The sequence below is a fragment of the Falco peregrinus genome, chromosome W, assembly GCF_023634155.1.
Source record: "Falco peregrinus isolate bFalPer1 chromosome W, bFalPer1.pri, whole genome shotgun sequence".
Lineage (NCBI taxonomy): Eukaryota > Metazoa > Chordata > Aves > Falconiformes > Falconidae > Falco > Falco peregrinus.
Window position 1 is genome coordinate 1,119,349 of NC_073743.1, and position 72,089 is coordinate 1,191,437.

General features: G+C 42.5%; 1 protein-coding gene across 2 annotated transcripts; it reads right to left on the minus strand.

Annotated features, from left to right (window-relative positions):
* Positions 1–7,537: 7,537 nt before the first annotated feature.
* On the minus strand, positions 7,538–56,201 carry LOC129783091 (zinc finger protein 532-like). Of its 2 annotated transcripts, XM_055792775.1 has the most exons (10): positions 55,907–56,201; positions 54,719–54,923; positions 41,579–43,938; positions 35,179–35,360; positions 32,064–32,240; positions 23,630–23,792; positions 19,710–19,988; positions 13,959–14,071; positions 12,143–12,290; positions 7,538–9,856 (listed from the first exon to the last, which is right to left on the minus strand). In XM_055792775.1, exons 3-10 carry the CDS (start codon positions 43,916–43,918, stop codon positions 9,362–9,364), a joined length of 3,897 nt encoding a protein of 1,298 aa, XP_055648750.1. In that variant the 5' UTR covers positions 43,919–43,938; positions 54,719–54,923; positions 55,907–56,201; the 3' UTR covers positions 7,538–9,361. The 2 variants fall into 2 exon arrangements, with proteins under 2 accessions (XP_055648750.1, XP_055648749.1); XM_055792774.1 differs by lacking the exon at positions 54,719–54,923 and having other exon boundaries at positions 55,907–56,200.
* Positions 56,202–72,089: the final 15,888 nt, after the last annotated feature.

Here is a 72,089-nt window from a genome sequence, read left to right on the forward strand (position 1 = left end):
AACTGTAGTGCCTCCAGTTCATTTTCCAGATGAATCTGGGTCATCTCCAATGCCTTGCTTTACCAGGTCTTTTCAAAACACCCTACAGCAGTGGAGGAGAGCAAGGTGCTTCAGTACGCCACTCTGCTCTCACTCCTGACTGGCATCAGTCGTCCTAGATGATACTTTCAGTGGAGATGGGGATCTCTGCATGTCAAGATATGCCAGAGCTCAGTCTCATTGATGACCCCAAGGACTGCACTGACAGGCAGGTTGCAGCCACCTGCATTGAGGCCAGGGCCACTCTGCTCAATGGCGGTCCCCTGCACTGGGGTGGGCATTGCCTGAGCCCCTGCCGGGCAGTGCACTGCCAGGCACGCTGCAGCCTGCCCGGTGTCCTGCTGGTGGGCTGACAAGCCGCAGAGGTGCAGGCATCCCAGGCAAAGTGCTGGCTAGGACATTGTACAGTGGCATTTCAAGGTCTGCGCTCAGTCCCTGTGTGGCTTGCTGGAGGGCTTGCCACAGCCTGGCATCTTCTGCAGTGCAGGGCTGTCCTCTGAGGACAAAGTCACCCTGTCCTGTTGGTAGCCCACAGGGTCCTCTCCTTGGCATTACCACTGAGCCGCACTGCAAGGTGGCTCACTGTGATGCCCTCAGACGGACCATTTGGCTCCCAGGGAGGAAAGGTGTCTTTTTTCCAGCTATGAAAGAAATACTATTAGAACCATTATTTTCTGTACATTCACTGTTGAGGAGAAAATACAATTTTTTTCCAAAGGGAAAAAGTGCTTGGGGAAGAGACAAGAAGTGCTCCTTCTTTCATGCTCTTTCTGCATCCATCTCTGGCTACAGAACCCAGTTTGTATGCGAAGCCCAGGGATGTAGGTCAGGTACGCTTGTGTCTTCTATGTTTGCCATGTTCTGTACTTATTTCCCTTTTTACTCTGTTACTACTCCTTTGTCCTTCCGGGAGCCTAGACAGTTAACCTTTTATTAATAATCTGAAATTCAAATACAAAGAATTGACTCCTGAACTGCCCTAATATTTGAGAAAGGTTTTAAAATAAAGGAAGTGTTTCTGTGTCCCATTATTGGCCTGGCAGCTGCGTGTGTATGCTAAAGGTAATATTAACAGAATGGAAAGGTCAGAGTTATATAAAAGTCCTTTTAAAACTAAATAGGCCTGCCGTACTGAATTCCCCACAGATACACAAAGGTTAAGAACTGAGAACATTTGGTCCTTTGGCAGGTCAAGTTGTGCATCCATAAATATCCTCCAGAAATAAAAAAGACCAGAGAAGTCTAAAAGTGCAGTGATTGTGGTCAGCCAGATTCAACTTTTGCTGTGCCTACTCTGCAAGAAGGCTGGCTGGCCAAGACAAGGCCAAATACCTCCCTGAGCAAGTCAGGACCAGCCCCATGAATACCAGGGGTACCATGGAGGCAGGTACCAAGGGGCATCATGCAGGCTTGGGCATTATGCACACAGGAGGCAGATATACATGGGAGTTGTTAAAGAAGCCATGCACTGGACAACACAAATGCATTCATTTAATTAGACATATTTCTAGCTGAGTTTAGAGGTACAGCAAAGTGCATTGCCCCCATGTGTATTGTTATCCAGGTGAGGGGGGCATGAAGGATTGGGGCTGCAGACACCCCTGTGGCCTGCTAGGCTGAAAGAGTGGCTGCCACGCTGAGAACCCATACCGCATGGGAGAGGCACAAATGGGACTGGGTGAGGGTATGGCATTGCAGCACGAGCATGGCTATGGGGTGGAGAGAGGACAGACAGCCCAGGAGTGCAGGGACAGGCATCTCCTGGCCATTGGGTCAGGGCCATCAGGGCTGCAGAGGAAGTCATGATGGGAAGATGACTTGCAGATCTCAGCTTGCAAGAAAAAGCTGCAACTTGGATAAGAATCTAAAGCCAGCCTGCTCAGATCAGACCAAGGGTCTGTCTAGCTCAAGCCCTGTCTCTGACAAAGTCAAAACCCCTGGGTGCCTGGAAGAGGCTGTAAGAACAGGGAGTTTCCAAGCTAGAGAAGCTGGTTCTGTCTTTAAAGCACCCTGAGTAGGTCTTTCTTCCATGAATTTGTCTAACTACTTTTTGACTCATGTAAACTTTTAGGTTCTGTAACATCTGCGGAGCGTTCCCCTTAAGTGCATGTTTGATGAAGAAGCACTTCTGAACTCTGCATCCCATGTGGATGCCCCCATTTCTTATCCAGGGAGCAGTCATTCCCTACTCATCATCACAGTGGCTTTAGTAACCTCTTGCACATCTGCTTGGGGCCATCCTTTACTCAGACTAATGAGCCGTATCCTGTTTCAGCAGCTCCCATGCACAAGTCCTTCTAGTATCTGTCCATCCGTGTGCCTATCCCAGGTCTGCTCTGTCTTTTGAGGTGCTAATGGGGAATTCAATCTGCATAAGGTGTTCCCTACGCAGGTATTCATGGATTTATTTATTGGTATAGCTATGTTAACTATTTGGTTTCATATTCCTGTCTTAATAATCCATTTGCTTTTTTTGACAACTTGATAGTACTAGCAATTGCCACTCTAAGTCTTCTTTCCTGATTAGCAATGGATGGTTTGGGGTCTGTCATTTGGTATGTAAACTTAGTCCTGTTTGTTCGCTTCTGAATCATGTCACATTTTTCTGCATTGACTGTCCTCTGCCATTTTTTCACCTTTTTCAGCACTGCAATGTCCTTTTGCAGTGCTTTGCAATCATTTTTCATTTTTACTACCTGCATAGCTTAGTGTCAACGGCAACCCTGTGACTTGTGACTCCCTTTTCCAGACTGTTTGGGAACAGTACAGCCCTCAACCCAGACACCTCTGGGGATTAATTCAAGACTACCCTCCACTGAACAAAAGTATCATCACTTCAAGATGTATGAGTACATGCCCCCTGTCACTGAAGCACTTTGCTCTCTTCTTCTTGTGTTATGACTAAATCAAGTCTTATTTCGGTTGGAACAACAAAACAGTGCCAACAGCCCAACCAAACCTTGATTGCGACCCTGTAGCTAAATTACACTTTGTGACACTGCTGTATGCGAGGATGAAAAGCAGTTTTCCACCTGCATGGAAGTCAAAGGCCTCTGACCTTAGACTAGTTGCATGAAATTAGTAGGCTAGTTACCCCCTGTGCAGTAACTGCTGCCAGAGCCAATCTGTCTCAAGATCACATTATTCTAGGTTCTTGAAATGTGAACAAATAAAGAAATCCTACAGGGCAGACGTGAGGTAATCTGGTTTCTTGCACAGGTGTTACTCATAATTTTCTGTGGTGTTGAGTTCCACTGTTTAACTGTGTGACAGAGCTGAAAAATATGACTCTTAATAGTTTTGAATGTTCTGCTCCTTGTGGGGCATGGTTCCCTTGCCACACCATGATGAGTCCCCTGCTCTGCTTGCCACAGCTGTGCTTCAGCCTGTTCCTTCTTAGCACTCTTCGCTCCCAGCTGCAGCAGTCCCCTTCGCTGTCCCTGGGCTGGTCCCTCTGGGCACAGGCAGACGGCCTGGGCATGCCAGGCAGCTGGAGAGAGAAACCACCACCTGCCTGAACATGCTATCACCTCTATGTACTGTCCCTGTGCCAGCATGTCCATGGCACCATGTGGCGCAGTGTCCCAGTGGTGGCCAGCGCTCACACCGGCATGGCACGCACATGGGGCCTGGGCACTTGTCTCTCGGCACCTGTCAGCAGTTGGCTGTGCCTGCCACATGCAGCTGGTCTGCTGTGTCCCCTTGGGTCCGTCAATCTGAACGCCCGGCAGTGGGGCTCAGTGGGAGGGATGCACAGTGCTCACCTCCAAACCCCAGGGCCTGCTGTGCCAGCTTGTTTTTCCCCTAGCAGAGCACTTTGCTTCCTGTGGGGTTGATTGCACAGAATGAGGCAGATCTGGCTGACCTGGTGTCCCACTTCTCCTCGCTCATTGTTCCTTCTGGCTGATCTCACAGCCTTTCTCAAGGGCATTTTTGTTGCTGGCAAATTGAACATTTTGGAAAGTGTCTCAGTATGGCCCTGTGTACAATGTGAAGGGCCGGCTCCATGCTGCCTTGTTGGGCTATTGTAAACTCCCATGCTGTCACTTTCTGTTACTTTCCCACTGATAAGTGAGTGTGTGTTCTTATGAAGATGCATTCAAAACTTTCTTGAGTGGTTTGTGGTTTTCTTTTTCCAGATGTACTACAGCTTTGCTGACTTGTTTCCATGCTGTTTCCCAAAGACCCCATGTACGCACAGCCCTGAGGACACCCTGAGCCGGGCGGCATGGAGTCCCGCTGCTCCAGAGTGAATGGTGCACCCACACCAGTGTGGCGCCCAGCAGCCACTGCACCACAGCCAGCCCTGACAGACCTGTCAGCAAAACGTCTGTGCACTGTGAAATGAACAGCTGAGGAGAGCTCAACCACTCTTGAAAGCTTTGTCTTTAAACACTAAAGCACACTTTGGTGGGTGAAAGGGGTCTGAGCGGGGAACATGTTTAACTATTTAGCACTGCCAGTGTTAACACATACTAGCAGGTGAAAAATCAGTTTTGTCTAGGCTATGCTGGCAGGTGGATCCAAGCCTTGTTGTGCAGGGGCTGCACTGATGGCTGGCTCCAGGTCAGGGCAGGACCGGCTGCTGCCCTCCGGCTGGGCATCCCTTCCCCTGCCCAGCCCGGCCCTGCCATCCACCGTCCCCAGCTGCCTGGCCTGGCTGCAGGCACTGCCCGGTGCTGTTGGGACACGGTGTGTGCACACACTTCAGGCAGCTGAATCTGCACAGAAGAGGTGGGACCGGCTGTGCCGGTGAAGGAGCACAGTGCCAGCCAAATAGTCACTGCGTTCCTGAATGGGTGGTTACAGTCCTAGTCAGCTAGATACTTGGGAAGAGGTCTCAGTGAGCTCCTTACTTCGTTGAAGAGCAGAAGGGATTGAATGGGAAGGCACGCAATGGGAGGAGAGAGATGTGTGTGTGTGTATACACACACATATATACCTGTCAGGCACTGCCACCATGGAGATCAGCAATCCCAGCCTTTGTACAGGGTGAACAGAGTGAAGCAGCCACACGTTAACCCCAGACCTGACACTAATGCTTTGTTCTGCCTGCCTCAATGCTCCCTGAAACCTTAATTAGTATTTCTGTTCTGATCTGCTTGCTAGAGTTGATGTGCAATGCTAAGTACCTCTGTGTTCAATCAAAAAAGTGGCTGCAGAACAGGGGAGGCTAAATGATCCCTTTCCTACCTCACAGAGAGGTTTCATGAGGTTTAATCCATTGCTGTAAATCCTCAGAGGAAAGAAGGCATAGAAGAGAGTATTAATGTCATCATTGCAGCTGTCAGTGTCACAACATTAATTAAAAGCAAACAATTAAAATGTCAGATCTCGTGTAAAAACATATTTAAATGTTTTCTTTATAGTTTACAAGAGGAAGTAATTCCCCTAGGCATGCAGACTGAGATTTTTGCCTTTTCAGTGGTGTCTCGGGTTGCTTTATGACATGCTGTTCACTTCCGGGTCTTCAGGAAATCATCTTCTTGTTAGGAAGACCCAACAGGCTCGTAGCTCTACATACACAGTGCAAATGGGAGGTTGCCCTGTCTTCCAGGGATCCCTGGGGTATTTGCAGTGGCAAAGGAGGCTCATTGCCTTGAGCATGCTTGGCATTGGGAGGCTCGCAGCAGTGAGCGGCCGCTGCATCAGTGTTGGCTTCCCCAGCTCTCTCAGCATCATTTGCTTGCTGCTTGGGCCTGTCTGGTTTCCATGCCAGAGCCTGGCTGCAGCTGGGGCTGGTGCTTTGGGTTTGCTTCTTGCAGAGGACCAGCTGTAATGAGCTGCCTTTGTTGGGGGTCCTGCTCCATGCTGTGAAGGAGAATTGCCTTCCATCGCTTCTGCCCTTCCTCCCATTCCCACATTTTGGGAGCCTCTCCAGAGAATTTGTAATTTAGGGCTTGCTTCCTGCTCTTGAGGGGAACACCCTGAACTCAACAGCAAGCATGCCAAGCTGAAGAAGTTGCTTTAATTTGAACAGCAGCTCTAAATGTCATTGTTCAGGCTGTGCCCCAGCAGAAACCTTGGAAGCTAATCTGTGTTTTGAGGTTAGAGTTACTCTCTTTTCAGCCTGCACAACCAAAGGGCCAGGATGGGAAAGGAGGATAAGCCACAGATTCATTTCTTTTCATTCCCTTTAATTGTAGCTCTCAGGTTCCTGGTGTGCTGTAGCTGCACCCAGCTGCTTGCTGCTGGTTATTTGGTACGCAAATGCACAAAAACCTGCTCTTACACTTTCCCTTCTTAGTGCTGTCCTGGCTGGCTATATTGCACCATGGTGCCTCTTAAAATCCCTTATGCTTGAAACACATGCCTTGTGGCAGGGATGGTGGCATTACCCCTTGCTTGGCCTCTCCTGCAGCAGAGAAGGTGGGTGACTAGCCACCCTCCAAGTCAGTAAAAAATTAGTTCATTAATAAGACACTACACTTCCAATGTGCCTGTGTTGTATTTGGGGCAGATACTTCCTTTTGCTTTTCTGTCTGATCAGCACGTGCTTCCCCTGAGTGCGGGGTAGACAGGGAGATGAGATCAGCACAAGGTTTTGAGCAGCAAAGGAACCATGATTTCTGAAAGGGTCAGCCAAATAAAATGTGAAACATTCTTTCCCCAAGACCAAGTAAAATAACAATAAAAAACAGGTTAGTCATTACCAGAAACCTCTGCTTGGACAAGACCAACTTCCAAGCAGAAGAATCTCAAAAGGAAACCAGCAGAAGTAATCCTGGAGTAATGCTTGATCACTGGAAATCTCCCCTGGAAAGAGAGAGAAGTACCCAACAGGCCTTTTTCACTACTAATATCTAGGAATCTTGAATTACTCAGAAGACATAGAAGGGAAAGCCCCTGTGTCTGGAGGAACTAGAGAACTAGTCAAGGAACACTATGTGAGAAACATTATCGTATTAATTGTCCCACAATCTCTCTCCCCCCACCCCCTGGTCTGGTATTTGGAAAATGCCATGTTCCTCAAAAGAGCTTCCTGCTTCACCTAGCCGAGCAGATTTCTGCCTGTGAAAAGGAACTGTTTACATGGAGGAAAAGTCACACTTTCTTGCCATACCTGAGCATGAATAAGCTCTGACACAGGTATGTGTCTAAAGATTATGGGGCAGCTCAAGACCCATGATCCCTTAAACCTTTCAAGGGATTATTAGGAGAGTTAAATCAATCTTCCAATGAAAACTGAATAGAGCCTGCTGTCAAGTAGCCAACCTCCTCTCAATGGCTGTGGCCAAATGAACTGCCATGGGAACCCACGGTGCCAGTCACGGGGACAAAGGCAGCATGGGACCTCGCACTGCACACATCTGACCTGGGAGGCGGGTGCTGAGCATGGAGTGGTTTCATATCATGCCCAACAGCTTTCAGATGACTGGTCTGTAACTTTTAGAGTTTTGCCTCTTGGCAGCACCAACAGTGACCTAAGGTACTGGTTCACAGCATCCCTTGCAGGTGCAAGAGAGTGAAAAGAGAAAATAAACAGAAGTACTAATAATGGCTGTGAAAATTTAACTTTTATTATCTGTTCACTGTATACAAAACACCATTCTGCATAGTGATAACTCTGTTGTTGTACAGTTGACAGTGCACATCAACAAACAAGTGTTCAAGAGGTATACACTTAATGGAAAGGGCAGTGATGACCAGTGTACATTACACACTAAGATCCTGCAACACCAGCTGCATGTTTTAAGATGGAGAAGTACCTCATAACCACTCAATATGTGAGTAATATAAATGGGATAACAAGCATTTACCAACAAACCAAATTAAGAATGAGGATGAAGAGAGAAAGCAGAACTAATGTATCTGAATCACAACTTTCAGAGTGATTAAGAAATTTAACAGAGGTGGCTGAGAAGGATCCGTATTTTTTCAAACACTTCCATTTTTAAAACTGTTAAAATTTAATGATAAATAGCAGAATCTCACAAATCTTTAGAGGCAAAATGCTCCACATTTATTTATATAAGAAATGCGTTTAATACAGTTGTAATGGACATAGTGTATAGTAACATCTGACAGCAGCAAGACTTAAGGAACCAAACAATTACTACTGTATATCATGCAGCTATCTATATATTTACACAATTTGTTTTTAAAAAAAAGTACAAAATTTTTTTTAGGGATACATACAAGGTATAAAATGCAAAAAAACCCCCCAAAAATATAACTCTCACAGAGAACTATATATGAAAGGGACAGTATGGTACCTTTTTGTACTTTGTGAAAGTGTTAAGTAGTGATATTAGATATGCGTTTGAAATGGCTGAACTAGCTTCATACGGTCTGTGCTAAAGCTGAAAGCCCCAATTATCCTTATGTAGGCTGGTGTGTTAACTTCTTGACAGTTGTGGTTGTATGTGACACTGAGCACCAGAACATTTGGCATTAGCATACAGAGCTGGGAAATACCAACCCCTGTATCAAGGGTTAACCATTTTCTTTCAATAACCAGAAATAATGGAAAATACATAATACTGTGTACTTGATTCTATATAATGTTTAATAAATTACATGACAAAAAACATCATCATTATAAACCTATTCCTCTAATTACATCTTATTTGTTAAATCCAAAGCAGCCCAGCCCTTTTGTAACAATTTGAGCTTTGATCACAAGCACCTGATGACCTAAAAAATCAATCACTTCATGACACATAGAATTGTGCAATTATACTTTTCAAAAGTACATTATCATTCTAGGGGGTCTGCACCTGTTCTGGTGTTGCCACCTAAAACCAGCACTGTGTTTTACATATGCAGTGGCACTTTTTCTTCTTTTTTTTAAATACATATTTTTAAAGAGAAAGTTTAAAAGCTTCCTTAGACATTTAGAAGCACGAGTTCTTAGAATTTAAAATCTCCCCTTAGCTTGCTTCCCCTCCCCACTCCCCTCCAAGCACTGCCTTCTGATGTACTTCCACTAGCTAAACCTTCTTTCAGAAGCATTCAAATAAACAGTTTAAGAGAACCTAAGGAACTGCCCCAGCATTCAGAACTCTGTTTAAAAGAAACTTACTAGAAAAAAAACCAGAAACAAAACAGAATAACCCAAATTTTCCACTAGATACCTATACAAACACATAACAGAGTATAAAAGTTATTACTTTAAATATATACAAACTCTTTTCAACTCAAATACTGCTTCAATGGTTTTGAGGGTATAGACAATGAGGTGAAGGGGACACTTTTATGCAGAATATAGTGCAACAGCCTGAACAGTACTGTTAACACTATTATACCTTGAACTTTCTGTAGCAAAAATGTCATTAGTATTCCAATGTGGAGAGAGATTTCTGTGTCCCAAGTAATCTGATCACTTTTCAGCTGAACTCATTCTTTTTGACTTAATGAAGGCCATGCCATGTGTTCTCATGTGAGTGTTTAAGGCCGCTTCAGTTTCAAAAGTCTTTGCACACACTTTGCATCTTCTGTCTGATGCTGTACTGTCAGATGATTCATCCTCATGGTTGGGTTTATTTTCTTGCTGATTATCCTCCCCAGACCCATTTTGTTTTGACACTGGTTGAGGCTCCTTCAGCTTATGTACAATGAAGAGATGTCTGGAGAGGGACACGTGAGATGTGTAGCAGAGTCCACATTCCCTGCACTGGTATGAAGAGCCATCGGATTTATGCTGAGGAATATGTTCATGAAACTGGAGAAGATTTTCTGTTGTAAAGCCACAAACAGCACACTTGTGAACTTTAAAAACATTTATCTTTAGCTTCTTCAGTGGCTGAGTGATTGCACCTCGTGGAGGCCTGAACTCCAGTACAGGTTCTTCCAATTTACGCTTTGGACTGGGAACCTAAAAAAAGCCATAAATGGTATATCATGTAATCATAAATATACAGCTCTTTTCATGACTGTTTGTGACTCGCAAACTTTAAAAACCTTCCCTTGGCAGATTCCAGTACAACTCCGATAAATACAATATTTGAAATAATACTAGCAAATATATGTTATACATACTGGAAAAAAAAAAGGGGAATTTTTTTTTTACTATGACTTGCACGTAAAATTTGTTTTGTCAGTTCTGATAGAGCTACAGTATCTAATACACTGTATAAACTTGAATAAATATTTGCCACTGTAACTGCATCCAAGTACACACACAATGAGACTTCAACTGTGTACAGAATGTAGCGTATCAGTCTAGGAACTTTTCAGCACTACCTTTTGGAACTCCGTTTTAATTACTTATTTCATCTTTGAAATTTGACTTGACAGATTATTTCCTGATTGTTAGTAACCAAACTAACATATTGCCAAAGGATGGCTCAACATGCACAGTTTTTTAAACTAATTAAACTGATAATTTTTTATATTTTCCTTGTTATTCTTCCGACATGAATATTCCTCAAGAATCTTCTGCATCCTGTGTAGCTCTGATATGCTCCATGATGTTTATGAAAACAATGTGTACAGCTGCTGTATTTTCATCACTTAAATAAGAATGCAGTATGTTGGGCTGAAAGAGAGTCATGTAAAGGACAACAGTACATTTTAAAAGACAGATATGTTTGTGTCTCTGCTGTCAGCTTTGGACGTGCCATCACAAGTGATATTCTTTATCATATAGAGTCCAAAACTCTTAAAAAATGTTGTTAATTTCTGCATGTACCAAGTCTTTGGACAGCGCTGTCATCTTATTTTTGCTTTCCTCCTAACACTCATCATCAGCGGAAGAATAGAATATTGAACCAAGGTAGCTTGTGCACATACCTTTTAGAAAAGAGTATTTAAGCTGGAAGGGACTTAGAATGGTCATCTAGCCCAACTGCCTGGCCCCTCCAGGGCTGACCAAAAGTTAAAGCACCTTGTCAAGGGCATTGCCCTTGGGCCTCTTAAATGCTGACAGGTGTGGGGCATCGACCACCTCTCCAGGAAGCCTGTTCCAGGGTTCAAGCACCCTCTTGGTAAAGAAACGCTTCCTCACATCCAGTCTGAACCTCCCCATGCGCAGCTTTGAGCCATTCCCAGGCGCCCTGTCCCTGGATCCCAGGGAGAAGAGCTCAGCACCTCCCTCTCCATGTCCCCTCCTCGGGAAGCTGCAGAGAGCAACGAGGTTGCCCCTCAGCCTCCCTCTCTCCAAACCAGACAAGCCCAGAGTCCTCAGCCTCTCCTCACAGGACATGCCTTCCAGCCCTTCACCAGCTTTGCCCTTCTCTGGAGGCATCAGAGTGCCTGAACATCCTTCCTGAAATTGTGGGGCCCAGAACTGCGCACAGTGCTCAAGGTGAGGCCACACCAATGACATGTACAGCAGGAGACCCTGCTGTATTTCAATCATCAGACTGAAAGCAGTTTCACTGGAAAATTTGTATCAAATAGACTCAAGGCTGGGTATTTGGAAGAAGGTCACATTGCTTCTATGTAACCTGCAGCTTTTCTACAGCTATGAGAGAACTTGGTTGCAGAGAATTATAGAGCCATTTAGGTTGGAAAAGACCTTTAAGAGCATTGAGTCCAACTGCTAACCCAGCACTGCCAAGCCCATCACTAACCCATGGCCCTGAGCACCGCACCTGTGCATGTTTTAAACACCCCCAGGGCTGGTGACTCCATCCCCTCCCTGTGCAGCCTGTGCCAGTGCCTGACAGCCCTTTCGGTGAAGACTCTTTTCCTAATACTCAACCTAAACCTCCTCTGGCACAACTTGAGGCTGTTACCTCTCATCCTGTCACTTGTTGCCTGGGGGAAGAGACCGACCCCACCTGGCTACAGCTTCCTTTCAGGTAGCTGTAGAGAGCGATAAGATCCCCCTTAAGTCTCCTCTTTTCTCCAGACTAAACAATCTCAGTTCCCTCAGCTGCTCCTCGTAAGATGTTTTAAAAGATGCTCTTAAAACAAACCACTAAGGGGTAAGTTATATTCTCCATCAAACCGTCACTCTCAATGATCTTTGCAAAAACATGTTCTAGTTCAAGCATGACAGAATGTGTTGCAAGAACCTTCCAAGACATTTTTTGGGCTCTACCTGACAGAAGATCAGACATTTATGGGATCAAAATACCTGCATCTATTTAAAGATCCTGAAAATACAGCCACAAAAAATTCACTCAGTGACTGAATAAAGCTTCTAAGTGATTACCTTTATGTCTTCTTTTACTTCTCTTTCTTCAATATTGGTTGATTCAGTCATTTCTTTCACATCAGGGTCTTTAATTCCATGCATCAACTGAATATGTTTTTCCAACATCAACCGCTTGGTAAAAGTACGTCTTGAATCTGGGCAGTGCCTACATAAACATGAAGCAGACAGGCTCAGATTCAAATGCGATGCTTAACAAAAGTCATAGTATTCTGAAGAATACAAATAAGTCTAGTAAATAAATCCAGGCTAGAGTACAATCTATTGAAGATAGCGACAATGTTTTTCCAATCAATTGCACAGGTAAGTATTATAAGAAAGTGAGCAAAATTACAAAATAAAACTGGAAATGATTGAGCAATCTATATTCAGAGCAAATGAGAAATTCTCTGAAGATAATATCCAAAATGGTACAAAGTGTGAGTCAGAATAGAACCTGGCAGCATCCAAGTTTGTTTCTTGAACCTCTATTAGTGTCACCAAACTGTACATTCTATTAGACATTTCCCAGATTTCAAAGGAAAAGCAATCACCTTCCACGTAGTATGAATGCTAGCTCCAAATGTCAATTCTGCATTCAAACCCAAGTACTTTATCTCCTTGGAATTACTAATTCCTTCTCAGCTCCCTTTCCAACCTCAAACTAACCAGCAGAACAAGTTTGTCTTTAACAATCTGTGCTTTGTTCTCCCACACAGAACCAGCTGCATCTCTCCTAAACCTCTCATGTGTTTTTGGAAAGCGTATTTCTCCTGAGCTCTAATGTTGTAACATACCGTACAGGTGTCTGGAGGAGGGACGGCCAAGTAAGAACTGCAGGGGAGAAGTCTCTCGCCTAAGGTTTTAACTTTTAAAATGCTGTTTCATTTAACTTTATTTAAAAAAAAACCAAACCCAAACAAACCCAAACCAAACAGCAAAGAGGCAGTACTGTAGGCATTCTGAAAAAAACCCACAGAACCACAATAAGCTTTCTGCTCAAAGGGTATGTAAAAACCAGACACTTGCTACTTGTCATATACCAAGAGAAATGGTGTCTAGGTTAGCAAGCTCATGTGCACTGAAGCAGAAATTAAGGGTGCATTAGAAACAACCTGGTGCATGGGTTCTGCCAGGCAGCCAGGGGATATAAAGCACTTTGTTGGAACGCTACGCTATGCACGGCACTCTCAAGTTTCCACACCACTGAGCCTGTGGGCCTTGTGCTTCCCATAACAAAGCAGAGAAGGGACACAGAGAATGGCTGCAGCTTGCACCTTCCTTTTCAGAACTTCAAACTCAGTTCCCCAGCATGCAAATACACACAAAACTATGAATGAAGAGATATAACTGAAGGTTCGTATTATATATCTTGTCTGACTGACGGATTTTTCTATTAAATTATGCATCATCTCTCCAGCCACTTAAACATCACTAAGGATTTTTAGACATTACATATTATTTTACGTCCGAGAAAAATACAACAAATATTGGCTTTTGTAGATTAGAAGAGTGGGTTGTACATTTGAGAGACTATTGAACACCAGGTTCGCCACTGTAGAAATATCAGCCATGCAAATTCTCAGCTCAGTGAAGTTTCAGATTTGCTTGCCAAAGCCCCTGAAAGACAGCAGACTTCATGTGCGTGCATTCTCAGTAGCCTGTTATGTTTTATGCATGCAGGACAGCCTGGATAGCTTGGCCTGTATATACATCTAAATACCTGATTCATTTGAATGAATGGGACGCTGGCTTTTATACAGTCAAGAAAAGAAATTTAACTAATGTATTTTGTTGACTTATAGTCTATTTCTCAATAAATAAAAGTAGAACTTACGAGCATGTATAAACCTTCCTAATGCCTTTGTGCTTGATACGATTGTGACGACACAAACTATGGGATGAGCTGAAAGATTTGTCACATTGCCGACACGGATGTTTCTTCATTTGCTTTTAAAAAAGAAGAAAAATACATTAATTAAAAAAAGCTCAGTAGAAGTAGTGCATGTGTCGAACCTTTTGATAACAGGAAAGGAAACACCACTTACCAGTGTTTGGTACTGTACCTTCAAGTACACACCACTCCTACAGCAACACTGCAGAAGTCAGAGGACCTGGACTTCTTTCAAGGCAGTGTGGCCAGTGTGAGTTACACACACACATCTATCACCAGTTGTAAACCGGTATCACAGACTATGTATGAGGAGAGTTTCTTCCACTAAAGACGCAATGAAGATCAGTGGATTATTTCTGGATCAGTAAAGGGAGCATGGTTAGAGATTTGCTTTCACTATAAAGTAACCTTTCTCTTCCCACCACCAAAGTACACCTGCAGCTGCTGACTGAAAGTGCTAATCAGGCATGTACAGGGATGGGTGAAGAGCGTGCAAAAAGGATCAAAGCAAAACGTTATGGACACTGACACACTAAGAGGGCTCACAAAATAATGAAGAAATGGTCCAATGCCAACTTGAGGGACGTCTGTTTGGGGAATTCTGTGGGTTTTACATTAGTTTGTTAAGTGGAAGAAGAAAGAAAAGGAAGGAAGCTGAAAAGGATGGCGTGGTCTCCACCTATGTCATTCCAGCTGAACATGGCCACAGGAGCTATAGAATATGACAAAATAACATCTCTGAAACTGCAGATTATACAGGCCCCAAGAATGAATGACATGGTCCTGTCCCTTGAATTCTATCAGTCACGGAACTCAGTTCAAAGAGCAACTGGAGTAGCTGTAGAAAGGAAATGGAAATATTTCCAATCAGATATTCTGCTTCCTTTCACAGGTAACGAGATTGTTCATTACTGTAGGTTTTGCTGTTTTGGCAGCAACAAGGAAATCGAAACAACATCTTGGAGATTAAATCCAAACACTGATCAAACAAATCTAACTGAAGACTTCTCCAGATTATTTTTCAGTTTACTTTTCAACAATCCAGTCAGGGCCAGGATCCCACACTTATCATTCAGTATGATTCCTGCCAGATTCAAGGTGCCCTGGGTCTGAAGAAGAAATGGACTTTATTGGAACCTTCCAAAAGAAATTCAGATCATGTGGACCCAGATTTCAAGTGTTCCAGTCTGAGGGATGGCTCATGCCTGCTAGTCAGGCGAAAGTGAAGCAACAGACAAGTCTCATACCATCAGTCAAGTATCTAGAAGAAAAATCATGTTTGATTTTTCCTGGTCTAGCACTGATCATAGTTTACCTTCACAGTGTCAATACCGTTCTCTTTGCTGCATTTATTGGGAAACTGAAAAAAACAAATGAAAATTTTATTCTACTATTCCAACTGAGGCCACTGAGTGAAAGACCTGGAATCAATGCTTGAACTTGGACCCTTCCTGACTACTCTGGAGAATCCACCCAAGATCTGTCCCTATTTTCCAAAGCACTCAATAGCAAAAGTTTTCTTCACAGAGTAATGGGGAGAGTTTAACTCTTTTATTCTTTGCTTCTGAGGAAGTCAAACTCCTAAACAATGCAGATACTAAAATGTCCATGTGGATTATTGTGTATGACATGAGTGATTCTCTGGTGCCTAATATTAATTAATAACAACAATAACAATACTAATACTAAAAAGGAATTCTAAATACTAACAGGCTCAAGCCATTCAGAAATGCTTAAGGAACTGAAAAACGTCCATCTTATATTTGTGCTCTGAGTGCCAAACTTTATGCTGATGTTCATATTCTCCCTAACGGCTACATTGCTAAGGAACAGCTACAGATAAGGCAGTGGAGGTCTGCAGACGTGATGTCATTATTGAAAATTATCATTTATTGCAAAGTTTGGAGTGAACGGTAGAAAGCTTGTACACAGGAAAAAGTGATGTCTGGAACAGCTAATGGAGTAAGAGCTGTTACAGTGAGATGAGAGACCTTTTGCTATCAAGACCAAAATCACATGGAGCATGGGGGAAGGAAAGACAAGCAGTTCTGAAAGGTTGTTCGTGCAAATGTGAAGCAGCCCATTAGGAAACATGATCTGGTGAATTTATTGGGGCTAGTCAACATAATGCTGTTAGAGGCACAGTGCTGCTCAACCTAGACTTCCTTTTCACATTTAAAGGCCAATTAAAATAAAAGAAAATCAACATATTTCACTCTTAAATTGTGAAAGGTGAAAACCTGACAGTGTGTACACACAGTGCATATACTCATTAATGCTAATGCATTAATCAATACATTTTGCAGTATGGTTTTCCGATATGCTTATGGCCGCAATGTTCCGGGAAGAATTTGTAAAATGAAATGTGAAGTCATACTAGGGCTTCTATCAAGAAACAGCCCGGCACCATGCTGTACAAACATACAAGCTCAACCAAGGCAGCCCACGTATCTTTGCCGAGGCCACTGCACAGCGTAGCTGTACCAAGCATGTAGTCAGAAAAGCCGCAGGACCGTGCTCAGTAGGACCCAGTCCTGGTCAGAGCACCAGCCGGCACTACCTGGGGTAACCACTGATGACAACACACTCACTGTAAAATTCACCGGGAAGATTCTGGATAGAGACCCAAATAGCATTTTGGATGCATTAGCTTCTGCAATGGCAGCCAAACCCCAAAGAACTAAAAAATTAGTTCTGTAATTAGGTGCAGCATGACCTGTTGTACAGCATCTTGTCTCTATGGGAAGAAAGAGGATGTTCAATTAGATGCCCAGCAAGTCAGAATTGGTAAAGCAACTCCTGCTTAGAAAGCATCTGTCCTTTCACAGAAACACACTTACACGCAAGTTCTAGGAAGCTCAGCATATGTCTGCCTGGCTTGGTGCACACATACACAATCCAGTTTCATGCCAGGAGTCATACAGACTTGTTAGAATCACCCTTTGTCTGGGCTAATAACTTTAAAAAACAAAACAAAACTAAACCTAAAATACCCAGCCCAGCACTTTTAAGATCAGGCAGAGTCACACCAAGGTGGCTACTAGTTTTCCTACCCTACTGCTGGCTCACCTTCAATCAGCTCAGGAAGAAACAGAAAATGTGAATCTCTCTGTCTGTCTGTGCTGACATTTCCCAATAAGGTCTGGAAACTCAATAATCTGTCCAAAGAGGATGTACACTGCAGTACCTCTTCTGTGAATACCTCTGAGTAATCCAGCCTAAGATCAGCTAAGAAGGGTTACAGGCTCCAAACATTCACTCTGATCCTACAAAAGCAGCAATGAGAAGTTTGAAACTAATTATCTTCAAATACCTTACATGACAAAGGACTTTGTGAACAGCTCAAGAAATGCTTAATTGAAGTTTTTAATAAACATTTGGCATAGATCATTTTAGAGCATTTAACTCACACCTATAATTCTTAAGAAAAACAGACTATACGTTAATTCCATTATTTATTAGACCTATATCACACACTTGGTTATCTTATGCTCATTTCTAGTCTCTCTACAATAAAACGTATCCATAAAAGTTTAGGTTTTGAATATAGTCCTTTTGAAAGTTAACAGGTACTGAAAATTTCAAGATGTCTGGAAGGAACATAGCAACTAGTCTTTATCATGCATTTCTGAAAGACATGGAATTGTATCTCTATCCATTTTAATATATATTATGCCTCTGGTGTGATTTGAGGAACTGCTTGAATAGGGATAAGAAATAGCACGTAAATCTAAGCAAAGGAACAGACCTTTAGGCCAGTACTTCAGTGCAAAAATTATCAAATATTTTGCAGTAAGTGCTGCTCTTGAAGTAACATTGCACATTCTTACTAAACATCAGAAAGATGTATATTTAAAGCTAATACTTAGAAAGCATTATCGATGTGTTACTAACCTTATTTTACATGTCTTCTGCCATTTTGCTGCAGATGCGATCAGACTGGATATCATTGTCTAGTCCACTTTGAAGTGACAGTTTCATAGGGAGGTTGTGTTGTTTTGTTTTTAAGGATTGCATCAATGCAAAATGCATCTGGCCTTATAACTTACTTCTTTTTGCCGGTAAAAGCACTGATGAGTCAATATTTGGACTAACACGCAAAAGAGTGGGCCAACAATTTACATGCTGCTAGAGAGACTGATTTTGACCAAAAATTAGACTATGATTGTATGAGTGTTGCAGGATCAGAAAGAAGTATTCAGTGCATCTGCATGCCACAGGGACTGTAAGACAATTTACCATGTTTCTTTATAGACACTACCTAGCAGAGGTGTCAGGAATATACCTGCTAGGCTTGAAACTATAGCAATTAACAGCTCCTCAGTGACTTCATTGGACAGAAATGCAAAAATGGTCTTTTAAAGCAAGTGGAGTAATCACGTGGAGATCACATGATCTCAGCTGCTTGTCTGCTTTTCATGCCCTCATGCTGTGGAAGGAGAACCAGGTAAAAGAAAATGTAGTTCTGTGAACCATAACCCTTTGGTTTTGTGTGTTTTGTTCCAAGGAGGCCTGGCCATGCAGCTAAGAAACGTGGAAATAAGTGTCCTGTCAGTCAGGCTTGGGTACTATTTGCTTGAAGTTGTCACAAGAAAACTAGAGATGACACTCAGTAGCCTGGCATTTTGAGCTTTTCCATAAAATGTTTATAAACAGAATAAAATAATTTGCACAACAGCTTTAGAGATAAGCACTGTAATTTGAAGGGACAGAGAAACCTCTGGAAATGTGCTATCATTTATTAAAGCATATTAGCATCCTGAAAACTACAGCTTTTCACTCAGGATGATTCTTCCCCACTTAGACAAAATAGGTCCATTATCCCTTCCAGTTCTGCTCTTTTTCTGCAGCACAGCACAGGACATGAGTTTAGTTCCCTGCTTCCCAGCCGAGGAAAGAGTCAGACCGTTTTCACTAGCGCACAGTGCAGGACAGGACTGGATAGCAGAAGGCTGCTGTGTGTCAGCATCAGGCTGGAGCTTGCTCCTGTCTGTCTCAAACACAGCTAAGAGGGGTCCAACCGAGGACCAGTTTCACTACCGCTTACCTGCCAGTCTTTTTAATTTCATGTAACTGGAAAAGCTACTGGATGCAGGAAGGACATCAAACTGCCCTTCTGCTGACTTGACAATACAGCATTCCTGTATTTCACTTTCAATCCATTTTAAGTAAGCTATCCCAAATCCAGCTGCTTTAAATACAAAATACAACTTGTTCAACTCAGTCAACTTGTTGGCTGAACCTACAAGCCTAAGATTAGAGCAATGGCTCAACCTTAGAGTGTGTCTGCCTTTAAAATGAAATTCCATTTGGCACTCATTGGACCAATAAAACAAGACTCCCCGAGTCTAACAGTTAATGAACTTTCAAGAGAGAGAGGAAACTGAGAAGGCACAAAGGAAATGAAAGAACCTGGATCATATTAGATGACTTGGACGAAATACTGGAACGTCTTTCACACTTTCCATCTTGAAGAAATTTTGGTACTGGATAAACAAGCCTACAACTAAGTAAGACTCTGGATTTTCTCAGTAGAAATATGCAGCAAATGAGAAAAACTAAGCAGCCAAAGAGAGAAAGATTAAATAGATACAAGAACAGTAAAGAATAACGATGGAACTTAAAGGAACTATTTGCAAAAACACAACTGAATTTGGAAAAAAAGACTTAATATTTCAGGTTTAATTCACTTACCTTTCCATGTTCTTTCCTCATGTGGGAGATGTAAACATCTCTCTGAGTGAAGAGCCTATCACACTCCCAACATGTCCAGCCAGGGTTAGTGACTTTTTTAGGCTCTGCTTTCTTTATGGGAGAAGGAGATTTCTTCTCCAACTTTTCTGTTCCATTGACAGATTTTGTGTCCTCTTTGTTGTGACTGGCTGAGTTCTGATTTGTGGGTTTAGTACTGAGAGGCAGGTTTATCCCCAGGTTTGGTGGCCCCTCAACACTTTTCAAAGTTCCATGCATAGACTACAATAGAAGAGAAAAAAAAAGTACAAAACTAATATAGACGTATACAGTTATATCGACAAAATGCAAAGACCCTCTGAACCACAAGTCTTCATTTACTTCTTTGTCATACTATTATCAGATCACATTCCTAATGTAAAGAAACATAATTAAGTAAAGGCAAGGCCTAGCATAAAGAGAAACTAGCCAACAACACTAACAGAAACGATCTGTAGCTAAAAAGAAGTTTTCTTCAGTGGCTAGATGTCTTCCCCCAAAAAACCCACACAAGCCCACAAACTTATTAGGTCATGTTTAAATTGCTGTTTAATAGGGAAGAAAAAAGGGTTTAAGAAGTACTTTATGTTAAGTTTTATTTCTCACTTCACTTACCTAACATACTAGTTCAGCATCCTAATTTCCAACTATGTGACTAGAAATTTCTAAGAAGGAAAGTTTTTTACTGACAAATTTTGACTCAGCACATTGGTAAATAAGAACAGTCAACTCTGGAAAGATCAGGCAACTACGATATATTAATATTTTATGTTGAGGCTGAGTTAAGCCCTGTCTTACTCCATGCTCAGGCTGTAAACACCCTAACTTAGGACTACACTGCTAACAGTCCTTAGAACTAATGGTGTGCAGAGCTGACAGGGTCCCCAAGACCAGGGGACAGCTCAGAAGTGTCTAACAAGCTGTTCTCAAGCACCCTGCAGCTCTTGGGTAGTGATCCTTCCTCACTGATTTCTTTCTAGACTTTAAGTAAACAATCAGTAAGAAGGGAAGAACTTCACCTCCTCCTTGGAAGCCAGCTGGTATGATACTCAAGCCTTCCAAAATGAATGCCTTGTTCAGGAAGACCTGGGCTTCAGCTGTGTGAGTTCCATGTATGAACAAAGACACAGCAGGAATGAGTCAGCAGGGTTCTGGGCCAACAAAGATGACTGCAGCCCAGACTTAACATACTGTTAAACATGGATCCACAATCAAGGTCTCTGTCACATCTGAAAGATTTGCCCTTTAAAATGACAGTGTTCTAATCATCTCATCTACTGACCTTTATTACAGCCCTCCTGAATGATACCTCTAGCCATCCCAAACATAATTATTTTTCCTACAGGTAACCTCAGAAACAAAAACCCATTCAATACATTCTTGAATCTGAGAATGTAAGAATACAAATCTGATACTCCGGTGTAATACTTCAGTGCCAAGTTCCTTTGTGAGTCTTGCAGCTCCTCTTGGAACTACCCACTGGCTGTACAGCCAGTATCAACCTGATCTGTAGAATCTGTTCTTCTATTTAACAGTTGTTAAACAATGTTATTAAAAAGCAAAGCCCACAGGACCAACTGACTGGCTCTAAGAACAAGCTGGTCATGTACTGAAGGAGGAGGCTGCCTTTAGTATCCCATTGCACCAGGGCATGAAGACAGAAGCACAGGGTAGGGGGCAAGGAGGTTCCTGTACTTTCCAGCAGCTGAGGACTGACCTGGAGATTCCATCCCAGCATGTAAAATATTAGTATCCAACTTTCTAAATGTCTTTTAAATGCAGTACTTGATATTTAACTTATTTGAAAATGAACAAAAATCATGAAAGCATAACATCAAGTCAGAGTGATCACAGCATGTATCACCAGCAGAACCAGGAGCGTTACACCTCTAAGTCCAGAACTTCACCACCTGTTCTCACAGGCTGTTAGCAATTTTCTTGTAGTGAGCCCTCACAGGAAAACCAGACACACATTTTGCCAAGCATTCACATCTGCTGGAATTATTCTAGGTTATTTTTTGTAGCTTTAAATAACCTCCTTCTGATCCTCTTTCTATCCCTTTCTGTTCTATTTCCATCCAGGTCTTCTCTGCCTTGATGGCTAATGTCTGGCCATACCAAACAATTTTTGTGCAGCTGGGCTGAGCTCTGCCCTTGTCTGGCACTCATCCTCTCCCCAGTCTCCTTTTCAGTTTTTATCCATACCCTGTTAATAGTTTTTTTTTATTCCCCCTTAGCTGAAGTCCAATTTATACTTTTCTGCTGCTGTCCCTACTACTATACACACAGGATAAATGTAAAAGCACTAGCAATTCTGAATAAAAGCAGTAATACTGTTACTGCATGTGTATGTTCTAGTCCTCTACTCTTCTCAAAAATGTTTGAATATTGAAACATGCTAAACCACCACTGGTTGAACGTACAAATGCAGGCATCACACACTGAAGCCAAAAGAGCCCAAATTTTAAGTAACTGAGAATAACTTTATAATGAGAGATGCCGAGCAACCCTAACTCGTGTAAGAATAGCTTCAGGCCCTAACTACAGTCAGGTCATGCTCCTAAAATAATTGTTTCCAGGTCTTAAAGAAATACTTACGTACAGATATAACAATACTTTTTCAATAATACCCAAGTCAAGAAAACCTAAGCACATAAATGAGACATATAATGCAATATATGGAATTTACCTATTTAGTTAAAACCCAGAAACAATACAAGGAGATCAAAGGAAACAGAAAATAGGACTTTGCATTGCTGCATGACAGGATAATTAAAGACATCTGGCATAAAGGTAAGACAGTTCCTACAGTAAATATGAACTAGTTCAGAAACAAAGAAAATATCCAGTCCTTGAATTTCTGAACATCTTGGGTCAGCCCTTCCCTATATCCTCCTCAAGTTTAAGATTGGCTTTAAGACCAACTGTTTTTTCAAGACTTGTGATCTTGTTTTCAACATAACTTCAGAGACTTCTGAGGTTACAAGTGCCACAGTTGAGACTGAAATGCAGAATGATCATTTTAGTAGGCAAGACAGATATCTTCTGTATACAAATTTTACAAAGCCTTATGCGTCACTGCAAGGGAAACCCACTGAACTAAGTGCTACCATTCTGGATTGTAATACTTTGCAACGGTGTAAATAACTTCAACTGTTACCAGGACCAGATGTTAATAAGGCATAAGAAATTCAGCACTGCTAACAGATTTGATATATATAAAACAAAGTAACAAAGTATATCTAAAATACACAGCTAGCAAATTATAGCCAGGGGGCTGTCAATTCTTAAAAAGCATGATTTGCAAGGATGACAGTAAAACTTCTTCAGTTTTAATGGTATTTATGAGAAAATCCACTTCATGGTTTTTTCAAAGCATGCATGTGTACATGTTCATATGTAAACACACACACAAATAACCTCTACATCTATTCAAGAAACATGCTGGTTCCTACCAGTGAATTCTGAATATCAAAGGTTAGATTTTATAATGTACTCAGCATTCTCAGCTCCTAACAACTGGAATAATACTTACAATACTGCAAATAAGGCTCAGACCTTAACAGGATCAGACTTACTTCACTATACCCATTGTTATTATGGTAAAATGATGTATTGAATGCAGTGCACCAAGATATTCCTAGCGTGCCAAAATCAACATTCACATAGAAATCTGAGTTAGTGTATATCACAGATACGCTGAAGACCATAGGAAATAATACATGTAACATTTGAGAACATTATTCATAGACTACTCTCTTGCAATTATTAACATCTCTCAGCAGTCTTCTTGCTATTCTGTGCCTTCTAACAGTATTTTCTCACAGCATATATTGCATGACAAATGGTATCTATGAACAAAACAAGAGAAGATGCCTACACACCTTGATATGATCCATCATAAGCTGTTTCTGTGCATATAGAAGAGAACAGTCTGGACACTTGAAAACAGACACCTTCTGGTTTTCAATGTGCTGATCAAAGTGGCGATAGAGCAAAGGTTGTAGAGTAAACACAGTGTCACACATAGAGCATTTATATATTATTCTAAAAACAGAAGTACAATAAACAATGTCAGTCATGTTGATGATCTATTTGCAAGAATCATGATAACTTTTTTTTCTCAGCAGAGGTAAGATCTGACATGTTTAAGCAATCATTTCACGCTGTCTGAAAAAAGTTAAAATTAAACTAGTTCAAAACATACTCCAATTTCAAAATACAGGAGCAGTAAAAAACCCAGAAAAATAGAAAAAAAAATCATTAAAAAAGTGCAAACAAGAAGCCAGAAAACAACAGCGCATGCCAGTTACATATATAAAACCAACATCTGCTTAGGATCCTCCGAAAGTCTTCAGTTTCTGAACTCGCATTATAACTAAAGGACAATATACCTGTTTCAGGTTGCAAAGGCAGTATATATTTTAAGGGAGTGACTGATTTGATCATAATTGGTAATTATTTTTGGCAGGGTATATGGCTTTGCACCTCCTGAATGCCAAGCCTAGACTCTGTTAATGTTCTGAAGCTGAAACTTCACAGGATGGTGTTTCCGTTTTGCAATTACAAGCCTTTTAAGAATCCATTGAAGCCATGTCGAGACACCACCAAAACCACAGCTTCCTCTCTCGGACCATATACGACTTTTAAAATTAGCTACCTAGATCTCCCATTCTAATAGACAATATTCTAATCAAAATGTTAACAAAAGCTATTTATGTTTTAGTAGCTGTGTAACTGGTGAAGCAATGCATCTATTAGTATAATTTCAAAAGTGCTTTAGAAATAGATATACTATATATATATAGTATATATATATATACTAAGCAGAGAACTAGGTAAGTACTGGACACTAGGAAGTATAGTCCCTGAAAATGAGCATGACAGTTAAAAAATTCTGTATCACAAAATCCTAAGAGCATAATTAAATGATCTGAAAATGGCTGTGTTTTTAGCAAATCCTTCTCAAGCATCTGTCCAACAGACAAAACACACAGGGGAAACTGGAAACAATCCTTTGATCTAAATCCTGCAGTAACTACTACATGACAATAGTTTGAAGTTGTTTCATTTTGCAGATGATTTTATAATGAAAAGTATAGTTTAAATTCTGGTTTAGGTAATTATTTATTTGATAGTTTGCTTGTTGTTTTTGCCCATCTGCATGTTTGAATGTCTTAAGAATGATTTCCCCAGCAACTAAAGGTGAGTAACAAGATTAGCATTCCAACTGCAACCCTTTAGTATATCTGTTTATAAATAGTAAATAATTCTAGTCTTTCAGAAACATTACACTTCTTTCTAACTTGAAAAATGAATGAAAGGAAATGACACGTGAGAGAAAAGTGACAAGGAACTCTGCCATAGATCATTGGATGAGAGAAATCTACTCCATTAGCCATCAGTCATGGAAGCACTTCAGAAAAAAGTTCAGCTAAAATAAAATAAACCCAACAACAGGCTTCCTCTGCAAAAGCAGTCTGCCTAATCCCATCAACTACAGGTTGATCTCTGTCCTCAAGGACTTTCCATTACAAAAACCCAGCCAACAAGCCCTGCTTGCTAGAATGCTGAATTTTCTCATTATCCACATAAATGTTCAAAGTCCCTTCCATATTCCTCTAAGTAATTACCATCAACAGTACATTGTTCAAGAGCTCTAAAGATCACTCTGCACTGTGTTTTGAGATGACAAGAACAGGGACATTGCTTCAATGCCCAAGCCTTCAATGGGTTCAAGTATTTGAAATAATGAAAAACAGTGCACTTAATCAGATTAACTGTGAAAGAATATTTTTCTGGTATATGAAGTAGTCCCGGTTTCTCACATATGTTCAGATAAACTTATTTGTGCGGCATCCTCTGATGACCCTTGTACTATTGCGGTGCTTTCTATGGTGAGCCCTCTGCATGGGATGACATACTCTGCATAGGCAGAGTGGAATGCATCTGCTAGCTTCACCTAGCGAGCATGGAGTCCTTCGAAAGGGAAGCCCCCTCCCCGTGCTCTGTCCCCCCCATTACTTCCATAAAAGCTTTTTAAACATTATTTACAACAAGTATTTTAGTTTGTCACATTATTACTCATCTATACCCCTTCAGAATCCTAATTTCTTGGGTAATTCCTGTATGAGAGATGTTAAAGAGCTTTCCAGAAATAGGAAAAGCTTCTTGATAATAATTGGTAAGAAAGAAATCCCAGATTCCTAAAATGCAGTTTCGTCTCATGTACCTCACATCAATATAAACCCATATTATCTTAGTAATAGTTTTAACTGAGATTGTAAGAGACAACTTCTGGGGAAAAAATGCCCATGGATCACCACCCCAGCAAGCCAGCTGAACTGCACACAGACAGACACGGAAAGAATGTGCACTGTGCCAGGCACGGTGCTATTACAGGCACACTCTGTGGGATGCACTGCTTAAGCTTTAAGGGTACAAAGAGCCAAAGGATTCACTGTACAAGGGATCATTTCCCTCGTCCACAGCACCCAGGGCTACTGACCATCTAAGCACGCTCTACTGCCTTGGTCCCATCTCAGCAGAGCAGCTAGAGATAATCTGAAGCAGTGATTTTGCTATCAGCCTTCTGCACTCCAGCCAAGAAGAAAAACAGCTTCCTCAGAGAAGTACTTGCTGCAGTTCTGCAGTGAATCTGCTTGTAATGCCACAAGCCAGAGAGCTGGTACTAACCATGCACATTCCCTAATCCTGAGGCTCCAAGTTTTTTTCCTTCTGTCCCTTACATCCTGCCTCTTATAACCCTGTCTTACATCTCCATCAGCAACTTCATCCAAAAGTCATGAAGCATCAGGCCTGATTACTAAGCAGGCAAGACAAGCTGAGGCACAAGACTGTATCACAGCCTTAGCCCTGGCAGGGTAATTTTCGCCCTTCAGGTTTACTGCTCACATACCACAGCTAACATCCAGAACCCCAGTGTTTTGCTGCCTGTTGCCAAGCAGTTGATCCCATGGCTAGGTGCTAGAGAGACAGGAGTAAAGTTACATTGTTCCAGATTAGCAAGATGTAAATAAAGACTGGCAGAATTAAAAATAATTCTCTGATTATTTCATGACGTACACTTTCTATTAGAGTCATATCTTACAAATAAAATTAAAATGAGAAATTAGAAAACCTGCCTTTATCATCTGTGGTGGAACTAGACGGTGATCTCAGCTGGAATGATTTCAGGTCTGTGGTATATAAATTAATCATTGCAGGGTTACATAATTTAACCAAATAAATTATGATCTACTATATGCTTCAGATTCTTACCGTATCTAAAGTAAGGAACAAAAGACCATGGAATTGCTGAGGTTGGACAGGAGGTCTTGAGGTCATCTAGTCCAACCCTGGCTCAGGTAGGGCCAGCCAGAGCAGGCTGCCCAGGATCACATCCAGCTGGGTTTTGAAATGTCTCCACAGACTTGAGACTCCATGGACTCTGGGCAACCTGTTCCACCACCCTCATGGTAAAAAAGTGACTTGTGTTCAGGTAGAAATTCATGTGTTTCAGTTTGTGCCCACTGCCTCTTCTCCTGTCTCTGGGCACCACAGAGAAGAGTCTGGCTTGCTCTTCTTCATGCCTTCCCATATGATATTGATACACATGGATAAGGTCCTCCTAACCCCTCTCCTCTCCAGGCTGAACAGTCTGATCTCTCTCAGCCTCTCTCCACATGAGAGATGCTCCAGTCCCTTATTCATTTTGGTGCCCCTTTGCTGGACTGGCTCCGCCATGTCTCTCTTACACTGAGGACCCGGCTCTGGGTGCAGCAGTGCAGTGCTGCCCCAGTAGCACTGAGTGGAGGGGATCACCTCCCTCCACCAGCTGGCAATGCTCTTCACAAGCCCTTAATGACCACATTCCCAGGTAATGTGGCACCCATGAGCACTGATGGGAGAAACTGAATCTGCTACAAAAAAATCTGACATCTTTCTGAATTTATCACATATATGAATTGTATCTCTCTAAGAAGAGCTGAATGTATGTGTTTTCTGTGTAAGCTAAGACTTCAGAAGCACAAGAACTATCTAGTGGACACCCAGATTTCAGACAGGTGTCTGGGAAAAGACTGCACTCTGTTAAATTCATACCAACATACCTAATAGTATGAATTGTGACTATACACACTTAGGATTATTTCTTTCAGTCACAGCAAAAGCATGATTTTCAATCCTAAACACATGCAACTGAGTATGCTGGTTTGTTTTTTACCTAAAGTAGTCAGTATTTAACATGTAACAACTCAGAACCCTGTCTGCAGCTTAAAGGCAGTTGTGCTTAGTCAGGACGTAATTTACAACCACCTCGATTCAACAGTACACTTGCATCAGGCAGGCAGTTCACCGCAACCCCACTGCCAGGGTGGCTGCTCTTGCCCCACACCACACACCAAAACAGGCATGGTACGCACACGCACTTTTTCATTTTTCAAAAATCCAGTTAACAAATTCATGTATTATTTTAGAATAAATACAGATGTTATCTCACAGGAAAATACTTCCACATCACATAAAAGATGTTCAGTGTTTTGAAAGCTTCTGCACAAGAGCATGGTACTTCTTCCCATAAATTTTTTCTCTAAAAAAATGATATGTGTGGGATTATATACTTTGTACCAGTAGTACAGTATATATCCATCATCCATCTGGATAAACAAGAATTTCTCCAGTATCCAAAAAGAGATCAGCCACGAAAAAGATCTTAGTGCCATTCCTATGAAGCTACACTGTTCACTGCAGAAAGAAAATCACACATAAACTTAGGTTTCCCACAAAACCCATGTAGCACCTTAGGTATGCTACAGGAGAGAGCTTCACAAAGTTGCAAGACAAGACAGCCATCCATTTCCTGGTATTAACACAATCTAATTTCATGCCACTGAGAATCACTGCAAATAAACTTCATTTTTCATACACCAATTATTTTACTGTATCTGTTCTGAAACAACCATTTGTAATGCAATTGTAAATTACAAGTAAATGCCAGAGGCACACAGCCATTTACCCAGTGAGCCCAATTCCTGTGAACAAAACAGCGTGAACTAGTGAAGAGTACCCTCAGGACTGAACCAGCCTCAGCCCGCTTACAGGGCAGAGGTAACAAATGTTCCCCAGCCACCTCGTCACCTGGGGCTGGGTTTTGGCTACACCTCTGTGACACCCAGAGGAACACCAAGAAGCCAGGCTCCGCGGCCAAGCTCAACAACATCTGCCTACCAGGTGAGGTGTGAAACGCACATTCAAGGGTCAGACACCTTTTATACACTCAATGAAAACTCAAAAGCTTCACATTTCCACAACACAGAAGGCTACTGTACCCTTCCTTTCATTAGCTTTATAATTTTTACTTTCAAAGAACAAAAATTTAACTGAGCTTATGTAGTCATAAGCTTTATGACTTTGTATTATCATTAAGTGCTCCTTACATTCCTTCTTTCCAATCATGGATTTGTTAAACTTTCAAAACATATGCCAGTCATATGCAATGTAGATGCTAGGCAATATGATACAGATAAACCACCAGCAGCAGACTGGTCAAATGTGAATGTATTTCCTCAAATACAACAGTGCTTGCCAGCTCTGTTCAGCACTGGTCCGGCCTCACTTGGACCACTGCGTCCACTTCTGGTCCCCACAACTCAAGAAAGACATGGACAGACTGAAGAGGGTCTGAAGGAGGGCCACAGATATGATCAAGGGGCTGGAGAACCTGTCCTACGAGGAAAGACTGAAGGAATTGGGTCTCTTCTCCCTGGAGAAGGCTCTGGGAGACCTCTTCACAGCGTTCCAGTACTTAAAGGGCGGCTGGCTACAAAGAGGACAGAGGGTGTCTCTTCACAAGGAGCCACATAGAGAAGACAAGGGGCAACAGTTACAAGTTGCACCAGGAGAGGTTTCATCCTGATACAAGAAAGAAACTTTCTACAGTGAGAACAATCATTTACTGGAACAACTTCCCCAGGGTTGTGGTGGAGTCTCCATCACTGGAGGCTTTCAAGAGGCTGTTGAACAGGGTGCTGGATAATTTCACCTCAGCTCCCTTTCCCACGAAAGGTTGGACCTGATGGTCTTTCTAGGTCCCTTCCAAATATACACAGATATCCAAATATACACAAATATAAACAGCAGATAAAACACAATTTCAGCAACATGACAAACACAGGATGTCAACTTTGGTCAAGGTATGTGAGAGAAATCCTTAGAAACCAACTAATTTAAACAAGAACACTTGCTTTTAAAATTGCTACCAAGTAGTATAAACACATCTGAGGAAAAGCAAAGGTCCTGATAGCCTGAAATAGACCTTATTAAATGGTGAAACAGCAGTCAACGTGAGCATCATGAGTGTTGGTGGCAACACCATACTACCTACAGATGCTTGTGAAATGGAAGCAAAGAACTCCAAACTCTGCAATGACTGGAAAAATCCTACTAGTCACTCTGCATGCATTTAAGACAGCATCTTGATTAAAACTGGAAAATTTAAAGAAAATACCACTTCTTACGAGGAACATTCAACTATGGGTTCTGTGATTTATGACACATCCACAGTACTTCACAAAATTTTATCTTAGTCTTTTTATAACCAAAATAAATTCATAAAAGAATACAATTGTAAGCACATCTATATGGAAAGAAAACTAACGTAAAATACTTAACCCACCAAGATGATCAGAAACAGTTCAGCAGATCCAAGCACAATTCAAGAAAACATTCTGCATTTTTTGTATGTGAAGTATCTTACATAAATGGCGATCTTAATCTTTCAGTTTTCTCTAATGAAAATAAGGGGAATCTGAAACAAGTTTTCCATTAAATGTTGGTATTTCAAACCCTCTCACTGAAGATACCATCCTGAATTAAAACAAGGTTATCAGATACAGTAGGTTTGTTGCCATTTTGCTTTAATGTAGGTTTAAACAATCTAAAGCATAAAGCTCCTGTTACTATGTTAAAAGAAACAGTGATAAATCAAATTCTTCTGAAATCTAGTTACTACATTAGGTGGTATCTTGTTTCTCTCACCTGCTTTCTATTTCCCTGAGTCTGAAACTTGTTAGAATGGAATAGTGTACTCTGCGCCCTCCAAAGAAACATGGAGTTAAATACTTGAATATTTACTCTCAGTACAGCACTCGTACCAATAAAGGAGAATGGCAACAGAAGAAAAAGGTCTGCAGTGAGAAGGCATCACGCTAAGACTGATCAGATTCAAAGCCTGATTTTCACATGCATCTGCACCTGCAGCTCCCACTGCTTTCAACAGAGGCCTTTAATGTCCAACGTCTTTAAAACAAAACCTCCGACACTGAATTCCTAACTGTGCCCTGCCTGTGTCACCATCTTCAGTAAACCACCGTATTTCTGCACAACTCTCTTAGCTACAGAATCAGTTCTGCTTTGATCTAGAAAAAAAAGATTATGTATCAGGAAAAAAAGGCTTATATAAACAGCTCTACAAATGCATCTATTTTGATTTGGAGATGCAAGGCTGGAAAAGCTTTAAAGGCTGGCACTTCTCACTAACACCCTAGAACTGCTCTCAGAACATGGAGACGTGACCATCTTAGGGAAGCAAAAACATAGCTCACCACTCCCAAAACCTATGGTCCTTTCATGAAGGAAAATGTCTAGCAGACAGCAAGAAAACAGATCCTGCAGGAAAACCACCACCTGATGAGCGAGCAGCTGCCTGACTGGAAGAACAGGGTACCACAAGCAGCTGTAGCCCACAAGAATCACCCGAGGTCAGCCCAGAGAAGACAAGCGTCATTTCTAAAACCATCTCTCACAGATACACACCCTGACCCCTGTGAACTGATGGCACTGAAAGAACCACTTTTTCCGAATTCACCCAGATGAGACTCTGTGAGCATGTCATAGAAAAAAAATATAATCACTTTTTCCCACCTTTTCAACCAAATGTTATGAAAATCACTGCACAAATGCTTGTAAGTCTTAGCAGTTCTTTTTGGAATCCCATTATCTTAATTCACGGTGAGCTGATTAAAAAATAAGAGCGAACAACACACTAGCTGCCTGTCTGTATAATTTTTGTAATTACTGCATTACTCTCTTGCAGTGCACAATGTTTAAAGAACTGCTATCGCTATGTCCATGGAAATTTAACCCCGGCCAAATAAACTGCCAGCTAAAAACTCATGAAAACATTACACAAACTCCACGTTACCAACATGAGAACAAACTGTTGGTTGTACAGCACGTGACTTTCAAGCACAAGACAGAATGCAATTTCACAAGTTATTAAAATGCAGTCAAGAGCAGTAGAAGATTAATTTTGCTTACTTTGGTTCGCCTATCTTGATACCCGGGTGTTGTGTATAGGCATGGGAGTGTGTGCTGGGAGCAGATTTAAATGCCATGGGACAGATAGGACACTTGTAAAAGACTTCACAGTGACAACCTTGAATATGAGACTTGAGTGCCGCCACATCAGAGTATACAACATTGCAATGCACACAGCTGCAAAAAGAGCAGAAAAGAGTCAGTTCAGCCTAGCCCAAAGCAGTACTGAACGAAATGGAATCAACACTGATTTTCAAGCAAGTGGAAGAGATAAACATATATATACAACTGGATAAAACTAAGTCATTCCGTCAATTTAAACAACCCAGTAAGAATCAACGTGAACAGAGATTTGCATATCAGAAAGTAAGAAAAAAGAAATTTCCCAAATTTAATTTGAAAATCTAAGAGATATGAAGTTTTTATGATACATGTTTTTATGGCATTACAACAAAACAGATAGAAGTGTCGACAGAGGAGTATTCTATTGATTGTAAAAAGAATGCTTAACTCCTCTGCCAATTTGTAGAGAGATTTTACAAAATGCATTTTTATCACATGCAGTGGATTGTATAAGGTATGCCACAGCAATTTAGAAACTACCACCAAAATGGAGAGCTCGTAAAGAAACCATTTTCACCATTTCCCTTGTACAGAAAATCATTACCAGTATGTCTTCATTAAATCTAAACATGTAATCAAATCAGCACTTGGATTTAAAAACAAGAGAGTAATTTAAACTCAGGACAACTAAACCAAATCTCTACAATCAGATCAATTTATCGGATTGGAATTCTGAAAATATTTTTCAAAAACATACTTCTGCTGGTTCGAAAATTTGTGACCTTTCCACATCTATTCTAAAATGAAATGATTAAAAAACTGAATTAATATTAGTGCATAAAAAATTCTATACACAATGATCCCTTTTAGTGCCACACATCTCCAGTACTGAATGCTATGAATTAAGTTCAAGAACATACTGCTATAAGCAATTACAAAATAACCTGTCAAATGAACAAACTTCTTATTGACCACTATTTTGCAGCAAGAGTTTTACAATTTAAACATAGAAGGCCTCTACTCTTCCAAAATTTTAATTTTGGCACCTATCATGGTAGTATGATTGTTGTCATATAAACATCAAATAATTTTCTGATACTGTTTCAGTGCCCTGACGATGGCAATAAAGCAGCAAGTACAGTTATACATTGCATTCAAGAGTCCCATTTTCCTTTTAAAATGTATCACCTTTGAATGTTATGAAATGTCATCCTTTCTTCCCTGAGCACTTCATTTACATTCTTAACACTATTAATAAAGTTTTTATCTATCTGGTCCCTGCTTACCGATGCATTTTCTGAAGTAAATGGTCCTTGTCTTTTTTTGGGTCTGTTAAAGATCTTCTGTGCTTATACAGAGATGAACATTTCTTCACAGTGGTACACAGCACGATCCTCTCACTAGCAGATATACTCCTAAGGTGTCACCTCAAGATAGCTGGGTTGCAGTTCTCACCTCCCCATGCCATCCTGTCTGGATGTTAAGTGACATGACATAACGAACAATACTCAGCATCCACCACCGTATATAAATGGTTCTTAAGGACCAAACCTTCCTTTCTTGGACTGCTGTGTCTTGTTTTCAACTTGGAAGGATGCAGTTAAACTTGAGGTTGAAATTTTTATCTGCTTTAGTTCAGACAACTAGCTGAAATCACTGTAGTCAAACTGAACTCCCTCTCAGAGGTCCTTTGGAAAGGCAAGTCAGGTTATGCTGTTCCTCAAGCAAAGGCACCACAGTGATAAGGAGATGCTGAGGAGTCTAAGAAGGCACACATTAACTTCCCCAGATACTGCTCTTCTTTGCCTAGGTTTTTTTTTGTTTAGTCTCACCATACAGAGAAATTCTGACACTGTGTGACATAAGATGTTTATGATACATCTTGAAAGGTTCAGTAACTTCAGTTTAGATTCACAGTGAAGGATTTATGAGTCTTCTGGTGTTACTGGTGCAGCTAGGCCAGGAATCCCTGAAGATGATTCTGTTTACAAACCCAAGAGACTCAGACTAGAGGGAAGTGGAAGCAGCAGAATAAGAAATGTAAGACAAGACAGACTACTGCTTGGCAGAAAAGAATCAAAAAGAAGAACCCAAAGAAACAGCGCTGAGAGCTGTGCTCACTCTGAAAACAGACTGTCACGGCAGCTGGTTTGATGCAGGAAAAATGCTTTCTTCCCCTAGTGAAGATTTCACAGCCATCCTCGTAAATGAACTTGTGTCACCTGAAGGGGGGACAAGATGCCTACCGCTCATTTTTAAATCGCCCTTCCCCAGTCAGACAGGACAAAGTGGAAATGTTTTAGGAGAGCTGAGCAAAGCTCAGCTGTACGGGTTGCTTCTTTGATCTCTTGCTGTGCTGCCTGCCATTCAGTGCAAGTAAAATTCTAAGATAAAACCATTTTTCAAGCTTTTCCAAACTTACCATTTCCATGAAATGCCTCTGATCCCCAATTTCTCAGTGAGTTGCCATTACAGGGAAACATAAGAATAAAAAGGAAACTGAAGAGTAACAAAGAACCACCAGAAGATCAGGCTGTTAGAATGAGAAAGGTAATTTTCAAGTAATGTAAAGCTGAGGAATCTTGACTTCCCATAGAAAAGAGAGCAACCAGACAGGTGCAGTACGCCCATCAGCATCTTGATGATAAATTCGGGCAGTAAATACTTAAAATTGAACGTTCTAGCAGAGAGAACAATCTAAGACTCAATGTTTTGAAAAAACTCAGAAGGTTTTTTTAAGAATCTGAAATTAAGAAAATATATCTGCATTCTCTAGCCCTTATGAACTGTGAAGTCCTGAATCCGACATTTTATGGCTGAATGAGATTAGCTAATATTCTGATTTAGTAACATACAGAAGTGGATGCCCAAAACAAAGCAAAATCCTAATGTGGTATTTATTCCAAAATTTGTAGTACTAATAGCACTGTTGCCATGACAACCTTAAACCCATAAAGCTGTATTCTACAAACAATGCTTATGAAAATGGAAAATTACTTTTAAAAGCATAAATTATACATAAATTGACAACAAAAGTAATCATTATACTGACCGAAAACCAACTCTTCGGGTATAATGCAGGCAGTTCTTAGTGACATGAGTCTGGAAGTGAACAGATCTGCAGATTGCTCCACATTCAGGACACGTGTATGGAGATTTATGCTGATGAATTCTCTGGTGTGATGCAAAACTGCACTGGTTAGGAAGCAGCATCTGGCAGATATTGCATGTCTTCTAAACGATAAACCAAAATAGATGAAACAAAAGGTTTGGTTCAGCTATACGTAACGTCTTGTGTCAAACACTGTAATATATCAAATCAAAGGTTAAATGTTATGACTGTGATGTGAACCAGAAGAGGTAGGCAAGTGCTAAATGTGGGCCCTACTGACAAATCTTGTAGGGCAGAGCTGGCAGATACTGGTAACTAGACATACTGGCATTCAGGGCCATTCTGACACAACAGAGCTCTTTCATATACCACTCATCACGGGAGACGCATGTTGGTTTATGCAAATCTTACTTAGGTGCCTCACAAGATTACCTTGATAGTGCAAGGGGCCTAAGTACAACCTGAGAATCAAACCTTATGGTTTCAGTTCAGTGCACCACATAAAAGTAAAAAAAAGGAAACCACCCAAACCCACCAAAAACACCGTCTTCACTTTCTTTGATCCTTGCTCCTGATTCTTATTGTAATATCCATAATACCAATAAAATGGAATATTATCAGGCAGAAAGTGCATTGATAATGTCAAAAAATATTTCTCAGGCTAGAACACATTATCTGCATTATATCAATATATTGTGCATCTCAGTAAAAACTAGAGATATATAAAATATTTACAAAGCTTTTCTTTGCAGGGTGATCTTTCTACATGCGGGAACAACTTACTAAACTAATTATTTTCTTGTGTTTTGTTACACAAAAATAATTTTTAAAAAATCTTCCAACTATATGTTGGAATATATGCCAAATCAGAAACACTGAAATTATTTGGGTGCTTTGTGCCATTTTTAGGATGAAATGTGAATGATAAAACCCAGGTGTAAACAGGCTTCACTTCTGCTCACAGTTGCTTTCCATCACTGGAGGGCACAAAGAGCCAAACCTGCAAAAGCATTGCAGAAAACGTTTCATTTACAGTAATACATCCTCAAAGCTCTATCCTGTATGGAGCTATGCCTCTGTCTAACTTTGATCATGGATGCCGCTTCACTGACTTCAGCAGAAACACTCATGGTCTCAAAGTCAAGCACAAATACAAGTCTTTGCAGAACAGGACTTTAACTCAACTTAATTTCACAAGACTTTGCTTTGTAAGGCTTTTCAGATTATTATTTTTTCTTATGACTTGGGACTTACGAACCTCATCAGTGACTTATGAAGATTTAGGAACAAAACCAAAACTCCCTCATGACATGGGTATTATTTTAACATGATATTTTTAGAAATGTTATCTGCAAAAGTCTTACAGATGTAGTGATGTGTATATGCTGCAAGAACATAAAACAAAACAAGAACTCCACACAGCTGCATTATAAAGTATCTACTAACCTATGTATGAAGAAATCCTGAAATAATTAAGACATAATTGCTTTCTTCATGGTAAAACAGCTTCCTACTAAAAAACAGGAGCTTCACAAAAAGTCAACCCTTTTTCCCCATTTAGGAGACTCTCCTTTAAATCTCTTCTAAAAAGCAGTAACATCCAGATCATGTAATAGCAGAATCAAAGCTACTATTCTAGAAGAAATTGTACACTGTTAGGAATAGCTTCCATAGGAGTCTGACTTACTAGTATTAGCAACCATGCCAGTAAAATAAGTAACCTGTTTCCATTTAATCAACAGGAGACAGACACTAACTCCAAAGACAGAAAGTAAAAGCCTTTATAGACACTGCAAAAAAGGATTATTTTCCTAATAGAATACTGTTTAATATCAAGGTATAAAGTAACTTCTTAACTGCCTTAGCATTTTGACAATATTACTGATAGTCTAAGAACAAGCATATTTTTGCATCACAACCTGTACACTCCATTTTTATTCTTTTTCTAAAATAACTTTAAATGCTTTTTTTGAGAGCACATGCAAAAACTTTTTCTTTAAAAACAGTAATTTTAAGGAGAAATGTTAACATGAAACATCTTGTGGTCACACACACAGAAGCAAGAAGTGTATTTCATATGGTTCCCTTTTAACATTTACTTAGTGAACACGGTGGCCTGATATGTTTGAACACAGTCTCCATCCAAACATAGTTCTCAAATGTCCTGACGACAGCAAGATGACAAAATGCAAAACATACAAAACAGAGGAAGTTAGGCAAAGAACACCTACCATTACTCAAATTTAGGTTCAATATTAGCACTATTGCCAGCCTAAAAGATTAGTGGATAGCATGGATACATTTACTACCCTTGCAGAAAGCTCTGTCTGAGGTTAACTATCTGTGGGGATTTTGAACTATCACACTGATTAAAGCCCTTATGACACAGTAAATCTGAAACAGGGTTCAGACACATATAAATATTCACTCTGAAATGCCAAATATTTGTCCTCGATTGACCAAACAGCCATGGCTGGAACCAACGACTCAGGCACTCCAAACTGGTTTGGGATGTCAACTTTGAAGTCCAGCTTACAGGAAAATCCTAACCATAACTGTACTTAAAATGCACTTGCCACATTTACTTGGCTTCAGTACCATTCCTAAAATCTATCGTTTGCCATTTTTATGTATTAATAAGCAGCAATATAATACTGGAGAATCTGGAGTATTATCTGATTACGTAAGAAAACAGCAAAACAGAACTTCTTATTCCATAGATATGTATGGGATTTCCGTAGTCTTTCCAAAGCCTTTCATCTGTAGTACTACAAAAGGAAACCAGGATGCTATGCCACAGAAGAGGCATACAACATTCCAACTCTAGCTTAAGCATTATCTACCTGCAAGATTCACCTGTAACACTAGTGAGTTGGACTGACACAAAATGCCAATAATGCTACTTGCTAAGGCCACGGGTTTGCTATTTTGATGAGTACAGTAAAATATTTTAACTAACTACAGTAGAACAAGAAGAATCTACTGTGAAATTCTGAAATTCTGCATGCTTTCTTACCATTTTATTTTGGGCTTAAGGTGACATTAACTTCCAGTTCTCTCATTCCAACCCACACCAAAATAAAACACAGTTTGTGAAAATCATCACCTGCCTGCATTTGAAGTCAAAGTTTCAGGAAAAAAAAGGGTTAGAAGAAAAAATGGTGGAGGTGGAAAATAAAGATACACAAGAACTATGAGTATGAAGGGAAATGAGCTATGTAGTTTCATGGGAGCTATACACTTGTCTCTGTAAGACTAACATTAATTACCCCATGCTTACTACTCCTCCCCCCCTTCCCCCCACCTCCTCTTAACAGATGAGTGTTTCATTCAGCCAGGAAACCTGTCAGTGAGTGGTCCCAGTTGCTTGAACTGGAATATTAATGGAAGTAAAGTATTACAGGAAGGTAACAACTTTATAGGGAACATATTTTAATTGCTAGGGCTGTTTTACTATTGTTTATTTTAAAAGAAACATTCTACCTTCATAACAGGAATTTAAGAAGAACAGGAAGCAACAGCTACTTACTGCTTAGAGTCACGGAAAACATAGAATAGTATATACAATTTCCATTTCAAGAGCAATTAGGTGGGCACTAGAAAGAATAGTAAGCTGCAAATAACTTTTTTCCTATTATTTGATCGCAAAATCTGAATATTTATTTTTATTTCCTTCCTTCCTTCCAAAGTTAAAATATCAATTTGATCTAACTTCCCTGTCCCCTTCTCCCCATAATGGTAGTTTTACAACAAAAAGTCAGTGCTATGCACTAAGAAGGAAAACAGAAGTCAAGAGTATTTCTCGTCCAAGCTTTTCAAAGGGTAACATACAATGAAAAAAGTACCAAAATGTTTATTAATAAATGCCTATACAGAGTCTTTCTTCAGCAAACACTACCCTTGCAGCAATGCTCTGGACGAAAAATGGACAAAAAGATAACTTGTAAAGAAAGCAGGATGTATTGCTCTCACTAAAGCAACTGTTCCATTGAAGTTTCTATGCTGGGCATTTCAGTACAGCTACAACACTACAGTATGTAAAAAAACAATACAGAATCGAAAACTGCTTCTTGATATATGAAAAGGACTATGAAAAATATTTAATTAATTTGTAAGAGGGTATTTCAAGAAAGAACATTTAAAACTATGTTTATTAAGAATGTTCTTTTAAAATGGAGTAACAAAAAAATACCTTCTTTTCATTCAGTGCTTTTCAGTAATGAGGTGTTTATTTGGGGTTTTTTAATGCATGGCCTGTTAAGTAGGTATTAAGGTCTTATTCATACATCAGCTCTTAAAAGAAAGCAAGCTTCCAACAAGAGACACAAACACGCTGACAGGTAGAAAGGCAATGCTGACTTGTTTTCTGTACCTTCATGAGCTTTCCTCCCTGAACAGCAGTACCTGTGCACCCACACTTATCTTTCCACCTAACTGCAGTCGTATTTTGACAATCTATGAAAATCTTGGTTACTTTCCCATATAAAATCACCAGGGTAAGCAGTACCTAACAGGACATGCATAGAGAGCAAACTCAGCAGCAGGGCAAAAGCACCAGACAGAAGTACCAGGAAAAGGCAAAAGGTGTTTCTAATCTGTTTAGTTTACCTGTCCACAGAAAAAAAGGCCCCCACAGAAAGTGAGCACATTATCTTTGGTTATTCTCTATTATTTTTTTTCCATTTTATCCTTACCTCATCCTCCCAACCTATTTTCAGTATATTTATCTGTCTCTCATCCACTTGCTTTATCTTGGTGACTTAATTGCTTGATTTTATAGTACCAAGAACAACAGGGCTTTCACAAGGCCTACTGGATCTTATCATACCAAATGATACCTAATGGACCTATTATGAAAAAAGAGATAAATCTAACACCAATAAGCACCAACAAAGCAGTTAGCTAAAGACCAGTTACTGAGTATTAAGTAACTCAAGAGCTGGTGCTGAATATACTTATGGTCAGCCATCCAAAACTGCAGCAAGATCTAAGGACAGAATACATTCTGCTAACTTCTTTCTGACAAAAAGCTTCCATAAACTCGCTTTAGGTAGGCACATCTGTACTATCTTACAAAAAGAAATTCACTAACATTTCTCTGGGAATCCAGGCAATTTTGGCCTAAGTCTGCTAGCCAGTTAGCAAAGTAGGAGCTGAGCCAGAGCCACACAATCCATATAGTCAAGATCATTTCCACACTCTAATCTCTTTACATTACTATCTGTAGTGGTGGGTGCAGTGTAACTCACAGAACAGCTCTTAAGTTTAGCAAATAGATCTGACAGGAACCTGTCTGCACTTCTAGGACTAGTGGATTTTTTCCTAACTGCAGGACTTAAAAATCTTTATCCTGTACGCTGCTGTGTGATTCCCAGGAATATTCCTGAGGCATTCCTGTCTTGGTCAGTCTGAGCATGTTTACAGGTTTTCAGCTTTCGACATAGCAAGCAGTTGCAACACCAAGCTCAACTGAATGCTTTGAAACACACCAGAATCCCTTTTAATTGGCACACCCCTAAAGAAATCCAACTACATCATTTAATTAACGATCTTAACTCTTACAGGTTTATAAAATACATCGCATACTGATTAATATTTTTTATTTAATTATATGTTTCTTTCAGATTAGGCCACATACATTAGTAAAGAATTTTAAAAAGGTTTGTAAATTTAACTCATTAGCAATCATAAGAGGAAAGGAAAACCAATACAAATAAATAAATGGTCACACAGCAAGAAGTGCATGCTAGTGAACACCACTTTTCACTTTTGTTTAAGAAAGTCCTGAAGAAAACAGCATGCATATCCTTTCAATCGAATCAGTGTGCCATTTATTTATTGCCTAGAGTCCCTGTAGATGAGGAATGCCTAGCTCTCTTATGGTGCTTTATGAAAATAATAAAACCTGAAAACAAATCAAGAATGAACCGCTTAAAACTATCATTCAGATTGAACAGATGGGCTGTTAGTGAGGGTGCCAATTAAGTGGATTCCACAAGATACTCAAGTTCCAAAGCACAGAAAGGATCATTAAAAATTCTTCGTAAAGACTATTATTACTTTCAGTATTATGATACTCAGCTCTAAGAAAGCTAATGCTAAATTTTAGCAGAAATTAAGTGTCGATTTTGGACTTCAGGCTCTAAGAAATTATAAGAAAACTCTTATTTAAAAAACGTTGACATCCACTATGTAAGTGCTTGCAAGATCTTTTGTGTATTTTGTTTGTAATTTTAATCACGGAGGTTCAGATAATTAACAGCTAAATGAAAGTAAAAACATATCAAAGTCTCCTAGGTTTATAGATGAAACACTGGAATTTAAACATATGATACTCTACTTGTCCACTTGTGTCTGCAGCCTGCTGGAAATGAGTTGCAAGAGATGTCTCATCTTGGAAAACTTCATTACACTCCAAACACTTTAGACTATGTCTACAGAGTTTCGATGGATCTTCATCTAGTGGCATAGCTGGGATGACAGGAGTACTTGATGGGGCCGATATTACAGTCCCAGTTAAGCCAGACTGTATCTTTGTTACAGTATGTGTGCCAACTCCCACAGGGCTTTGAAGCATAGACGTAGCAGTATTGCTTGAAGGAGATGCTATCATTTGATCTGCTGGAACTGGTTTTAAAATCAAGTGTGAACACTGCATTACAACTCCTTTTTCCTTGTGTCCACGAGCATGGGAAAGAAGACTGCACTTATTGTAGAAAACTAAATTTTTTGTACAGTGATTACATGTCACTTCAATTCGCACACTCCTCCTGTCATAATGCTGGGTCAGGCTCTTCTCAAGAGCAAATGAGTCGCCACACTCCAAACACTTATAACCTCGTGTTGGTAATGTTATTCCGGCATTGGCAGGGGGACTAAGGTTTGGGATGTAAACTGGTACGGGATTGACGCTACTCAGCACCTTATTGAACGCTTCCACTACAGAACTTTGTAAAGATGACACCACTTGGACTCGAGACATTTTTTTAGAAGGCTGTGAGGCTGCTGCAGAAATTATTGCCTGCTTTATTTGTTGCTGAGGTTTTGTTAGCACTTGGCGGAGTTCAGAGGTGGTTTGAGCACCTTGAGGCAGAAGATTAAGGTTGGCAAGATGGACTGTCTTTGGCACAAGTTTAGCACTGGCAAGGCTTGATGCTGGCACCACAACAGTCTGCTGCTGTATAGCGTTGGCAGCTTTTATAATGGCGCTACTGGCACTCTGCACTGAAGCAGCAGATATCACGGTGGCTTTCACTGTAGTATTGTTCGCAAGCTTCAAATTTATAACTTGTGAACCTGCTGTTTTAACTGCTGAAACAGGGAGAAAGGCAGTAGCCACAGGTTTGATAGTGACCTGTTTTGGTGCAAGTTCTGCAGATGCAACTGCATTGGTGACAACTGTGGACTGGAGAGGAGCTCTGGGAGGAGAGGAAAGAACAGCAGCTGAAGTTGGTGAGGACAGGAGAGAAGTCATGGAAGTTACCATAGAAGCAGTCTGCTCTGGCTTTTTACCAGAGTCCAAATCAACTTCTGGCAATACTCTAGTAACAGTTCTCTTGATCTCCCCAGAAGAAGTCTTGATGGTTTTAATGCGAACTTTAGGAATTGCTGGTGTTGACCCTGCAGGAGAAGATGGAGAACCTTTGCTACTGTTTTCACTTGATACGCTTCTGGGACTATCAGGTGGCTTGATATAGGGCTTTTTAGCACCATCAATGAGACTCTGAGATTCAGGTGATTTTTCAATAGCCCGAGGACTTTCACTCATGTCTTTTGGTAATGGAGAAGATTCTCCTGAATTAGACTGTAAATCTTTACTGGTATCTGTAGCTGCCTTTTTAGCACTCAGTGCTGCAATTGCAGCAATGCATGAAGAAAGCTTTGCTGATGACTTTGCTTTCGACTGTGAAATGCTGGCAAGATTTGTTACACCTTTTTCAGTACTCAGTTTTCCATCAAGTACCCTGTTTTCAAGAAGCTTCTCAGAATTGTCTTTTAGCAATTTGTCCTCTGTTTTTCGAGCTTTAAAAGGCTCATAGACACTTAATTTCATGGAGTTTGTCTCTGCCTCTCGTTTAGCAGCTTTATTTTTATCTATACTACTTGAAACTGGGATTCCAGATTTAATCAAGTTCTCTCCTCCAAGTGCCTTTAGTTTGTCATATTCCTGCTGAGATACAGATCCTGCCAAGACATTTGCTCTGAAATTTGCACGCATATCCTCTTTATCTGGGGGGTCATCCACCTCAATTTTTTCGTCATCATCAAATTCTTCTGCACTTGATATTGGGCTAAACTGGTTGAAAGCCGAATCCTTCACTGTAGTCTCAGAAGCTGACCCATCATCTTTAATTGACTTCCCTTCATCTTTACTGTAACTATCAAGAGCTGATGACATTAGAAAGCCATTATGCAAGCCATTGCCTGTGGAATGGTGGCCATCCTTGTCCACTCCCTCTGAAGAATCAATAGTACGCACATTTTTCACAATGACACTCACACCAACATCAGACGATGACGGGGCATGAGAATCTTCATCTGTGTGAGCATTTTGTTTTATGTGGCTTTCATGGTCATCATGACCAGATTCAATAGCTGCTTTTGGATCTACCATGTCTGGTATGTCAAAGGCTGCAAGAAGGTCATCAAAATCTGGGGTCTTCATATCCCCCATGGTCATGTATTTGATTGTAAGCAAATCTGTAAAATAAGCAGAAAGTCATAATCTCAGTATTTTAAGCTCTAATAGCAGAGTCTTACACAAAGTAAGTGTATGTTCACATACGCCATGCAAGAAGGCGTTAATTTCACTTCTGAAATAGTATTTTCAGAAATTATTTGTTACAGAACAGTGTTCCAGTGCAAGTGTACAGTCAAATTATTACATCAAGAGCTACAGTAGTCCATCAGCTTCACAGGCTATAATGTAGTCATTTCATTTGAGGCACCAATTTCTCTTCAGTGACTTTCTTCCTGTCCCACTTCCTACACTCCCCCACATACATTATGATTACAGGAAGATACCTAGACTTTCAAGAAAATTACGTGAGGCACTTGCAATTCCTCTAAGTGTAGATTTTCCTTCACATTTGCATTAACCTGATAAGCCTTCTTGAAGACAGTAACAAATCTGTTTCTATTAACGGTTTAAGAATGCTTCACTGTTCTCTGTAAATTGAATTGCTTTATAAGAATTACAAAGTAAGTGCCTCCCAATGTTTGCAATGCTTTTTTTCAGCAACTCTAATGAAGGATGTATCTCCACTACTCCTAACAGGTGTCTCACCTACTTTGAAGACCTCCCATAACAAGAGATTTTCTACAACCTCCAATGTAATTTATTCCAGCCTGTTGTGGTTTAACCCCAGCTGGTAACTAACACGCAGCCACTACTCACTCACTCCCCCCAGGCCAGCAGGATGGGGAGGAAAATCAGAAGGGAATGTAAAACTCAAGGGTTGAGATAAGAACAATTTAATAATTAAAACAGTAACAATGACAACAACAGTTATAATGAAAAGGAGGGAGAAGGGGAGAGAAGTGAAATCCAAATGGAAGGGAGAAAAATCCTAAGTGATACAGACTACAACTGCTCACACACCACCTGCTGACCAATGCCCAGCCAGTCCCCCAGCAGCGATCAACAGGCCCAGGCCCACTACCCCCAGTTTATATACCCAGCACAGCATCCTATGGTACGGAATATCCCTTTGGCTGGTTCGGGTCAGCTGCCCTGGCTATGTCCCCTCCCCTTCTCGCTGGCAGGGTCTGAGAGACTGAAAAGTCCTTGACTTAGTATAAACATTACCCAGCAACAACTAAAACTTCAGTGTGTTATCAACATTGTTCTCACACCAAATCCAAAACACAGCACTGCACCAGCTACCAAGAAAATTAACTCTATCCCAGCTGAAACCAGAACACAGTCATTCATAATTTTCACTGCTGTATGTTTCCTACAGCATAATCTCAATCTTTCTTGATGCGATCCAAATGAATCACATGTGGTTCTATACACCAATCCTCTTTGCAACAGCACTTTACTCCGAGACCATTATCTCCCTTCAAAATTCTCCTTTTTAGGCTAACCAACACCAGAACTTAAGGGTTTTCTTTCCCCTCACAGATAACATTTTCCAGATCCTATTATTTTTAATTGCCACTGACCTCTATTGGTGGGTTTTTTCCTTGCAATTCCCAAACCAAACAGGTAACTGAAACTTACACAAATGCTGTGTAAAAAGAAAAGCTAACTTTGAGTATACTTCCTAGATTTAAATCCCACTATGACATTTGCCTCTTTCACAGACATTTCAATAGTAACATTGAGGCGTGCAGCAGAATCACTTGTAGAGATCTACAAAAATCCATTACAGACAGACTTTTTTTCATTTTCTTTCATAATCATGCACAGGTATGATCTGAGATGTTGAGACAGAGCTGTTTTTAATTACTGAACAATGAAAGTACATTACCATGCCAAAGTTAGTATTCAACATGAAAAGATATTTAATCAAGTTAAGTGTTATTGTTAGAAAGTGCCCATTCAGGAAGCACTCATCTGTCCTCCTGCCTTTGTATCACACTAAAAGACTGGAAAACATCCTTATTATATAGCTCAAGGTTCTGCCTCCAGCAGCAGTTAACCCAGGCCATCACAGAACAATGGTGTGGCTAACTGCAGCAGTGCTCTTCAAGCTCCTCATATTAGCTGAGATAAGCAGGAAGCTACATGCCCCATGGCAGAAGCCTCTTGCCAACAGAGATGCATCCTACAGCTGCAGTAGATCTCTTCCTCCTCCTCTTAGCTCATTATCTTGAGCTCTGTGGAGAAACTACTTGCTGACTGTTGAATTCAGCTGTAACAGTGCTAAGAAAAACTAGTAAGAATGTACATGTTTAAATACCTATTTTTATGCATATCATTATCAACACGGGCAGCACTCTTAACTTTTTCTCAGAAATATACAGTTTATTAAAATGGCATAATCCCTTTACTTGACAAAAATACGTAAGATTTATTTATTCCATCTACACTGGGTACCTGGAAGTCATTATGGACTCCAAGAAAGTTAACAGAGGAAAATTTCTCAAGGATACTGGAATACACAGCAATATTTAATGTAATACTCTCAAATAAATATATAATGCTTTTGGGAATTGTTTACATGGTCCACTTAATAGTCTTGTTGTTTTGTCCAACATATTAACTCCTTTTTGTTGCACCAAGTCCTTCTGCAGAGCTGAACTGAGCATGGGATTCTCTACAAAATATTAGTATTCTGGTGCAACTGATTAATTTACTCTCTTGATTAACTCATAATTCCTTTACTTAATGGATAATATAGAGTAGCCTACTCACCATCAAGGCTTCACTTCACTACTTTAGTAAAGCAAATTGTTATAATCTACTTACTTACCAGATTTATACTTATGAGATATAAGAATGTTTCATAATTCTGGTTTTATTGTGTATTTGGGTTTTTTAAACCCATTTATCCAAAAACAAGTTTCTAGCCCTCATGCATTTAAAACTAGTAACTGGAATAAAATGAACATAAAGATTTAAGAAAACAGACTAGACAACTAGTACCGCTCCACTCTCTTGCAGTATAGCCAGACTCATTGCGTTCAGCACACGTGGCAGCAGACACCTTTGTATACCAAAGCAATGCGAGTATCACACTTATGCACAGTGCTGTGGACCTTCAGTCTATCCTCTGCCTGAAGGATTTCAAGATCCTATGAAAGTGCCACAATTACAAAGGCAGTTACCTAATAAATACAAAAATACATGCACACATAATATCAAAACTACAAAGAAAATTCTTTTAAGAATTAAATAGAAAAGGTTCCAGAAACCAGAGCACACCAAATCCATGTAAAACCACAGAAACACAGTCTTACTGACAGTTTTCCATGATTCGAGATAATAATAACTTGCCCTCTGATTATACACCTGTCCATAGGTGTCTTTTTGCAGCTGTTATATACACTCAAAAAGAACTAAAAAGTTTTCCTAGTCTAGAACTTCCTCTAATTACATATACTGGAGTTTAATTAACATTTAGCAATAGCAATGAATTAAGACACATTTGTTCTTTAGTGAGAAACTCAATTAGACTAATTCCAAAATGGGAAAATATGTCAAAATAATTCAGAGGTCTATAGACCAAAGATCATAAATTTATCCACAGAGAGCACACTGCATGAAGTTGCAACTGTCTTTCAAGTCCATGCAGAAGGAACAACTCCCACGCTCCAACAGAGAATGGAATGGTTTCTTCTGCATTAGGGATCCAGAATTACTGCTGCGCTTAAGAGATCTCTCCTGTTCTTCAAATTTTTAAAGCAATCTAAGTTAAACAAAAAGGGACAAAAGACATGGCCAATCTTGATAAACAAGTAAGCAAAGTTGTAACATGGACATGTTATTAATCTCTTCCTCACTATTCCAGTATACCATTTTAAGATTCAGTATATAACCTTTGTTTCCACCACAACTATCAGGACTCTGATGCCACATTCCTCCCCCCCCCTTTTTTTTTTTCTCCAAAAACCTTTCAGTAACTGATTCTCTTAAGGATAAAACTCTGCCTTTCATTTCATCCAAGATCAAAATCAACTGACACCCTGGCTGCCAGACAAGCTGTTAGTCTATTCCTTCTCTGGGCCAACATGATGCCTGTAAATACTTCAGACCAGGAAATGAGGCAAGTTCCTGGTTCCCTAAGAAATCCCAATTTTCCAGGAACCAGAATTTCTTCAAGAACTGCTTTTAAAGTGCTGAGAGCAAAGCTCAGTGTCTCCAAAGAGACACACAAAGCTGTAAAAAACAGCATCAGAGGGCTGCCATTAAGATGATATCCAGAATCAAACTGAGAAACAGTCCACAAGGTATGTAATCAAGGATACATTCTTCAGATTAAACAAATAAAAATGTATTTAAGGAAACAACCTGCAAGACCCCCACCCCCCAATCTTCATCCAAAATAGACATTTTTTTCATTTTTAGTTTGTAAATATCAGAAACAAGATTCACCTCAGAACAGGGGACTGCTAACCTGAAGTATGTATTATGAAGAACAATGGTCAAATGATACAATAAACGCCCCTAAATTTGTGGATACTCATGTAAGGAGTCAGTTCTTAGATTTCCTGACTCTGTCCAAAGTACTATTTCATTTTCAGATGACATCTCCCTTCGTAACATTCCTTTTCCTTCTCATGGACTAGTTCTGTTCCCTGCCTCTCCACCTGGCTGCCTGCGGATGTTTACCAGCAGAACACCAGGAAAGGCCTACCACTTTCGTCCTACAACGCGCAACCTTTAGAGTGCTTGAATTACTTGAGAAAAGTTACTAAAGAAAACCAGTTTCTTCAAAAATTCACGCATTACTTTGCTTACTGATTACTCAACAACAAAAGTAAGTAAAAAGGAAAAAATTCTGAATATGGCCAATGCAAATTACACAGCTAGAACACCATGGGGCAGTGAGGTGCAATGCTTCTGGGTTCTGCTTTTTTGATGGTGGGCAATAGGACTTCCTAGGAAGATACCACTGAGTCTTAAAAACTTCAGACAACAGACTGAATATACTTACTTCGTGATTTCCATTAATCTCTTTGGTGACAACATCCACCTCTATGTGTGCACCAATACCTTACTGAAATGTAAGGTGTGAATTAAGTTCTGGAGGATAAACAAAGATTGTTTTGTTTGTGTTCACACTTTGTTCAAAGTGTGTGTGCATGACTTCCTATGTCCTTTCATAATAGGCACATTTTGAATTATTAGGATCGAGGTCTCATTTACCATCCATAGTACCAATAAGGTTATGCCAGTCCTGATGTAAACATCTTTGTGAAATATGGGGCAGTTTACAGTTAAAATTTACACCAAGCAATCTGCTATTTCAACATTAAGCACTGTATCTATCTGCCTTTAAAGAAAAAGGAAAAGAAGGAAAACAAACAAGGAAAAGAAGGAAAACAAACAAGGAAAACCCAATTTGTCTTCATGCCCAAGCCTCAATGAGTAAGAGAAATCTGAAATTACACTTCTGGTTTTCGAAAAGGACATTCTACCAATTTTCTTCCTCCCTCCTCCCCCTCAAAAAAGCTTTGGAAGGTAAGTATTAGCCCAGTATTTCAAGTATTAACATTTTTAGGTTTTGTGGAGTTTTTTCTAATATGTGTGGACAGTTTCAGAAGAATTTCATTATTTATTCTTTACTAGCCCAAACAAGTTTTCAACAGGCATTTCACAGAGTCTCAGAACAGCTGAGCTCTGGAACTCCACCTTCTCTGCTCAAAGCCAGGTCAGCTACAGCAGGACACTGTCCAGTCAGGTTTTGAGTATTTCCAAAGATGGAGACCCCAGAACCTCTCTCAAGACAACAGGTTCCAGCATTTCACCACCCTCACAGTAAAAAAAAAATATTTAAACTGTTAATCAGCATTCAGACCTACCCACATTCACTTGCCTTTCCACCCACTTGCGACAATATCCAAGTGCATGTCCAGAGTCCACCATCAAACGGAAGCAAGCTGTGACAGATGCAGAGCACAATGCCAGCCCATGCCATGGCCAAATAGAACATTTTGGAATTGGGGCAGGGTAAGAAGGTGCACAAAGCTCAGCTAGTGGCTGTGATTTATGAGGCTGTTTCTGTGGCCTGTTTCCACAGCAGACAGTACCAGCTGTCATTTGACTTTGATCTACTGTCATGAGAACTGTACATTTAAGATGGTATAAACAAATCTGGATGCCGTAAGGAGGAAATAAACCTGAATGCCAACCTTTCTCAACTATTAATCCAAAATATTGTTCTGTGCTATGCACAAAGACAGTATTATTTCAGAGTAATTGCTAAAATATTTACTAATCAATAAAAAAATATTTAACAAACCCATTCCTCCACGCATTCTATCTAGTTCTAGAATACCACAGAAGCCTATTAATCCACACATTGACTGCCCGAGTTTTAAACCAGCAAACTCTGAAAACAAGCAATAAAACTACCACAGCCAATGCATTATCAAGTGTATTCTGTCGATTTGAATAAAACCACAGTTTGGTTATAACTGTTTAAATTATCTTTAACTTTTCAGTTCAGGAGTGTATTCCATACAAATTTTGGTGGTTCAAAATCACATACACCACAAAAGAAAGCAATGGTAGCAAATTACATTTGGGATGGCAGAAGATGGAAGTCATGGGAAAAAAATCGCAAAGCTATTGAATAGCACTTGCCTGTTGTTCGGGGTGTATTGCTATAACCTAGAGTGCAGGTGTGTGCACACTGTCTTTTCCCAGTATACAAAATAATTTGGGAGTCCCCAGAGGTCATGAGGGTTATACTTATGTCTGCACACAGAATGCTGATGCCGCTGCAGCCAGACTAAAGCTTGAGTGTTTTTGTTGCCTTGTTTGCTGTTAATTCATACAAGCAAAACTTTTTCCAGTGGGTTTGCCCACAGATTCAGGTTTAGAGCCTTAGGAATACAAGATCTCTGCAGAGGAGTCTCTTATTCAGTCTTTAAGGTGAGGTATGGCAAAGTGCTATTCTGTGCTTATCACTCAGCTGAGTTTTGCAATTATGGATCACCAAGCCATGTCAAATCAACGAGCAAGATAACCCCAGAATAAGCCCGAGTTGTTTTACAACTATAAGCATGTTACCACCGCTTTCAAAACATATCCATCCCTATAACTGATTATAAAAGAGCGGGTAATCGTCTCTGTCCTCTTTTCTATTATATCCAGCATCTGATTATGGATCCTTCTTCTCTGACCTGTTAAAAGATGAGCCCTTTTCCCCTGCAATGATGTAATTAAGCAAAGACAGTTCTTGAGAATTTCTGTTTGTTTTCTACAAATTCCCACAGGGTTTTTTTGACAGCCTTCTACTTCTCCAGTAAAATAATTACTTGTAATTTACAACTCCTTAGAAGCCTCATCCTGCAGTCTAACTCCTCCATTTTGTAACTTTTTTTTTTTTTTTTGGCAAAATGGGTATCTCAAGTTCTCTTTGCGTAGGAGAAAACAGGAAGGGAGAGGGGTAATCTTCTGAAGTCTGCTGATTTCCTCTTCTCACACCACCACTGAACTACCTCTTGCACAGTTTCAAGAGAACCATGTGCAACTGGTTCCAAGTTCACTGTTACCAGCCTTTGGCTGGCAAAAAGAACTGGGATTTTCCAACACAAGTAAGGTATCTCCTCTCCCACACCATAAGGAGCAGAACAGATCATTGCTATCTACAGCTGGCCAAATGAAAACTACCTATATTTATCAAAAGATCCAATTAAGGTTTTGGGCCTAGCAGCTTCCCAAATTTCTCCTAAAATGGAGATAAATTAATGAAGAGCAGGTAAATCCCTATACCATTCTTTCTGCTCTCTACTTAAAAATGAATTATGAAAATGGCTTAATTTTGTACTTCTGGATGTAAAATGGGCTGGGACAGTAATGTGTGAATAATTCAGATGTATAACTATAATGAACAGAATTCTGCGATTCCCAATTTAATGCAAATTTGAATCACATTCTAAATGGCACTTGCTTCCTGCCTTTTTTTTTTTTTTTAAGTGGATAGCAGTTCTTACGCAAAAACAGTGTGAAGCAGCTGCAGACAGTCTTGATAAGAGCACTCAAAGTCAGGCAGGGCCCGCCTGTGCAACAGTAGCAACAAACAGACCCTAAAACATTAGGATCAAGGTTTTTTTGGCCTTTGTTTTTGTGGGTTTTTTAACCATACATCCCCAGCAATCTGTATGCATATTTATATTTTAACACACATTCATACTTCTAAGAAAACCAAAGTTAGTTAATTCATTCAAAAGAGGCTTGGAACTTGATAAATCATTACCCTTATTCTCAAGGTCAAATACCTGAAACAAGCCTCAATGCAAAATGAGATCACAATTGCTGATACAGAGGACCAATCCCCCAGCATTAAGCAGCATTTTCTGCTGGAAAGCTGGCCTACATGCAAAATAAAAATTTCCTGGTGAAGAGCATTTATACATATTATTAGACTAAAACAATAAAACTCACCAAGGACACTGCGGACTCCAGCATCTAGTCAGGTTTCTTATCTTACAGTCTATAAAAATCCCTGCAAATTCAACACCTCCTTTGCTAAAAATAAAAATTCATAGTACAGCTCATGTTCAAAAATTCAAACGGAACAGATACATTGAGTTTTGTGACAATTCAAGAACTTACAATTTTAAATCTGCTCACTATTCTGGCAGAAAAAGAAAAAAAAATCTAAAAGGTGCTCTCATGTAACATATGAATTTTAGCTGACACTTGGAAAAGAACATGCATCATCAGCAATAGATACTATTCCTATATTCCTATCCGTGCAATAAGAATTCATGTTTGCAAGCGTAATTTTGCTACAGATGTCTATAGTCAAATAGAGAACCTCTACATTCAAATCATGAAAGATATGAACAGAAATCAACACAGCGATCAGTTAGGCATTTTGCTCCACCAAGCAAGCTATTTACTGCCCTATCAAATCTGAGAAACAACACATTGTAGCTGCATTAAAACCCACAAAACCATAATTTCAGGCTAAACATTAGCATGCTATTTTCACTTTTCTACAATTAATATCTAAATACCTTACGTAATCTACTGCAGTCAGAAATAAGGTTCCCTTGTACTGTCACTCTCTGATGCAGGCACCCTGCCTATCATCATCAGCCACCATACAACTTACCCAATGTCCACAAGCTCTCAGGGCTTTTAAGACTGTCTACTTTATTCTGCTAAGCACAGAGGAAAAGACCCTAATTTCACACTACAACAGAACATTTTCAATGTTTTGCCTCCATATTTATCTTGATTGTAGACCACCAAACCAGCTAACACAGCCAGGTTTGGTCAGACGTTTTTTAAAAAATCATACTGGTTAAGATTCTAGAGTTGCTGATTTCCTGTTATAGGAAGTAACAGTTCTAGCAAAAGAATCCCCAGGGCAAAATGTTTAGTGTTCCAATGTGTAAGCTCTAACAGCCTTTGTTCTTCCCTTTGCTATATTCATTACTGCTTTCTTCTCTCTCCCCCTCTCCCTTTCTCTGAATCCTTCAGCTTTCACTAAAAGATACCAATGCCAGCTCAAATCTAAGTACACATTTATTTTTTAGATGAGAAGGGGAAAAAAAATATCCATTATCCATTGCTTTGAGTTAAAAGTAGTCATCTCTCAAGAGCTGATGCACTGCCCATCCGGTTTCCTATTCTTATTTTATTACTGCACAATTATAATTCATGCCACTAATAACCCACTGGAGCTCCATCAAACCTTTAAAATACATCTTTCCACTTGACTGCTGCAAAATTCTCCCTGGGTTACAACAGTTTAAGAAACACCATCCATACTACTTATTTTGTATGGTGGTTTGGTTTGGTTTTTTTTTTCCTGTGTAGGCTATATTAAGTACATGTTTAACACTGACGACCTTAATTCAGAAGTATCGGCTTGCTCAGATATGGCCAAACAAGCACCCTTTGAATAATTAGACAGCAAATTCTGAATGTGTAATGCTGTAATACAACACAGAACAGTTCACTGCCATGTGGTCCATGATTTATGATTGTCACTCAGAGGCCTATTCCGTATCACTACATTGTGAAAAAAAGGTATACCTAGATGTATATTTCAGTGAAAATACTGTATTTAGCCAAGATATCAGTAAGTCTTTACAAATAATAGCTTTAATCCTATTAAAACTGGAGGACGTTAATAGCATTCCTTTACTAACACTCACAAACAATTGTCTCCTTACTGATGTGCAAAGTGTGCAATCAGGAGGCAGATTTACTTTTCACCCACATGTACCTTCATGCTATTGTTAAGATTCATATCCAAAACACCACATCTCACCTTGCGAACCTTGACTTTTGAAAGATATATTTTTTTTTAGCCAATGCTCAGTTACTGCCACAGATGCATTACCTCTGCAAATATGAAAGGGTTAAAGGCAGCCCCAATCAATAGGCCTACAAGGAGAGAGAGAGAAGAAAAAAAAAAGGGGGGGGGGGGGGGAACGAGTATGCCTTACAGCATCTTTGCAATGCTTTTACGCACAATTCTACAACAACATTGTTTCCTTTTGGCCTTACAAAAAAGCACAGCATACCCCCCCTTAACATCTCCTAAAGAAGAAAACCACAACACAGTACCCTGTAAATAAAACAGCATGCAAAGCAGCATTCTTCAGTCACAAGCATAACTACAATTACAAATCATTCAGTCAATTTTATTTAGTTTAGTTTTAAAATAGACTGCATAGCCAGTGTCCCACCCTTGCAAAGCAAAAATATTTTAATAAGGGTCATAAATCTCAGCTCTTGCCCATTCCTTAAGCATAAAAAGGCATGAAAAGCCAAAGTAATCTCAGTTACTGCAAATATGTACATTTATATACAGAATCCTTTATGACTATATTAGCCACATACCAGTGCTGTGTGTCTAAAGTGTGCATTCACATACTGTTTTGGGATGGTATCTTTCTGCAAGCTCCTCTGCTTTTGGCTGCCATGAAGGGAGGAAGCTATCCCACTGTAGTAGCTCAGTGACTGCATTGTGTTCAGGAGCTGATCTGCCTCAAACCAGTTCCAGCCGGTTCTGGTCACCCTACATAAAAAGCTATGGCAACCCTCGCTGAGTTGCCAACAAGTCACTGAAAATCGCAGGGGCTCTTTTTTCTGTGGTGGCGGGGACGGCCGCGGCCCTGTCCCCCTGGTGCCCGGCCCACACAGCCCCCTTGCTCCCCAGTGCCGCCCACGCGCTCCCTTCCTCTCCTCCCCCACTTACCTCCCACAACCTGGCTGAAAGCTGTGAGTGTGTGCGTGCCTGTCTGTAGCTAACAAAGAGACCGCAATAAAAATCCTCACAGGATCTCTCTTGCAGCACCAGGCAGACTTGGCCACAGCACTGGGAGACAGACTGCTAACCAAGGGCTGCTCCCCACAGCATATGGGGTGGCCGTGGCTCAGAGTCACATCTGCCCCCTCATACCCACGGCCGTGGGGTGGCTGAGCAGGGGCTTCTCTGCCTTGCTGCACCTGGGGCCGCTTGGGTGGCATTTTCTCTCCTCTGCACGGCGTTACCACAGAGATTACCCACACACCTCCCTACCCTCAAGAAATCCATTTCCACAGCAGCAAGATGCCTGCAAAATAGTTCCCTTGCCCCCTCCTCGGGGCACCGAGTTGGCTACTGGGCTCCAATTTATTTTTTTTTCCTCTTTAATTTTGCTACTCAACTATCCTTGAGGCGCTGAAAAGAAAGCTGCAGACCCATGCCTGACCAGCCCCCCTGCCTTCCCACACCTGCTGCTGCGGGGGAGGCCAGGACACGCTCTGCGCAGCCTGCTCGGCTCCAACCCTGCAAAGATGGCTGCTGGCTGCAGCTGCTTGCTCGGCCCCACACCTCTCTCTGGGGCAATTCCTGAGCAAGGTCACGACTCCCTGGCAATGCCCGAGTCCCTCGAGAGCAGGGGTCCTCGCCCACCTGTGCCATGGCAGCTCTGCTCCTAGCCCGCTCCCCCTCCTTCTCTGCCACCCAGGGCCTTTCTCCTGCGTGGCTGCCCAGTCACCCCAAACCGAGACATCGTTCGCCCCGCTCTTCTTTTGGCTACTCACCCTCACACTGGCACAACCAGTAACTACCTCCGCCTACGCGCCAAGCCCCATCCTCTCCAGGATCAGCCGTGAGATGGCTCTTCTGCAAGGCTTTCCTCCGAGCCAGCTGCCAGCTAGGCTACACCAGCCAGCCCCTCTGCTCTCCGGGCTGCACCTGTAACTGTTAGCAGAGGTCTCGGGCACAACCCTTCACCCCCCCTTCCCCTGTGGAGAGAGTAGAGATCTGGCACTTTCTCCACATCCCTCATCCCCACCCCATTCTGGGGAAAAGGACCATGTTCTTCCGCTGCCTCAGCCACGTCTTCTCCACACAGGCAGCTGAGGCCGGCCCTCCCTCAGCCCCTCAGCCCGGGTGGGCTGCTTCCGCCTCTGCGGGCCGCCGTGGCCGCGGGCACCTCAGTGACGGACCACGGCCCCCTCCCCTCAGCGCGGCGCCCGCGCCGCCCCCGCCGGGCCCGCCAGCCCCGCGGCCCGGGCTCGGCCCTGCCCGAGCGGACCCTGCCGAGGCGCCGAGACGCGGGCGAGAGAAGCGGCCCCCATTACGCGCGGGGGGCGCCCGGGAAGGGGAGGCCGCGGCCCCGCCGGCGACAGGGAGAGCGGCCGGGCGCGGGAACGGGATGGGGGGTGGCGGGACGGCCACGTCCGAGCGACACCCCCCACCCACCCCGCTTCCCGCAGAGCCGGGCCGCGGGCCCTGCCAGCCCCGGGGCTCCGGCGGCCGCCGCCCGGGCAGCGCCCCAGCCCCGGAGCGGCCCGAGCCGAGTGAGCCGCGCCGAGCCGAGCAGGCCCGGCAGGCCGCTCCGCCGCAGCCGGCCCGTGGCGTGGCGGGGCCTGCGCGCAGGCGAGGCGGGTGCCGGGCCGGCAGGAAGGCGACCCCCACCGCATGCAAACTCCGCACCCCCATGCAAACACACCTGCTGCGGCCCAGCGGCCCGGCCGCGGCTGCTCCGGCCGGCAGCCTCAGGCGGGCATGGCTAAGGTCCGCGCTGCCTCGGCCGCCCGCGGAGCGGCCTGGCTAAGAGATGGTGGAACATAACGGCAGGGAGGCTCTGCCGGGACTGAGGAGAAGGAGGGGGTGGGGGTGCCTTGGCTTGCACAGATGGGGGAGACGCTCCCGTGTGATTCCGTGTGAAACGGCTCCCTAGAGTGTGCCGGGGGCGGGGAGGGCTGCCGCTGCCGCCGAGCGCTCCGCAGGCAGGGGCAGGGGCCGGGGCCGGGGAGGTCGCGGCCTCCCGCAGCCCGGGGCGGGGGAGGGGGTTCCCCGCTCAGCCGGCTGAGCTCACCGAGCCCAGGCGGCCGGGGGATACCGCCCCGAACGGGAACGCGCCGGGCCGGTTCCGATCCCTCCTCCAGGTCCTTGCCGCGGCCCTGCGGGTAGGGACGGGGCAGGTGCCCGGGAAAGCCCTGCCCGGGTGCCCTGCGCCTCGGGGCCCGCCGCAGCCGCCGCGCCCTCCCCGGCCGCCGGCTCTCCGTCAGCAGCGGCAGCAGGCAGCGCTCGTTGCCGGCTCGGGGGCTCTACTTGCTTCGGCAGGGCGGCCGTGCTGCACGGCCCCTGTGCGGGCCGCGGGCTCTAGGCGCTCTTGCTATGGCGGGTGCAGGTGTGATGGTCTGGCCTCCAGACGGGCCGTGGTGGGCCGACACCTTCCCTGCCATGTGCTTCAGGGGTGCGAGCCATAGTGCAGCACTAAAAAGAAAATAAGTATCACTGCCTAGGACTTTGTCCACCGCTGCTGCTCTCGTACCTCACCAGGAATGATGAACACAGCATGACTAGGGCCTTCCTGGGGGTACTTTGGCAGTTTGGGCTGTTGCCTCTTGTGAGAACCTACATTTGGTAACAGACTTTTGTGTGCTGCAAAGCAATCTGGTGTTAATGCCGTTGTTACAAATTTTAATACAAAATTTCTTCCCTTTCTGCTGTGAGACAGCATATTTGACAGGTGTGTGGCAAAATACCTAGAATTCAGAGTTTTGGATGTGAATCGCTTTATTGGCTCACATCAGTGGCTTTGAATATGTAACACCTACCTCAAGTTTATGCTATTGGCTTGGTTTTTTACAGACCGTGTAGACAATAACTACATATTATGGCTGAAATAATGAAGTTTTATTAACATTGCTTAGAAGCCTGTTGGTGAGGCGGCAGAGGCCTACTGCATTGCCGTTAACACGGCCCCCCATGGGCGTGTGCCCTGCTAGTGGCTGTGTGTGCAAGTATGGGCCGGGCAGGCCTGTGCCCTGGCTCCCCGCGCCCCAGCTCCCGCACCCCGGCTCCCCGTGCCCCAGCTGCTCACACGCCAGCTCCCTGCACCCTGGCTCCCTGCACCCCAGCACCCTGGCCTGCACTGGGGACCAGGCCCATGTGCTTCCAGTTAACCAGAAGAGCAGCAAACTGCTCTGCTGCCTACTGTGACAATTGGCAAGTCTGACAAGTTTATGGAATTTGAATATAATAAATTGATTTGGTAATTTATATATAAACAAATGGATTTGTGGTCTGCACCAATTTTAATGTTTAAGAAGGGCCATGAAATTTAGCTCACACAAGTCTAGGGCTCATCCTGCAAGTGACTTGTAGAATCAGGCCGTAATATTTGTAACACCCTATTTCTTCCCAATTAACTAGTAAACTGATTTGACTTAAAAAGTGAAAACTACAGTCTGTTTTCTTACAATGCGTTTCTGTGGTCAGCTTGCACAATAGTATAAAGAAGATGGCAGCTGCTGCTACTACTTCGGTAGTAATATCTGAAATGTTAATTGATTTCACAGTTTATACGTGGCATAAAGGTCCTTGTGCATGCTGCCTTTCAGGCAGATTTACTTGTTTGCCTTCCAGCCAGGTGCCCCTGACATCTCCATGGCAGAAAAAGTCTGTCACCCTAAGTATTTGACTTTCAAAAACTAAAATGAAGAGAATTTTAAGTATCATTTACAAGTGGTGCCAGGCTGATAGCTTTTCTCCAATGGCTTTTTAGTTCAAACACAAAATGACAGGCAATTGCAATGCAAGTGTCCCTACAATGTCCCTTTTGCTTTGTGAGGGTTTGGTAGGTTTTTTAGCATGTTGACCGTACGTCTTAGATCTCAGAATTTAGTCCTTAAGTGATTTCAAGAGCATTTCAAGACTCTGCAGGTAAAGCTGTTTCACTTAGCTTCTGGGGAGGCAACGGGTGGTTTTATGTTACTCCAGCATTTCCAGAGGTCAAAGATGATTTTGCAGGTGGATTGACACCATAAAAAATAAGGTGAATTTAGATTCAATTTTTCTATGTCAGACTAAATGATGCCCTTTATGTCCACTCCCAGTTTTGTTTGTTGGTTTTTTAACTCAATAACAGAAAGTTTTCTTCCTGGCTAGTGAAATATCCTTAGCTTAAGCAAGAAGGGTAAGATACAGATTCCATATTTCCAATCCTAAGTTTCTCTTTCAGACTAATAGCTTTACAACTTTGGGCAAAAACTTAATACTGTCTATTATATCAGTTGCTTTTCCAGGTTTTCACCTTAAAATTTCCTGTTTCATATTATCCACAAGACCAGAGCAGAAGCCTGCATTTCTTGTTTCAGAATACTTGTATTTTCCTTTTTATCACTGTTTAGAATGCAATGGTACTTTTCTTTAACTGCTATGTTTACATTCAGTATTAAAAAAAGACAGCTTACAACTAAACTTCCCCTTTTCAGATGCTTCTATTACTATTCTCTAAATATTTTCTTGGGGAAAAAAGAAAAATCAATTTCCTTTCCTGGTTATTAAAATAAGCCTCATATTATATTTTGGACTAAAAGCTCTAGGATTGCTTTTAGAAAGATGAGATTTATTAAAAGAAAGGGATCTCTTATGATACAAGATTAAGGACTTTGCTAGGGAGAAATCTATAACCAGACTCAAAATACATCTTAACTACTATTGAGGTCAAGTAAAAATTAAAATCTAGGAGATTTTGAATGAAAAATGTCTCTCGTTCTAGTAGACAGACAAATATATAACAGATGCAAACAAACTTGCATCAACATCTGTAGGCTCTAAATTACACGTTTCTTCTGTTAAGATAGCTTCTGGCCCAATAGCATGTTAAAACCTACATTTGTCATGCGATGCACTGTATCGAAGCACTGTAGCCTTGTGGCACCTGACCATATGGTAGACTCTGGAGTTCTGATTTATAGCCAAGGCTCAACCCACAGGCGGATGGGGGAGTTAAAATACACCTAATTCTCGCTCTGGATGCCTGGATCTAATCTGCAATTTGCCACACCATCCCCAGCTAACTTTGGGGGGCTGCATTAAACCCCATCTTGTGCCTGTGCTTGCAGCACTGCTTGGAAGTGGCACTGGTCTGCATCTGGGCTGAAGGGCACTCGTGCAGCAGCAGCGGCTGAGACCTCCCTGTTACTCGGTGGCTGGGTTATTCCCAGGATATGGGGGGTTCAGGTTTGCTCCTTTGCAATCACCAAACCTTCATTTCCTACCTCCTGTGATGCACACAGCTGGAAGGATATTCTGGTAGATGGTGCTTTGCTTCTGCCCTTGTCATCCTGCATTGAAGAGAGGAAGGAGGGGGAGAGCCCAGACCCTGCCAGCAGCAGTGTGAGCTGGTCCCTTCTGCTGAGCAGCGCTTGAGATCTGTGGTGAAACCACCATTCTTTGAGACTGGGTGTCACCAACAAGTGACCCCTGTGCTACATGGAAAGGTTTGCTGCTCCCTGGAAGGTGGAGCCTGGGTGGTCACCCAAAAGTAAACAAACCGAGGATGGATTACTTGTTTTTTAGCTTTCATCTTTTAAAACTGAAAAAATTAAAATGTGTGCCAATTCTGCCAGACTTTTGAAGCACTGCTTGGCAATTCTTGTCCAGAATATTCTGCAGAAGCAAGACAGTTCGCATTTTCCACTGGGATTAGCTCAGGAAAAGAGCATGGACTTGTCAGTGATAGCAAAACTACAGAGAAAGAAAATGTGTGCAGACATATTCTAACTCCTAAGCCTTGAAGTGTAAGCTATGGTCTGATGAGAGAGGTCTTACTATTTAATAAATATGATTTACAAGTTGGTTTTAAATCTGGTGGGTAGTGAAATGGCTTTTACTCTACTCATTAGAGGTTAATGAAGAATGTACTTGCATAAATGTATGAATAGCTGCTTAATTTAGGAAGCAAGAGGACATTTAATCTGCAAATTGTCCAACTCCATGATAATTTTGTGGCAATGCCAATGTTGCAACATAAAAATTAGAGCTATTTTTCCATTGGAGAAGATTAATCCCTGGATCCATTGTTGGTCTTTTCTAGGGTCTGTTTACACTGTGAAAACTGCCAAGCATGATTGTTCAGGATTTCCTCCTAGTTATTGAGAAGCTGTCAGCTAGTTTTGGACCAGCAACCACTGGCCACCATAGACTTGGAGTGGACGGTCACAGAGGTGAGCAGAGAGGGGCATGGCACGGGGAGAGTCCCTCCCGCTGCTCCAGTCTGTGGGGGATGCTTCCCTCCTTCGGTGGGTACCTCTTTCAGCGGTCCCTGTTGCTGCCTTTGCAGGCTGGGTGTACACTCAGCAGCTAGCAACCAGTTTTATATCACTGTTGCTCCGGATACAGCACAACCAAAATAACCAGCACCTTGCTCAGAACAAAGCCAGTTTTGCACACAGTTTAAATTAAGCGCAGGCTACAACAAACTATAGTTAAAACCTGCATGGGGCAAGTGTAACCCATAAATATATCTATATATATGCCCATGTAGAGCATACACATGTTTGAAAATGGTGCTGAACTAGATTTATGGTCGGAAAGTGAGAAATCTGTTGAAACCCATTCCCAACTACAGATTTTTTCATCAGTATTGAGCTGTCTTACATGGCCTTTTCTCCCTGTTAGAGCTGGCTTTGAAGATCGTCTTTCAGAGAAATGAGACAAAGAAGAGGAAAAGATGAGTGCCTAAGAAGCAGACAAAACCCAAGATAAACAGATATAGCCTCAGGGCAGGGAGAATGCAAGAATATAATGTTAGGGCACTCTCTGTGGGGCAGACAACATTCAGGTCACAACTGCTGTGTAATCCGTGCTTGTGCCTTCAGCAGACACTGCCCACAGCTACGGAACATCTCCCTAACAGGCAGTTTCCCCTACATTTAAAAAATGTGTTGGACAAAGGCTGATGGCTACACAGAAGTTGGTAACTCTCGTTACCCATCTGCAGAAGAGAATCTCTAACTACAAGGTGAACATTTGCAGTGCCCAAGTAGCATGAAGAGTGAGAAACTGTAGTAACTCTCAGGATGTTAAATGCTGGAAAAAACAGAAAACGGTAACGTCTTGAACAGCAAGAGACTCAGATTTTTATTAATCTGTAGAAGAGATGCTGAGTTCAGATACAACACAAAGCCAGGAGGATTTGACAGGGCTTAAAAATTCTTTTTTTTCTGGCTGTTGATAAGCCAGAGCAAATTAACCATTATCCAAAGAAATCATGGTTAGCTAGCAAGGATTGTGGGCTTAAAATGGTTCCTTAAGGGTGGGCAATACAGTCAATACCCCAGCTTTTCCACATACACTGAGTGGTATTAGCATAATGCTGTGCTGCAGAGGTCACAGCTCCTATGAACAGTATCTCTGAAAACGGCAGCAGCACAGAGCTTCCCACCCTGGTGCTGGGGCAGTTTGGCCTCCTCCTGCCTCGGCTGGGACAGCCACAGCCCTTGGTCTCCAGGCGTCGGCACAGGCAGCAGCCGCAGTGGCCAGGCAGCACTGTGCCAGCAGCTCTGTCCCCACCGCAGGCAGCCGCAGCTGACCTGCTGGGGTGGGCAGCGGGGTCCCCTGCCTCAGCTGCAGGCACAGAGCAGCCCTCCCTGTGTGTTTGCTGTAGCCAAAGGCACTCTGCTGTGGAAAGGCTTCATGGCTGCCCTTCGTGTTGTGTCTCAACAGCCTTTTGGGCCCCAAGCACCAGCTGGAAAGATGAGCAGAGGTGGCTGCAATGCCATAACTTATGCTGGCACTAAGGACCCTGCCTGGGAGAGCCCCTGCGATGGGGACAGCCCCCACCCTGGGGCTTGCCTGAAGCCCATGGGAGGTGGCCCCCAGCTTGCTGCACCACCAGTATCTCATGGCTGATTTTCTGAGCACATCCCCTCTGATGTGCTGTGTGTAGGCAGGGGCTGCAATCACCTTGCTCAGGCCAGCTGGCCAGACTATTCTAGCAGGTGTCCCCCACCTCCGAGGCCCAAGCTGCTGTGCCCTGCTGGGGGCCTTTCCCAGCCAGCTGCAGGCTGAGGGACAGGCAGCTGCAGGCACAGCATTGCCGCAGCGTCCAGGGGATGTGTGCAGCGAGAGCCGCGAGCAGGATGAGGCCCAACGTGGCTGCGGCCCTGCGTGCTGGAGGGCCGCCTCCACAGCTGGTAGGAAGAGCCTGGCCGCCCCTCCAGGGACCCATGCCTTCCCTGTGGTGAGGCACGCTGGGATGAGGCCTTGTGGGGTGTGAGTGGCCGCGGCTGAGCAGGAGAGGTGGTCTCCAGAGCCTGTGCGTGCCCTGGAGCAGCGCTGGGTTCAGCCATGCCTGCGTTGCCAGCCCCGGCAGCAGCACCCGCTCAACAAGGGCCGGGCATGGTGGCCACCCCCCTCCTCCCAGGGCATCCTGTGGGCACTGTGCTCACTTCTATGGCAGGAACGCTCTTTTTCCCAAATAAGAGCAAAGAGAAGAACCTGTGCATCTGTAAAACACTGAGTCCTCACAGAGGAATGGCAGAAAATAAAGGCGAGGTGTTCCTCATTGAAGGGGTACCTGACACAGGACACCCAGATCTCCAGATCCAGGCAGTGCCCCTCCAGCAGCATGGTGCGTACTCAGCAGCCCCGGTGCCTTCACGGTGCGACTTTCCACGCAGTGCTCTGGCTTCTCATCTGCTGCTGAGGTTTGGTGCAGCCCCTGGTTACATCAGTACTGGACACAGACTTCTGGCCAGAGTGATCTGGTGATGGTCAGGCCTTCTGTTTTCACAAACAGCTGATGCAGCCTGCTTTTGGATCTGAAGGGAACATGGATCTTACTCAGACCAGAAGAGCAGTTTTCCTGCCACAGGGAGAGCACGTGCACCTTGGGCGCTCTCACACCTACACATGCACTATAGAGTGAGGTCCCAAGCATATTATCAGTAAGAAAAAACGGTTTTGCTCAAAATATGCACATATACAAACTGTCTCTTCTCCAGGCTGAACAATCCTAATTCCCTCAGCCTGTCTTCATTGGAGATGTGCTTCAGCCCTCAGATCATCTGTGGCCTCCTCTGGACCCGCTCCAATAGGTCCGTATCTTTCATGTGCTGGGGATCCCAGAGCTGGACGTGGTGCTCCAGGGGCGGGAGGGGGCATCTCACCAGAGCAGAGCAGGAGAATCACCTCCTTGGATCTGCTGGCTACGCTGCTGGTAACGCAGCCCCAGACACAGTTAGCTTTCTGGGCTGCAAGTGCACAGTGCCAGCTCACACAGTCCTGTTTTGTTCCACGCTAAGATACCCTCAAAGGAAATTGCTTATAGCACCTACACTAGCCACACAGAGCCCCACTGAACAGTTGTCTGGTGGCTGGTCAGTATTGTGAATGTACCACACCATGTATGCCAGCAAAACAAGTAGTTAAGGGTAAAACACTCTGGTGGAAGGTGTGTGAGCGTGCAGGCAGGAGCTGTGTGAGGAACCGCACACACCTGATAAATGAGTTCCTCAGCAGGACAGAATGCAGAAAGCCAGACCAGAACCTGGGTGTTCCCAGCCTCACAAACTCAATCCTCTGCCTGTATCACCAGCAAGTTACACAACAGGACCACATGCATATTGCAACATGTAAGGCTAATGGATTTTCCCATGAGCACTACAGTCTCTTCCGCTTACTAACACCTTCCAAATGCTGGGCCAGAAACCCCTCAGTCAGCTTCCTCCTCAAGCATTAGCCACCTGCGTGATTAACATCCAGTACAACAAAGCTCATCAGCCTAGGACATAGAAAAATGTCTGTTTTGTTCCAGTAACATGCCATATGTATGGGGTTTTTTCCTTCCTTCTCCTGATATTTATTCAAGTATATGAGGATTATTTCTGAATTATTCATTGTACAATATCTGATTAGGCTGTGGCTGTGCTGGTTCCCACTGCTTAATAAATGAGCTGTTAGCCTTTTGCAGATGGTGCTATCAACAGCTATTTGAATGCTATATGTTCACCTGCATTTATGCAGCACTGCGAGCAAAAGGATGGAGCTGAACCTAAACACAGGGCAGGAAGCAATGAAGTATATAAAAGAAATTGCTAGCATTGCTAGTTGTGATCATTTATGTATCTTTCTACACCAATATGTCCTGCAAGGTTTGGTCACTGCTTCCATTTCAGAGCCATGGCTCAGCTGCATGGGCAGAGGCAGATGTTGTCTGTGTGCTCCAGATCTTTCGCTTCTTAGTTTCTAACTTTAGGAGAAAGAAGTAAGACACTGTACTAGATAATCCAAGCTATGGACTGAGAAAGGCGTAACTGGCACAGGTGCACCCTTGCTTTGGGAAGGTCTTTGGCAGATGTTGGAAGACTTTATCTATTGAACTGGGAATGCTGCATAGCTCATGGAGCCAACGAGCTTGAGAAATTCAACCCAGGATACAAAGCATGCTCATACATGCCTGCTTGGCAGGGCTCCTGCTGGTGCCCTTAGGACCAGCCAGGCAGCCTGGCACCGAAACAGCTGGGGACCGGGCACCCAGAGGTGATGCCCTGCAACAAGCAGCCACCCGCTGTCACTGGTAGCAAGGCATACCTGCACCTCTGTAGGAAAGTTCAACCAGGCATTTGGTACTGGCAGCAGCAGTGCTTTTACTTCTGTCTTTCCACAGCCCACCCTGTAAAATGGAATAAGCACATAATAAAATAGGGATAAAGGGGAATCCAAAACATCCAGAGCTGGACTCTGAGCAAGTCATCAGAAGAACTAAGTTGAAAACCCTAGCAGCCAATTAAAAAACCTTTGCAGCTGGAAAAAGCTCAGTTAGGTGCAGCGTTGTTTCCAGCAGGAGTGATTTTTCTGCTCCTTTTCCTCTGTTTACCTCGGGGAACACTGTCCTCACGGAGGAGGACATCAGTAGCAGCTCAGCCTGTCTGTGGTTGCTGATTTCGAGCTGCCCGTGATGTTCTTTTTCAACAATCGAAGCAAAAATAAAAATAAAGGTGGCTTGCTGATTCACAGCCAGCACAGCCTGGGAGTCTTTCAAGCAATCTCAGACTTTCGGTGCTGGTACTTGGTATCTCCTGCTGGAGGAAGGACATTGGATTCATCACCACCAAAGGCTACAGAAGATGAGTCAAGATTATACAAATTCCATTTAGCTTGTGTAACAACACTACTTTCTTTGTTGAAAACTTCCTTTGCTGCTGCCACAAAAATACCTGCTGAACAAAACCCTAAATGCATCGATTAGCAAACTGCGACCTGTTTTTGGGTATTTGTGTGGTCTGGGCTGCAAGGGAGTGTGGCAGCAGTGGGGAAGGGGCAGGCCGGAGGGGGCTGGCGTTGAGGAAAGCAAACAAACTCAAGTGTCAGAAAAGCTTCTTGGCAGAGAAGTGTATTAGGTTGTGTGAAAAGCCTTCTAGGAATGGTAATAGACACCCAGACCCTGTGATGAGTCAAATCAAAAAATAACTTTGATCACAGCTTTTCATAAGACATAAGAGAAATGCATGTATAGTTTTGCATTTGAGTATTAATCTGTATATACTGATGTAAACCCTTGGATTAAATCCCGAATATTTAAAATATTGGCAAGCTCATTTATGTTAAAGAGTTAATAATAATAACAAATAATCCCCAAACCCCTTAACAAGCAAGCTTTGCTCTTATATACGTAATTTTCCCTAGTGATCATTTTAGGAAAATATGATTTTACAAATGGCTAGGAGACATCTAAATTCCTCAAAATGCTATACTGACTGTTGAGAGGTCCACTTAGTTCACTGCCTGCGGCTCGGCTCAAGGGGGGAAAACGATCCCTTCCTAGAAAAGACAGGTGATATAATCACCATCTCCATTTTTTTAAGACTGCAAATATTGCTGCCTCTATGGTGATTTTTCCACCGAACACTATTTAATAACAACTGAGCTAGCTTCTGTACTAACAGCTGCCTGAGAAATAAATCAAGAATGAGCATAAGCTGCAGAGTTTCAGCAACATCTGCTTCTGTCCCAAGAATTACTGACAGCAGGAGGGTGCAGCGAAAAACCGACAGTCTCTACACAGTTGCCACTTACGTCAATGGTGAACTCACTACTGAAAATAATTAACTTTTCAGTACTGTGTAAATGATTACTGTAAATCATTTTTACATTTTAAAAAAAAGCAAGGTGTAAATGTTTACTGGGCTTTGGCATTACCCACATATGCACACTCTGTCCTAGATAACTTTGTGTGTATTAGCATGGCAAAAGGGAGGAAAGTTGTTCTGTACTGGAACCACCTGCTCCCTGCCTGGTGAGCATGCTACTGCCCTACAAAAGCCTTAAAAATACCCAACAATCTAAACCACTAAAAATGCTTTAGAACACATCTGGGGTAGGGAAACGCTTCTGCTCACACAAGGCATCACCTTGTGGCATGCCCCACTGCTAACCCGAAGTGCCTGGTGCTGGAAACACACCTCTGCAGTTTGACAAAGGGAGGCAGGAGATGCAGGAGGATCAAGCACTACAGAAAAGGGAGGGGAGGAACCAGGGGAGGAACCAGGGCAGCATCCAGCCCAGCCACGGACCCAGCTGCAAGGGTTTCCAAATTCAGCAGCAGCCTGTGCTCATGGCTGTATAAGCCTTCCTCAAGACAGATAAGCAGTCTGCTGGCTTTCCCCTCTTTTGTACAAAAGGGCAGGTGGTGAGGCTCTTTTGGTTTGTTTCATGTGAAAGAAACAGATGCAGGATAGTTATCTCATGGGAAGGGGTCCCCTGGTGACAGAGAATTATTCCCCTGGGATGCAAGGTGTGCTGGCAGCACACCCCCAGCTCCAGCTGCTCTGGCCTGGTCACCTCCCCGTAAAATCAGCGTGTTTTTCTCATGCAGCGTGATGGCTAACCATTATCCACAGGTAAGACAACCATTGCTGTCACTGGTGACAATACTTGGGTCTGACTGCACCTGCTGCAGCCTTGATTAGATTGTGTTTAATGGCAGGCTGCTCAGGGAGATTACAAGCACGTCGTGGGCACTGGCTCCTCCAGCATCTGCACACATTGCCTACGAGGGCTAATCCACCATTTCAGACCTGGGGTATCTTGCCACTTTGTCCCTTCACCTCTCAAAAACCTCTGCCTCAGAAATTATGCTCCCATGCAGCTGCTGCTCCCTCACTGATGCCTGCCTACACCAGGGGCTCAGCATCTGTGGCTTTGTTCCAGCCTGGACCTCACCATGCTGCCATGCCACCCCTCCGTATCACCTCCATCACATGCCCACTGGCATGTCCCAAGGTGGCCGATGTGACCCAGCGGTGGGCAGGTCATGCCGTTGCCCTTGGGGCAGCAACCTTGAGGAAACTCTCCAGGTTTTGGCTGCACAGAAAGACCTTTTCATAGGATTTTAGTGGAACTGAAGTTCTCTGCAGAAGAACGTTGACACCTGGCGGCTGCTCCAGCCAACTGCTCAGGTGGCGGCCTGCAGCCCTGCCGAGGGCTTCCAGCCAGCCAAAGGAATGTTAACAGGGAACTGAACAATTAAACAATTAGAGAAACAAGTACAGATTTACTCGCATTAACTATGTGCTATCCTGTACGCATGTGTGTGACAGAAGGGGTGTGTGTGTACACACTTGAAGGACCACCAGAACCAGAGCTTCTGTTAATGAGCCTCGACGGACCTGTCCCCAGCCTCAACAGGCACAATGTGTTCAACAAGCATGCACGCACTAAAAGCAGCCCTGTAGGCAAGGGCAGGTGGAGAAGCAGAGCAAGAGCTTCCCAGGGTCCCATCACCTGGGTGAGCCCTGCACCTCTGTGTGCAGTTACACATGCACAAGAGAGTTACACACGCAACAGACCTTTGCTTGCTTCCTCCCAGATCTGGCCTACAGGGTCCAAGGGAAGAGGTTTCACCGCAACATCCCTGGTGTCAGGGAGAGGCACGGAGTGGCACCAGGCTGTAGCAACCTCTCCACAGCATCGCAGCAGAACCCGTGGCAGAGGATGGAGCTTCCTCTGGCACGGCTCTTGCCTTGGGTCCCACTCTTGCAGCTGGTGGCACATCGCAATCACTGTGAGCCTGGTGAATACTTTGAAGGAAGTATATAAAGCCAAAAAAGCCACTCCTGTTGAAATCATACCGAAAATTAAATAGCTGAATAAAAACTTAAGTTTGCTATGAAAGCACACAGTATGAGATAGTCTACTGAACTCCCACCCTAAAGGTTCAACAGGCATCCAGTGTTTACACTCACAGTAAAGCAAGGTTTAAAAAAACCAAACATCGGGAGGCAGTTGTAGAAGTAGCTGTTGGGGTGCAGCAGGGTCAGGGCTGGCCACACCGGGGGCTCAAGCCAGAGGGGATGTGTGGGGGACCCCAGCATGGGCACTGCCCTCACCCGCAGGCACAATCCCACCTCCGACCCTGGCAGGCAGAGCCAGGGCTGGCAGCAGGGTCCACTTCAGAGCCCCTTACAATTTCAGGAGAGAAAATAACCTCAGAGTCTTATTTTTACCATTCTGTCCATTAAAGATGGATAAAAATTATTCAGTAAGTGAGCTGTGGACTTGTGATAAAAACAGAATGGTAAACAGCAAAACCTGATCTGAACCCTGTTTAGTCTGTCATTCCCATGAGCCAGGCTCAAAAGCCACAGCACAATCTCTGCAGGCAGAGAAACTGTGACCCAATTCTGAAAGCCTTTCCCCACCCTCCCTTCTGCGGGAACAAAACAATTATACAAGCCCAACGTGTGAGAAATGGCTTGGCTTCAGATAAGGCAAAAATTTACATTTTGTACTGCATGCACACAAATAATAATCTAGGTAGCAAAGTCAACTGCTGAGCATCATCTCTCTACTCACTATGGTTTTTTTACTTCTTCTTAGAGCTGTCCAAAAATGTCTGTCTTACAGAATTAAAACCAACTCCAGTTTTTAATACATCAAAATTCTAATTATACCTTTTGTACCTTATATGCACACCATAGTTTGAACATCTTCAGATCTGGCAGGCAGATGGAGTTTAACAGGAACTATTACATCAACAGATGCTACTACCTAGTTATCTTTGCTCAGCCTGGGAATAAATTGAGGGGTAAGGCAAGAAAACATGTTTTCTTACAGAGCCACCATCTGCTAATTTGAGAAGCTGCTGTCACTGATGACTCAGTATCACTTGTATATGTGGAAATATTACTAATATCATTCTCAAGGCAGCTATTATTATACGTTAACTTTATTAGAACTATTGACTAGCACCAAGATGATAGCAGTAAGAAAATATTTCAACTAATGAGTCTAAAAGGAAAATAAATAGAATGAGTTGAGAAAGGGCAGTTATTTCTCTTGGGAACCTTTAGATAACAAACCTGTTTTTCATTCTTTTTTATCATATTCTGTTCAGATAGGGAAATGTTTGTTGCTTGACACCAGACAGAGCTTTTCCACTTGTGGAAACTTACAGTCTTCACACACAAACACAAGTTTTGTTTATCAGAGTTTATAAAGAAAAGAACTGCCAGCAGCAGAGACAAAGAGTCACAATTATTTGTTTTATAAAACAAGCTAATGGAAGACCACGAGGTATAAAGGTGTTCCAGCATGCATGGGGCACCAGGGGCCTGCTCAGCACATGCCTCATCTCATCGGGATTACAGAAGGTAAAAATAAGCTGATGGGAAGATGACAACTGAGCAGAGGGTAAAAACCCCTCATTCTTCACAGCCGCTAAACAAGTAAAAATGACCCTGTACACCAGGAGGGCTTGCATGACTTGAATTCTATCATACATACACATATAACCAAACCACAAGCCAATCCTGATTTTACCCCGGCAGACAGACAACAAATTAGCCTTAGCTAATTATTATTTATTTATTAATTAGCACCGCTTTTCCTTCCCACTGCCCAGTGCACTGCACCTCTGCACACCAAGTACCTGCACTACTCTTCCCATCTCACTGGCTGGATTTGGTCTTGTTTCCTTGCCCCAGGAAAGTACCAGAAGACTTGATGTTTTACAACCAAAAGCAAAGATACATTTGTGTCCCAAGCAGTTACTACCCTACCACCCACAAAGAACCAGGTACGCTCAAACAGCGTGCCTGCACACCCTTAAATTTTCCTAAAGATCATTAATATTTTCTTACGTATGAAAGTCAGATGCACCCCTTAGACCCCTCAGGAGCTGTCAGACCAGTCTGTCTTGTCAAGCTGTGTCAGCTGGCATGAGGAGACAGCCACATCCTCTGCTCTTCAGATTTTGCCAGCTCTGCAGTTTCTCTCAAGTAGCTTCACCTGACACGAGCACCTGCTGCCCTGCCCTCTTTCATTCTTCACAAAAGGGATCTCCTGCATTTCGGGTGGCATGCCTACAAGCAGAATTTGACCCAGCATTTCTTTTTCACTTCTGTTTTCACCTTTCCCTTCACATCTCACTCTATCCTCTCAGTCTTGCACCCTTCAGCCTACTCCCCACAACACATTCTCACCCTGAACCCGCAGTAGGGTCAGCAAGTCCCGCCTGGCTGGGAACCATGCCCTACAGAGAACAGGCAGGTTTGGGGAGGGGCTGAGCTCCCTTGCAGCCTGCTATCGGCAACAGGTGCCAAAAAATATGGATTTAGTATCACAGCTGGTGAAGGAGACCCTTACAGGTCTGTCCCTTTGGTCAGCAGCTGTATACTTCTGTTCACCCACTAGAGAGCATGTGGCTGCACAAAACCCACACAGCAACAAATTCAGTCTCATAAAAGATCATATTTTTCCAGAGACATGCAACACCGTGTATTCTATGAAAAGAAAGGGACTGTTACAAACCCACACACCAAAAGCACCTCTTGTTTTAGTGGCTACACAATTTCCTAGGACATCTGGTCCCGTCTCAAGTGGATGCAGGTACCCTGACTCCCAGGCCTGAAATTTTGCACCAGGATCTTGCTGATATTCTTAGAGACAGTGACAGAACACGGACCTCTGTGCAATGACACT

Coding starts and splice junctions, on each gene's coding strand:
- LOC129783091 (XM_055792775.1), bottom strand. CDS start 43,918: ATGACCATGGGGGATATGAAGACCCCAGATTTTGATGACCTTCTTGCA. Junction 19,989..23,629: donor TTATGATGGATCATATCAAG/GTGTGTAGGCAT, acceptor CTTCTATTGTAG/TCTATGCATGGAACTTTGAA. Junction 9,857..12,142: donor AAGTAAAAGAAGACATAAAG/GTAATCACTTAG, acceptor GGCTTTTTTTAG/GTTCCCAGTCCAAAGCGTAA.